Source organism: Miscanthus floridulus, chromosome 5 (assembly GCF_019320115.1).
Source record: "Miscanthus floridulus cultivar M001 chromosome 5, ASM1932011v1, whole genome shotgun sequence".
Lineage (NCBI taxonomy): Eukaryota > Viridiplantae > Streptophyta > Magnoliopsida > Poales > Poaceae > Miscanthus > Miscanthus floridulus.
The window spans coordinates 25,868,932-25,940,143 of record NC_089584.1 but is presented as its reverse complement, the minus strand read 5'-3'; the positions used below and the strand labels follow the sequence as shown (position 1 = coordinate 25,940,143).

Genomic DNA, 71,212 nt, shown 5'->3' with positions numbered 1-71,212 from the left:
GATCTGAAGCCGGATCAGTGTGTCATTCTCCGCCACAACAATAGTTACCATCACCTGATGGAAGATCAGGATCCCCATCTCCATTAATGGATACGTAGCCTAGCATGTTAGTTATTAGAGCTATCTCGTTAGTTTACGAGGCATAATCGTATTTCTAAGAGTTTCGGTTGCCGTTGATTATTTACGTCTCTGCGTTGCATCCATGTATATCATAATAGAAATGATGATGGATCATGGAGATGATTGGAGTAGCAGAAAGGATGGTGCCTTGATGATCGTGTCACCATGATAAAATGCTAACTTTTGGTTATATCTTACCCATGCAAGTCCTGGTGCATAACCCTTATTTTTTATAATCACTGAATATATAAATGTGATGTGCATTTATGTTGCAGGAATTTTATGAAAACCACATGCATAGATATAACTGTCCTATGAGTCCTACTAGTACAGGTTTGAGTAGCTACTATGCTTAGGTTTTTGGTAGTGTGAGTAACCTGTCGTTCCTCATAATAGGTGATTATTATAATTACTCATGATAAAATGATGAAAGGAAAAATGGAGACAGGGTAGGGATATGGTATGGGTATTGGTGGTTGTAACAGGTTGTGCCACGCAGCCAACGAGGCTTAGTTTGGGTACACTGTTTTCCCTATTCTTGTCGATTAAGGACCATCCATTGCTGTGGATGGTAGTCAGGTCATAGACTTATTATCCTGAGCACATACTTATTTATGGGAGCAGGAAGGCTCATTACGCTCTTGTCATGGGTTTTGGCTTTTTTGGACTGACTGATTAGAGGCTGGGAAAGGTGGAGGTCTAAGCACCATATTAAGACTGGGTCTCAAGTGTGGGGGCTTGGAGTCCAAGTTTGGATAGGGACCTAGACCCCATGACAAGAGTGGAATGGGTTGGTATTGTTTATGCCTAGGGTATAAATGGGGCATGTGTTTTAGGGTACCTAGCTCGGATACATTGGTTCACGAATCACCATTTCTATGAGATGGTACGACTTGGCTATGGTCTAGCACCGTAGTAAGAACTGGAATATGAAAGATGGTAAATGGTTCTGAATGCTCACCACCTGCTTGTATGTAGCATAGGAGCTTACATAGAATGGATAGTTACTGAACTAATGATGACTGCTAATAAAATTTAACATAAGGACGCACATTTAGTATTGCTTTCGCAGATGCAATAACCCACAAGCCAAATAAGCCTTGCATATCCTTGAAGTCTTTTATTTTCCTCTTATCGGGTAAATCTTGTTGAGTACAATCAAGTACTCAGGGTTTTATTCCCCCTATTATAGGTGATTGGAGGATACATAGAGCTGACTCATTTGTGTGGAAACCTCTAGGTGGGCTCAAAGAGGATTCCTTTCACACTATGACCGTAGTGTTTATATATTACCCTCAATAAAGGTTTTTATAAGAAAAGATGTAAAATATGCTAGCATCTCTTAAATAAAAATGTCCCTTATGTTAATGCTCCACCATGTCGTTAAATTAATCTTTGCTTCCTCTGTAACTTTGATAGCATTGTTATATTCTGCTGTTATAATCAATTGAGGTAATATTCTACTACTGTAATAAAGTGATGTAAAAATGACTTAAGAATGTTGTAAGCTTTATTCCCTCATTTATGATCTAGATGGAAAAATATGGATTTTCGAGTTCTCCCTTGGGGTGTGCTCGATGGAACTGCGTAGTTTAGTGTCCTCTCTTGAGTACTTAGTGTCTAATGGAAGATAAGTACTCCTAGGAGGCATTATATTAGGTGGTTCTGCCACAATATCCTTGGTATTTTACTTCCTCCTATTGGGTATGTCTTGCGGAGTATAATTGAGTACTCAGGGTTTGTTCTACCCTATTGCATGTGACAGGAATGGTTCAGCTAACACTTGTGTGTGGAACCCTCCTGGTGGGCTCCACGAGGATTTTCTTTATGTTGCAGACCTAGAATTATTTGTAGCTTTCACAAAATGTTTTACAATGAAAAGACCTACAATTTGTCATTACCTCATGTACATAAGTATTCACGGTGATGAGATTTAAACTTGACATTAAATAACTTTCTTTTCCGCTAAAACGCTGATCACATGTTTAATTCCGCTGATGCAATTGTCTTTGTGTATAATTCTTTTATTGTATTAAGTGATGTAAGAAATGGCTAAAAATGTTGTAAGCTTTATCCTCATTTATGATCCTGACGAAAAATGTGGATTTTCGAGCTCTCTCTGTGGGTGGGTTCAATTAGTGCACTCTCTTGGGTACTTAGTGTCTAATGGAGGACAAGTACTTTTGGGAGGGCATTAGATTAGGCTATTCTACCACACATGAGTGTTCTCTATACCTTGCTTTGTTGATATAGCTAGAATGTTCTTTACATCTTGTTGCTAAAAAATATCTTATACCAAATGTTTATCCTAGTTGCATGATATTGGATTAATCAATCCATACACCCTAGTAAGGACTATGTCATTGGCCTCTATGCCACTCCATATTGAGGGGTCTTGCCAAATGTGAATTTGTGTTCCATCACTTACATGCCAGATCACTCCATCCTTCAATGGATGTAGACCACTCATCATTACGCTCCACTAAAAATGTGAGATGTCTGGTCTCTTGTTGCTCCCAAAGGATTCACTAATGAGAAGTATTTGGCCTAGAGGACTATCACACACAATGACTTTGGAATTTGTAGCAAACCCACCACCCTTGTCATGCAAACATCGCCAAGTTAAAGAGTTGTAGATCCTTAAATCCCAAGCCTCCTAGTTTTTTTGGCTGCACATTGTGTCCTAGGAAAGCCAACTCATCTGATTTTCATTATCTAGCTACGACATATTGGAATACCATCATGACTAATCATCACACAAAAAATTGGTCAAATCAAAGAACAAAATCACTTAAATTGGCCCCGCTTGTGCAACTACTTTTATCAAGATTTCATTTCCTGCTTTTGATAATAATTTATCCTTCCAACCTTAGCTTGTATTCCTTTCTAAAGCTTGTCTCTAAGATAGGCAAATGTTTGTGATTGTGATATTCCCACATAAATAGCTAGGCTAAGGTATTTCTCATTCCTTGTTACGCTGGAGATTTGAAGGGACCACGTGAGAGTTAGCAGCCTCACCCATGTTCTTACTAAACATTATTGACGACCTATCCTTATTTATGATTTGCCCCTAATTCTCATATGATGGAAGCATGTTTTTGGAGATGATCTAATACACTCCATAGATTATTTTTTAGGAGCACCAAGGATTAATCATCTGCAAACAATAGATGTGTTAGTGCAAAAAGTGACCAACAAGTAAATATTTGTAGTTTTGCCATACGTTGTGATCGGATGTGGCCTAGCACTCAATGACATAAGATTTATACTGGTTCAGACAACATGCTCTCTATCCAGTTTTAGTTAGTCGATGACTTTATTCCTCAGCCTAGGTGCTCAAAGTTTGCTGCGGGGTTACAAACAAATAGGAATGAGAAGGGGGGTGTTAGAGGCCTAGTTGGACTCTGAACTAAGTGGCTAAGAGTAATGGGGCTCTAACATATGCTAAGTATTGGACTGTATGCTCTGTGTGTCTCTAAAGCTTGTTGAGTTGTTGTGTTCTTGAGTCTTCGAGAGACAGAGAGAGATATCATCCTTTTTTAGGAGAGAGCGCATCCCCTTTTATAGTTGAAAGGGATGGTCTTACAAGTCAGAGAGAAAGAGAGAAAGTGTATACATGTGCTGCCTCATTTTGTTGCTCATGCTATTAGGCATGGGATGGCTTCTAGCACCCACAATACTGTTTATTCCTAGACACATCTAGTAGGCTCTACCGTGTTCGTCTGGTATGGCAAATGTCGGTGCCCACAACACTGTTTGTGGTCTGACGCATCTAGAAGGTTATATAGTGTCCATCTATCATGACCTAGAGGCACCGTCTTGCAGGTGCGTAGGGTATGGTAGGGTACGGTCCTCAGTATTAAGGTTGACTTGAGCGCCTGTCGATGCGAGACCCACGGGATACCCCGCAAGGAAGGGAGAAGATCTAGTCTAACTAGGATTCTTCCCATGTAATCTTAGTAGTAGTATTATTCTGTAATCCTACTAGGAACTCTCATTGTAAACCGACTAGGATTCTGACCTCCTGACTATATAAAGGAGGGCAGGGTTCCTAGAGACATGACTTTTACGACACAACACTTTACAATCAATCCAACGCAAAGGCTAACACCGACTGGATGTAGGGCTATTACTCGATCAAAGATTGAGGGTCTAAACTAGGATAAATCGACTGTCTCTTACGTTTACCATTGAGTTCCGCATACGCTAAAGCCCGAACATACTGCCTCGGGTATCCCCATGGTAGGCTATTGGTGGTGAAACATCAACAGCTGGCGCGCCAGATAGGGGCTTTCGGTGACTTTGCATCCGAGAGCTCGACGGACCTCGACAACATGATCTTCTCGATGGGATCAACTTTCATCTTCGGTTTGTGGATCTACAAGGCAGGTGACAACGGCAAGCTCCAAAGCCGTCTCCTCGAAAATTTTGATCACCATGAAGACCATTCTATTTCAGTGACTATGATAGATCAACTTGCTGGAAGATTCACGTAGCTCGCGATGTCTGATCCAACTTAGATTTTGCGACTTTGTGCATCTGACTCAAACTCAGGTTCCACATCCGAAATGGAGTCTTACCTGAGTTCTTTTGAGAAACCGAGTTCTTTTCCGATGGGGCTTAAGAACACGGCCTTGGCCTATCAGAAATACAACTTGAAGTACACTCAGAGTCTTTTCAAGAAGTCAGGTCCTTTTCCATTCGGACTCCACAACATGGCAACGTCTTATCAAACATGGCCCGAAGGATTCCTTGATCTGGTGCTTAGAATGCCACTAAAAGGAGCCCAGGAAGGTCTCGTGTTAACTATAACATCTCAAGACTACATCGTCCACTGGCCAGGTTCCGTTCCTGAGGATAGCGGCACCCAACTAGTCAACAATACAACAACAACAATTCTACCCTACCAGGAAGGAGACTCAATCTGCGACCTTGAAGCCTCTACTAAAGTTATCAACTACTCCAATAGTGTGGAAACTGATGTCGATAGCAGAGCAATTCACGCACGAGAAGTATTCATGGTTCACCGTCCTCGATCACCATTGGTCCCCCTAGAAGCGCCCAATGTTAGGTCATCAGATGAATCTGAGTCCAATATATCACCCTTTACCCAGGGGCACGATGGTGAGACTGAGAGTCAGAGGCAAGCTAAAGAGAGAAAGAACAAATTGAAACAAGGACATCAACACCGTGCTAGGCAATGCAAGGAAGCTTGGATTAGATATGAGTCAGATCTAGCCGAGTACAATAGAAGAAAATCAGAGCGAGAGGTCGAAGAAGGACGAGCGGTGAATACACCCTACGATAAAATCTGAGAAGCACTAGAAGAACTCAGGGCGACTTCACATCCTAGTGAAAAACAAGAATAGCTCCAGGACTTTCTCCGATCAACAGTCCTAAGGACGCACAATGGAAGGACCCACTCAAGACTACCTGCCAGGTCAACATCTCATGAGCAAGAAGATCAAAATCAAAGGAAGTCCACTTTCGAGAGACTTGGACCAAGTGGAAGCCACAACAGAGAAAGTAGAAGAAACCATAGTCAAAACGACCGAGTCGAACAACCAAGAAAGGTCAGAAGCAAAGCACCTACTTGGACAGCCACATGAAACTACTCTCACCAAGACAATAGTTGGCAAGAAGGGGGTGCTGAATCAGAATACACAGAAGCCAGAATGCATGATAGATTCCCCTGTTTTGCAAATAGACTTGCTTCAATACGACTGCCTCACAAGTTCAAGCCGTGCAACCACTCCAAGTATGATGGCAAGACCAAACCAAGGCAGTGGCTCAGGATTTACTTGCAATTGATTGAATTGGCCGGAGGAGACGATGATATCAAGACCTTGTTCTTTCCCATGGCCCTAGAAACTATGCCCCTTCAATGGTTTGACAAATTGAATCCAGGATCAATCAGAAATTGGGAGGACTTGCAAAGAGCTTTCTATGAAAATTTCGTGGGTATCATTACACACCCAATCACCCACGCGGAGTTAAAAGGACTCAAGCAGAAAGGAGGTGAAAGTCTTAGAAATTACTATCGATGATTTGGTGAACTACGAGCTCAAGTACATGACATCACCGAACGAGAAGTAATCGAAGCTTTCTCTCACGGAATCATGGCTAGGTGGCAATTTCAAGACTTCTACAAAGAAAACCCAAGAAACAATGAAGAATTCAAACGAACAGTAGAAAAGATAATTACTGCAGAGGAAAAGACACGAGAAAGGTTCCCGGATAGAAACAACCAAGATAACCCAAACAAGCAAAATCATTAAAACAATAGATATCAGGAAAGAAAACGTGGACCAGACAACACTGTAGCAGTGACTGACAAATCGAGGAAGTTTTCCAAGCCCAGAAGGTATGACGACATTGAAAACATGCATTGCATCTTGCACCCTAAAGGAAATCACACCATCGGAGATTGCTACACCTTCAATGATCGATACACAAGAAAAGATAGTAAGGGGAGCGTCAAAGAAGACAATCAGAAAAAAGAAGAAGACAACCTCGAAGACAAGGCATTCCAAAAATCTAGGGGGACAGTAGTAGTGATATTTGCCGGGGTTCTAAATTCCAGAAGCAAACATCAAGAAAAGCTAGCACTACGAACCATCATGGCAGCATAACCGGCTACTCCAAGATATCTCAACTGGTCATAGTATCCAATCCAATTTTCAAGAGAAGACCAATGGACTAGCGTAGGAAACGCAAGCCATTACCCACTGGTTCTAGATCCAACTATTGCCGGTATGACTGTCACAAAAGTACTAATCGACGGGGGAGCCGGTCTCAACATTATTTTTTTAGAAACTCTAAGGAAGATGGGACTACAACTCACCAGGATGATTACACCAACAAGCACGCCTTTTTATGGCATAGTACCCAGCAAGGCAGCAATGCCACTTGGACAAATCACTCTACTGGTTACTTTTGGGACCCCCTCGAACTACCGTACAGAGTTCATCAAGTTTGAAGTTGCAGACTTCGATTCATCATATCACGCAATCCTTGGGCACCCAGCACTAGCAAAATTCATGGCGATACCTCATTATCCGTACCTGTTGCTTAAGATGCCAGGGCCTAATGGTGTCCTTTCTCTGCGGAGTGATTTGAAGCGCGCTTTTGACTACAATGTTCAGGCAATCCAAATTGCAGCAAAAGCACAAGCCATCGATGGTAGAAAAGAAATAGCCACTATCGCAGCAGAAATAAGCCTAGAAGAGCTAGAGATACCGGCTAAAAAACCCAGCATCCTCGCACCACCAAAAGAAACCAACGTCAAGCAAATTGACCTGGGCACCGGTGATCCCTCCAAAATGGCAACCATCAGCACCCACCTCTCGACAAAATAGGAACTCACACTCACCAACTTTCTTTGGGACAACAAAGATATCTTCGCTTGGAAGCCGGCCGATATGCCAGGTGTCCCAAGAGAGTTGGCTGAGCATAGAATTGATATCAATGAAGGCTCCAAGCCTGTGAAGCAATGGCTATGATGATTCTCACCCGACAAGAAGGCAACAATTAAAAAAAGAAATCACAAAGCTAATGGCAGATGGATTCATTAGAGAAATCCTCCATCCAGATTGGCTAGCAAACCCAGTTCTAGTACAGAAAAAGAATACGGATGAGTGGCGCATGTGTGTCGACTACACAGATCTCAACAAACACTGCCCAAAAGATCCGTTCGGGCTACCACGCATTGATCAGATAGTTGATTCAACAGTAGGATCTACCCTATTATCCTTCCTTGATTGCTATTTAGGATATCACCAGATCATATTAAAGGAACAAGACCAGAGCAAGACATCTTTCATCACTCCGTTCAGTGCCTACTACTACAAAACCATGTCATTTGGACTCAAGAATGCTAGTGCCACTTACCAAAGAGCTATCCAAACGTGCCTTGCTGGTCAGATCGGCGAAAACGTAGAGGCATACATGGATGACGTAGTAGTAAAGACAAAGAACCTAGATACACTAATTGAAGACTTAAAGCAAACCTTCGAAAACCTAAAAAGATGGAGGTGGAAATTGAACCCAAACAAGTGTGTATTCGGAGTTCCTTCGGGACAACTACTCGGATTCTTGGTCAGTCATCGTGGAATCGAAGCCAACGCCAAGCAAATTCGAGCCATCTCAAAGATGGGCCCTCCTCGAAATGTCAAAGATGTGTAGAAACTAACAGGCTGCATGGCGGCCCTCAATCATTTTATATCAAGACTGGGCGAAAAAGAGTTACCTTTCTTTAAACTACTAAAGAAGACAGACAAGTTTGAGTGGACAGAAGAAGCCAACGAAGCTTTCAAGAAGCTCAAGGCATACCTCACCTCCTCGCCCGTTCTCACACCTCCAAAGAAATATGAAGACATGATGTTGTACATTGCGACAACTTCTACTGTGATCAGCACAGCGATTGTCGTAGAAAGAGAAGAAGAAGGGCGTGTATATAAAGTACAACGCCCCATATACTACATCAGCGAAGTACTGTCAGAATCAAAAATCCGGTACCTGCATGTGCAAAAACTACTCTACGCCCTCCTGATCACTTCACGCAAGCTTCGCCACTATTTTGAAAGCCACAAGATTACCGTGGTGACAGATTTCCCACTTGGAGACATCCTACACAACAGAGATGCAACAGGGCGCATATCTAAGTGGGCAGTTGAACTTGGTGCTCTCAATATCGATTTCACCCCACGGAAGACAATTAAATCTCAAGCCTTGGCCAATTTTGTTGCCGAGTGGACAGAAATTCAACAACCTATGTTAAATACCATCCTTGATCATTGGAAGATGTACTTTGATGGATCACTCAAGCTAGGCGGAGCTAGTGCAGGCGTTCTCCTCATTTCTCTAGATGGAAAACAACTCAAGTACGTCCTTCAGATATTATGGCAAGCTACAAACAATGAAGCAGAATACGAAGCCCTCATCCACGGGCTATGAGTGGCAATTACCCTCGGAATCAAGCGTTTACTCATATACAGTGATTCGGTAGTAGTCATCAATCAAGTCAACAAAGATTAGGACTGCACCAAAGAAAACATGGGCGCTTACTGTATAGAAATACGAAAGCTCGAAAAACATTTTCAAGGATTAGAAATTCTACATGTCCTACGCGATTCTAATATTGCGGCAGATGTCCTCGCCAAGCTCGGATCAGACAGGGCAAAGGTCCCACCCAGTGTATTCATAGAGGAGTTATCAGCTCCCTCTATCAAACAACCCAGTGAGGTAACCCCAAAAATCTTAGCTGAAGGCACCAAGATTTTGGTAGTCACCACCTCATGGACCCAAGTTTTTATTGATTATATCAAAGAGAATAAGTTGCCAGAAGATAAAGAGGAAGCTACCTGAGTTGTTCGTAGAAGCAAGAACTACGTCCTAGTAGGGGACAAGCTCTACAGAAGAGCCACGTCATCAGGAGTACTCCTAAAATGTGTCTCATTTGAAGAGGGCAAAGAGATCCTAGACGAAATACACTCAGGTTGCTGTACAAATCATGCCGCCTCAAGAACATTGGTCGGCAAGGTATTCCGCATCGGGTTCTATTGGCCAACCATTTTGAAAGACGCAGAAGAACTTGTCAGAAAATGCAAAGGTTGTCAAATGTTCGCAAGACAAGCTCATGTGCCAGCACACAATCTCATCTGCATCCCACCCGCTTGGCCCTTCTCCTGCTAGGGGCTAGATCAAGTAGGACCTCTCAAGAAAGCAAAAGGCGGTTTCAAGTACATCTTCGTAGCAATTGATAAGTTCACCAAGTGGATTGAATACAAACCACTAGCAAAATACAGCGCAGCAAAAGCAGTTGAGTTCATCCAAGACATTATGCACCGCTTTGGCATGCCCAATCGAATCATCATAGATTTGGGTTCTCCCTTTATAGCCATAGAATTCTAAAGTTGGGCACAAGACTACGGCTTCAGCATAGATTATGCATCAGTCGCACATCCAGAGGCCAACGGATAGGTAGAAAGGGCTAATGGACTCATACTAGCCGGATTAAAACCAAGATTGTATGAAGAACTAGTGGACTATGGATCAAAATGGATTGAAGAATTACCCAAGGTCGTATGGGGGCTACGAACTCAAATAAGCAGAGCCACCGGATACTCACCTTTCTTCCTAGTTTATAGATCAGAAGCCGTACTACCTACCGACTTGATCTAAACATCACCAGGGATAGAACAATATGACAAAGGAGAAGCAGAACACACCCGAAGATTAGAACTCGACAGTACAGAAGAAGTCAGAGTAAACGCTACCCTTCAATCAGCAAGATACCTCCAAGGATTAAGATGCCACTACAACAAGAATACCCAGCCTCAATCACTACAAGTCGGAGACCTAGTACTAAGAAGAATACAAAAAACTAACGGACGCCATAAACTACTCAGTCCATGGGAAGGTCCTTTTATCATCACAAAAGTCATCAGACCAGGCACATACAAGTTGATAACTGAAGACGGAAAAGAAGTCAACAATACATGGCACATCAGCCAGCTAAGAAGGTTCTATGCATGAAAACAACTCAAGGAAGAATATATATACAAGCCATATGAGATCAATGTTCATGATCAATAAAGATGGTGCTCCTCGACAACATATGTACTATTATGATTTATCAATGTTCATGATCAATAAAGATGGTTCTTTCTCGACAACATATGTCTTATTATGGCTTTCCCCGAGTTGTTTCCGATGAGCATACCGGTCGAGAGGAAAAGAGCTGAAAAGACGCTTGAGCCCACCGATGAGGGTAGCTAATAAGTTAACACCCAAACCAAAAAGCAAAATAGCTGACAATATGCCTGAGCATACCGGCCAAGAGCAAAAGAGCTAAAAAGATGCTTGAGCCCGCTGATGAGGGTACCTAATAAGCTAACACCCGAACCAAAAAGCAAAATGGCTGAAAATACGCCTGAGCATACCGGCTGAGAGCAAAAGAGCTAAAAAGATGCTTGAGCCCGCCGATGAGGGTAGCTAATAAGCTAACACCCGAACCAAAAAGTAAAATGGCTGAAAAGATGCCTGAGCATACCGGCCGAGAGCAAAAGAGCTAAAAAGATGCTTGAGCCCGCCGATGAGGGTAGCTAATAAGCTAACACCTGAACCAAAAAGCAAAATGGCTGAAAATATGCCTGAGCATACTGGCCAAGAGCAAAAGAGCTGAAAAGATGCTTGAGCCCACCGATGAGGGTAGCTAATAAGCTAACACCCAAACCAAAAAGCAAAACAACTGAAACTAAGCCTGAGCATAAATCAGAGCAATTTCAAGACAAGACCCTCTAGCTCCTTGTTCCAAATACCAAGAGGCTCAGGGGCTACACTCAGAAGATCCCAAAAAGCGCTACATGGTTTCGCTCAGGAAAGCACTTAGATGATGCTTGTTCCTACTCAGCAGGACCTGAAGGAACAAGATGAGGCTTCTAGAACTCAACCATGAAGTGCTCGGGGGCTTGTCGATCCTAGGATGTTTTTGCAACCAAGGAAAGGACTAGATGCTGACCACATCTCGAGTTAAACCGAAAAGAAGAAGCTGAAGATACTCGAGATCGCCGGTCCTAAGTCTTTTTAGTACTAACAAGAACACAAAGTTTGTTAAGACAACAATCTATACCGAGTTGTTTACAAGTCACAGACGAAAGCCAAACAAGCACTCGACAAATCGAGGAAGTCTGTCAAGACATTGATCTACATATATCGAGTTGTTTACACGGCATAAATGAAAGCCAGAAAAAGACTCGATAGATCAAGAAAGTTTGTCAAGACAATGATTTACCTAAACCGGGTTATTTATAAGACAAAGAAATACAGGCAAAGAAGACATCAATAAAAAATAAAGAATCTTCATTCAAAAAGAAGTTTAGTGTTCTATTACAGAAGCTGGAGTACAAAGGTCAATTACATCAAGCATTGTCATCAGGAGAAGAAATATCAATGTTAAGATTATCAACAATCCTCCTGGCTAAATCTTCGACCTCAGGCTCCACCTTCTCAATAGCATCTAGATATTCTTGACTCTCGGCTTCATCAGCAACCTTGGATAAAGAAAACACCGAAGAAAGAACTCGGACCTAGGCAAGAACATTTCTGGTACACAGTTGAGCGCACCTCTTCACAAACTCCTAGAAACGAGTCGGCACTTGGGGAATAAACTGAGCCCAAGATTGACCATCATCCGCTGAAGTCCAGAGATGACCGGCTACTGACCGAAAGGATTTCCACAAAGCATTCTAGTTCTTAGTAGTGGTCACCAACTTGCCAGTCAAGACTTCGATAGTTTGTTGGGCCTACACAAGATCCCTGTTAGCTCCATGCCTAATCAACTTAGCAAGCACGAGTTCTTCTTTAGCTTGAGTAATTACCTCCTCAGCCCTATTATGGTTAGTACGAACAAGTGTCTTCATCTCCTCGATACCCTTTGAGAGCTTCTACTTTTCAACTCAGAGAGCTAGACTAGGCAACAAAAAACAAGCCAGCAGAAAGGCAAATTTGAATACAAAAGGAAATGAAAAAGAACTCGCAATACCAGTGCACTCTTTCTTCATGGCCTCCACATTTTTCAAGGCCTCCTGGGCAGCTGCATCCCTCTGCTTTTCTGCCTCAACCACCTGGGCATGGAGAGCCTTCTCCTCCTTCTGATGCGTCTGACGCTCGGTCTCCAACTCGGCCCGATAGAGGTCAAGCTCTACCTTTAGGGTACTCACCTCAGAAGACAACTTTTTCTCGGTTTTAGACGAGAAAAAGAAGTCGGTATGATCATGAGAAAATGACTGAGCAAAAAGAGAGAGAGAAAAACAAGACATAAGGATAGAAGAAAGATGAACATCCATAGAAAGAACTTCAGAAAAAACTTACCTAGAGCTTTTCCCCAAAAGAAGTCGCAAAGGTCGCCAAGTTTCCCCAAGCAGCGGTCCTCTCTGACAACCGATGAGTAGCATCAAATTGATGCAACACATCATCATCCAAATGTGGAGCACTGGTACTAAGAGAAGCAGAAGGAGAAGCTAGCGCAGGCAAAGAAGGCAAAACCAGGGTCGTCTCCTAGGAAGCCTCGGCTACCTCCTTAGATGGATCCACCCCCACGGCCATGGTCACCCCCAGAGTTAGCAGATCCGAAGCAGCATGATCACCAGGGGCCCCATCTCCCTCATAGCCACCTCACCGACCGTACTTTCTGAGTCCTTTGACTCAGTACATGGGGGCGCACCAGAGGACTAACAAGAGGGTGGCTGAGGAGTAAGATAAGGCGAGGGTCTGCAAGATGATAAGAAAATTCAACGATAAGAATATGAGTCAGGAAAAAGAAAACAGAAGCAAAGAAGCATAACAAGGAATCACTCACTCAGCTACCCTCTTCTTTAGAAAACCAATAGAGGACCTAAGAGGGGGAACTATAGCGGCAAAAACATCACCGCCACCCTGTGACAGGAGCGGCGCGGCCGGTACTGGAGCCCCAGAAGAACTCGAACCCGATGACCGCTTACTACAAGAGAACAAGACCAAAGTTAAAACAAAAAGAGGGATTCAACAACAGGAAAACAAGAAAACAACTCACCGACGAGTAACAAGGGCGACATCATCATCCGCTTCTTCCTCACTCTCGACCAAGGCCACCATAGCACCAGCTGAAAAAGGACAAAAAGTACTTGGCCAAAGATAAAAACAAACAACAAAAGGACAAAGTGTATTAATATGCTCACCTAAGAGCATGCTAGCTACAACTAGAGTACCTGGACGAGTACTCGACAGGTGAGACTTCTTGGCAGCAGATAGAGCAGAAGAAGAACTATCCGCTCACCCCCTCTTTCCGATAGTACGAGGAGCTCGAGGAACTAGACGAGGAACATACTCTACATATACATCAAGGTTTGCAGAAGAAACGCCAGGAAATATTGTGGTGGTTTGAAACTTACTGGTCATGGATGCCCCAGCAAGACTATCCCCGGCCTCCACATTTGTAGGGCAATCATCAAGGGGAATCAGATCAGCGAAATGACACCCAATTCCTATAAAAGAGTAAAACAACAAGACAAGGAAGACTAAGCAAAAAGTGGAGACAGCAAAAGAAATACAAAAAGTACTCGCATAAGAAAAAACAACTCACAGCAGGAGGCGGGTTGTTAGCACTATACTCAAGGACAGCAAGCGGGATGATGCTTACTCCTTTCAGCATCTTCTGAAGACACTCGAGCACCTCCTCATTAGTCAACTCAAGGGCAAGGACCATACAAGAAGGGTCCTCCGCCCTAGAGTACTCAAACCCAAAATTCTCCCGCTCCTTCAGAGGCTGAACACGACGGCAAAGAAAACTAGAGACAATACCAAAGCCGGTCAAGCCCTGCTACTTCAGAGTACATATCCTCTCAAGAAATGGCTTGATCGCTTGGCTCTCATCCATCGTTAGGGGGTTCTTTTCCCATCGGTCATTAACCAAGGGACTAGATCTAGAATGAACGGAAAGAGGAGGAATCAAATTGGCAGCATAAAACTAGTCGGCACACCAATCCCTCATAGAATCAACCAGGTCATAGTCAAAGAATTTGCTCTTAAGACCCTGGCGAAACTGAATCCCACAGCCACCAAGAACATTGGTGTCATCACAGTGGGGTTGTGGCTTCAGACGTAAGAAGTAACGAAAGAGAGAAATAGAAGAAGGAATTCCAAGGAAAGTTTCACAAAGATGAACGAAAATAGAAAGATGAAGGACAACATTGGGAGTGAGATGGTTCAGGCTAATCCCAAAATAGTTGAGAAATCAGTGAAGAAAAGCAAAAGCAGGAAGGCAGAGTCCGGCACGGATAAAGGAGGCAAAAAGAATAATCTCACTAGGACCTGGAGTAGGGACCCGATGCTCGCCTGGAGCTCTCCAATTAGCAATGTCCTTGCTCTGAATCAGACCATTGCTAACAAGCTCGCAAAGCTAATCTTTAGTCATTGTCGGAGCCGGCCAAATCTTTTGAGCAGCCCTCATGGCCATAAACTCTTGATTCTCAATCATGGAAAGTGATGCCTCCTCGTCTACAAAGGCTGCTTGGGACTTGCTCACTGATTTCTTCCTACCCATATACTAGCGGGAGCAATAAAGAACTAGGAGGCAATGATGATTCGGATAGTGGCACTCAGATGACGGCAACAATGCGGCGACGGAAGTTTGAAGAATAGGGTTTCAAGGGAAAATCAGGGCAGTAAAGAAAAAGAAGAGGAAAGGCCCTTAAATAGATTTTACACCAGTAAAAACGTGGCCCACCAGGCCCGTTTTAACACGGCATGAGGACGCAATGGTCCATTTATTGACACAGCTAAAATGACGGACGGCACAAATCCACACAACGGTACAGTTCAACGGGCAGATTTTAGACTTATCCATCCAGCACCATGGCGGAGTTATCATATTGCTACAAAAAGAACTCATCAACCATGAAGCAACAAAGGGTTACCTCACAAGGAACGCAACAACCCGGTCCTTATAGAAAGAACTCGGGAATCTCATAAAAAACTAGGACATCAGCAGAATAAAGAATGACAACTCAGAAGACAAGATTCTTTTCATTATAAATGGTTTCAAAAATAGAAGATTACACATCTTACAAGACCCAACGAACTCGGTACTATGACAGGCAAGGTAGCAAAGAGGAACCTGGACATAGCTAGGCTCTGAAACGACTACGTGTTCCAAATTGCTACTCGGTAGAACAAACCACACTTGGCTACACTATTTTCTTTAAAGGATGGACGCAGTGCATCCAAGGCAGAAATCAGCAGCACAGCGGGACAACATGGAGCAGAGAAGGCCGGTAGGCATCTGTCTACCCAAGTCTGTTGTGATGCTAGATATGGTGTTGATCTGCACCGGACAGTCTCAGGGCAGGCGACGAGGATCAACCCAGAACTGCTAGATGAAGGAACATATCCCACATCACAAGACTCCCTCCGACTACCGCCACGTACTTCTAAGTATAATGCTACTGCAGGATTAGCCTACCTCTAATCCCTATCACAAGACTCCCTCCAGCTATGGCAAAATACACAAAAACTACAAAATACGCCCGAAGGCTGCTCTACTTCACAAACTACCATATTCATGACTATGGAGATTTTAGACCACGCAACAAAATGCTCGATGAATCAAAACAACACACAAGGAGGATATTTATAGGCCAAAGAAGCGGTGCACATGGACCAGGAGCACCAACAGAACAAACCTAACAAAGGACACAGTGAAAAGACAGAATTCAATGAAAGAGAACTTAGGCATGAAGGAGCAGTACTCAAGAACGAGCATATTCGGAAGAATATACCAACACTGTGCAACTCGTAAACAAACAGCATTTACTATCAACCACCACTATACAACTACATCTGACAATAGCAGACTATCAGAGAACATGCCAAGAACTTGTATCCAAGTTCTTTTTGGATAAAAGAACCCAGGTATACACTTGGGGGATGCAATAGGAAAGGCTTTCAGTCATTTGAACAACTCAGATTCAAGACCCTCCAACTTTTTGTTCCAAATAGCAAGAGGCTTGGGGGCTACACACAGTGAGTGCACTTTTTCCTTCAAAAAAGCGCACACCACTCAGAAGACTTCCTCAAGACAGCATTTTTCAAACAACATAAGATTCAAGACCCTCCAACTTTTTCTTCCAAATAGCAAGAGGCTCGGGGGCTACACTCAGTGAGTGCACTTTTTCCTTCAAAAAAAAAGCACACATCACTCAGAAGACTTCTTCAAGATAGACCACTTCAAGGCCACATGACAAAAAGAACCTGGACATAGCTATATCCGAGCTCTTTTTGACAAAGAACCTGGGTATATGCTTAGGAGCCCTTCGATGAAGAATCAGAGCAATTTCAAGAGAAGACCCTCCAGCTCCTTGTGCCAAATAGCAAGAGGCTCAGGGGCTACACCCAAATGGGAGTACTTTTTTCTTTAAAAAGGTACACACCACGCGAAGATCTCATGAAGCGCTATACGGTTTCGCTCAAGAAAGCACTCGGACGACGCTTGTTCCTGCTCGACAAGACCTGAAGGAACAAGACAAAGTTTCCAGAGCTCAACCATGAAGTGCTTGGGGGCTTGTCAGTGTGGGACCCATGGGATACCCTGCAAGGAAGAGAGAAGATCTAGTCTAACTAGGATTCTTCCCATGTAATCTTAGTAGTAGTAGTATTCTGTAATTCTACTAGGAACTCTCATTATAAACCGACTAGGATTCTGACCTCCTGACTATATAAAGGAGGGCAGGGTTCCTAGAGACATGACTTTTACGACACAACACTTTACAATCAATCCAACGCAAAGGCTAACGCCGACTGGACGTAGGGTTATTACTCGATCAAAGATCGAGGGTCCAAACCAGAATAAATCGACTGTATCTTGCGTTTACCGTCGAGTTCCGCATACATTGAAGCCTGAACATACTGCCTCGGGTATCCCCGTGGTAGGCTATCGGTGGTGAAACATCGACAGCGCCTTACCTTATCTGCTCCACCTGCAACCTAGACCCACACCGAGCAGGCGTCCCTAGTTGGTTGTTCCCAGTCATCCCCGGTCATGTTGGTTGGGAAAGAGCAGCGAGCAGAGGTCTGGCATATCCTTGGTCAGAGAAAGGGGTCGGGCGAGGCGGAGCCCACCCCCAGAGGTCGGGCGAGGCTAAGCCCATGACCTAAAGGTCAGGGCCAACCAGATCTCCTGGCCGGAGGTGCCGGTCGAGGACTGGATCATGGTCTTGGCCTGTTATTATGTATCTAGGCATGGCATGTGCTATCGTTGCACCGCCTACTAGGCCGAGTTTTGTAGGCAAGTGGGTCCATTGGGGACCCTGGGTTTATGAAACCGATAGGAGCTCTAAGCCCCTTTGGGACTTCTATGAAGTCATGAAGGGGATGCTATTGGAACTTTGGTGTTTTCCCCCTTGGTTTGTTGTACCGCGTTGGGTAACCAAGTAGGATTTAGGCACCTAGACTCCATGTGGAGGACTGGCAAAGGCCATGGAGGCACGCAAAGTGGATACGGGTGCCCAGCCTTTGTGGGGAGGACTATCTAAGGCCGTAGAGGCGTGCCAAAGGGATATTGGCACCTAGCCCCTGAGGAAGGGACTAGCGAAGGCTGTGGAGGTGCGCTGTGTAGACATAGGCACCTAGCCCCTAAGGAGGAGACTCGCTGGTAATCTATTTTCCACTGGGTGCGTGCGAGTGCACTTGGTGGGTGTAGCCCCCGAGCCTACGGCCAACTAGGGAGTCAGTCGGAGGCTAAGCACCTTGGTACTCTTATTTGGGACTGTGGACTCCTATGTCTCTTCCGATCAGGGTGTTTGTGCATGTCTGTTCCGACTACAACCTATGTGGTCGACTAGATTCCCAAGTCAGGGTCAAGTAGCCTAAGCCCCTAAGCCCTGTTGGGCTCGGTAGGGGCCAGTCAAGTTTCTTGCATCACCCCATCCGTGGTTTCTACAATTAGAGGGGTTGAGATAATGTCGCTTGCCTCGATGGCTCGAGTGACGCGCTTGGTGAGCTCACTAACGGGTATGTCCGAGTGGAATCCGGGTCCGTCGTTCGTAATGGGGTCAGCATAGCCCTCATGTGGTATTCCACTACTCCTTAACCCACCTCCTAGTAGATGCTCAAGCCATTACAAAGACCAACTTAGGTGGCCCACTTGCCTCCCCTCGATGGAGATTCTATGGGCATGGCTCGAGGTTAGGATCGAACAAGAAGGTCAAGATGACCCTGTCCACTTCTGAGCGGATCAGGCAAAGGCCGCTGGGGCTCATCTATGTTTTCTCCCCTAGCTCTGTTTGATGATAGGTGGCCTCGAGCCCTTCGCGGGCCAACCTTCAAACCCCGGTTGGTCACTGCTCATATCGAATGAGACGACTATCGCTTTGTGACATAACACGACGCATTGTGATGCAACAATTACATATGCAATGCTTGGATATAGGGATGAATGTAAGGATGAATGTATGAATGCATGCATAAGATTGGATGAATGTATGAATGCATGCATGAGAATGGATGAATGAATGATCATGCACTAGAAAAGTATAACAAGGGTTGGTAAAGTTACCTCGACGGCTCGACTAACGGGTTTGAGGAGCTCCTATCGGATATGTCCGAGTGGAATCCGGGCCTATCATTCGTGATAGAGTTGGCATAACCCGCATGGGGCATCCCACTACTCCTTACCTATCTCTCGGCAGCCACCCGAGCCATCCGATCGACTCAGGTGACCAGTTGGCCTCTCCTTGATGGAGATTCCATCGGTGGGCCCCTCCAAACCCTACCTAGGAAGGTGGAGGGTCATTCGCATGTGGTTGTGCCTCGTTTCCCATGCCCAAGTTGCGATAGTGGTGGGCCCTGCCTAGGCGATGTTTTGTTGGGCAGGTTGTGTCCTGTCAGCCAGGGCCACGAACCTAAGAGGCTAGGCGAGGCGGAGCATGAATCCAAGAGGTCGGGCGAGGTAGAGCATGAACCCAAGAGGTCAGGTGAGGCGAAGCCCGTGACCTAGAGGCCGGGCGAGGTAGAGCTTAAACCTAAGGGGTTGGGCGAGATGGAGCAGGTCACCGTGCAATGGGTGATGGAGGCTCATCGTTCGACTATGGCTGTAGATGTGCGCCAGGAAGACGTCATCCAGCCTGTAGAGGTAGCGGAGGCTGAGTCGGATGCGAGCATCGTCCCGCCCCCAACTGAGCCGAACATCATTTCGATCGTAGCCGACTGCCTTCATCCTCATCAATCACATCGTCAGTCGATGCAGCCAGGGGTCATAATGGAATTAGAGTAGAAATAGTCAATTTATGTAAAACATGAGTTCATGGGGGAGCCCCTGTAACACCCTCGGTGTTACACTATAAAATCTTTTGCTAAACCATGCTATGAGCATCATGGTTATGTGTCAATGTATGTAATATAGTGTGTGAATCAATTTACGTAACTTGAAATGACTAACGGAAGATTAACGAAAGGCCGTTCGTGACGTATAAATTATAAAGTATGAATGTTCATGAATTTTTATTGAACGAAAACACTATAGAACGTATATACAGAACTTTAGTAAAGTTGGAAGTATGAATGTTGTACATGATGATGAAATACCGCAGTCAAGAGATGAATTCACTAGATAGCATACCGAATAGCTTGGAAATCGAATTTGATGCGAATCTGATAGAGACTTAGTCGATTTTGTAAGTCTGAAAAGTGGTTTGACAAAGCTAGGTTTGGTGATTTTTGTAGAAGAATCGGGTTAAAGAGTGATGGGGTATTAAGGATTGTTTTAGTAGGCTAGCATTCCCTCTTAAGTATGGCATGGGTGGTTTGGCAATTGAATCATCGAATTGGATTTTTTTGGACGCTTTAAAAAGCGTGCATGGCATGTTTTGGGCCAGGTTCCTTGCGTTGACGCGATCACCGTGCTCCTGTGCCATCGGCAGCGCGCCGGCCATGTGCGCATGTGTCTCTAGCCATGCCCGACTGGTCATGGTGGCCAGCTGCTTGGGGGCATGCAGCTGCTCCTTCCCACTGCTATGAGGTGCGTTGCTGTTGACGTCGTTGCTGGTGCCTTGGGACCACCCACGTCGCTCCATTGCTGGCTCTGCTCCGCCAGGCGTTGTCGCTGTTCTGCTCGGGTGCAGTGGCATCACCGCTGCCATGCCCAGGCATGTGTTGCATGAGTAGAGCATGCACACTCCCACGTCGTGCACCGCCGCGCTCAGCGGGCCTGATGCTCTGGTCGCCTACCCTCGCTGGGTCAGTGCCACTACCTTGCATTGCGTCCACCTAAGCTATTGTGCCACCGTCGTCCTATCACCGTACTGTGCCGCATTGTCAACACCATGCCACAACGTTGCATCGCATTCGCCTATGTCATTGTCGGTGAATTTGTGCATGTGGCCTTGCTGAGGCCACCTGCTTGTCATTCACCATTAATGGCATCATGACCGCACTGCTGCGCTGCCACCGCCTGCACATGGGTATGCCCCCCTCTCCTAGCTGTGTTGGCTCATAGTGCTTGCACATGTGCGTCAGCCATGTCTCGCAAGAGCTTGGACAAGCAACTGGCCCTATTCCTTTCTTGTCCCCCTCCCTCCTCTGCTGCCAGTCCATCTAGGTCGCGCCACCAATTTGGCGTGGATAGGTTGTGTCCAGTCAATTTAGTGCGCTCCCAACTCTATCTTCTAGCCTACTAGCCAGCTGACCCCACACCGTGTCACATCATGCCTTGGCAAGCTCCAATTTGGAGCCATTGTCTGCCCTCGTGCCATTAAAGGCTTAGATGCCATTGTCGTGGGCATTACCTGCCTGGTCCTCTCGAGCCCAATTGGTTGCACCCCTAGCCTTGCCTCGCAGTCCTTCACCCCATGCACACCCTAATTTGCACTGCTATTACCTACCTAGTGCCATTGATGTGGTCGCGCCACCACGACCGTCGCTGTGCTTGCCGTGTGTGTGTGGCCAGATGCACCCGGTCCGTCCCTGGTCTAGCCACCACATTAGGTTCTGCGTGAGTGGCTAATGCCCATTCTTTGGTATGTTCATGTCGTTTGTGCCTTGGCTCACGAGAACATGGCCGCCGCTGCAGGGAGAGTCCATCGCCATGGACAGAGCTCTAGACCACATCTCCGTTCACCGCCCACTGATTCATGTTTGCATCTAGGTGAGCTTTGGCTCGCTATTGGGGGCAGAGAGGGACTAGGCTGGCTGGCGGGACCGCCTAGTGCCGTCGGCGCCACATGGGTGCCCGAGGACCTAGCCGTGGTAAAGATAGGATGTTCTAAGGGCTAGTTCACTTAAACACTAACTGTAAGAATAGTGTTACGAACCTTGGAGGGAATCGCATGTAGCTCAAGGTCATTTTCGCAAAAAGACCGGCGCGTGCAGGCCTCCTCGTCGTGGGTCGTTGTCACATAGTTGGGCCGCGCCCATGTGGGCCGCATTAGTGGGTCGTGTGTGTGCACGCGCACTATGCAGGAGTGGGCCACGCCGCTCGCTCGTGGGGCGCACGAGTTAGAATCCATTTTTCATTTTTTAAAGGATGGAATTAGCTTTATAATTTACATTCTAAGTTGAACTTTGGAAATTAATATCAATTCACATAGGCAACCAAAAATTGTGAAATAAATTCTATTGAATTCCAAAAAATGTGGTCTACCTAATAGTATGATTAGTTTATGTATGCCTATGTTGCTGCTAAGGTCTATTAAATCATTTGGAAGTGCTAATATCATTTAGATTAATAATTGTAGGAATTCTTGTGGCAAATTGGTAATAGCTTTGGATATGAAATTTTTATAGTAGGTCCAATAGATTATTAGGCACTCACTGTAATTTTTATAGCCTTAGAATGGGTTGATAAATATTATAGCTAGTACTCCTTGTTTTATTATATATATGGTAAATTGGTATTAAGAGTGAGAATGCCTTTAGTTGTTAAGTTAATACATGAAATGTTTCATACCTGCATAGTGGAAATGATAGGCAACTTAGCATCTTAGTCGGTAGAGCTAGCTTAGTAGCTTGATAGATGTATTCTTATTTTAAGAGTTGTTGTTGCCGTATTACTAAGTGTTGCATCATCATTTCATGCATGTAGATAATGAGTTAGTAGAGTTCGTGCCTGCGGGCAAACAGGAGTACAAGGAGATCATTGAAGAGTACGAGGAGGAGATTCTCATTCAGGAGGGAGCCCTAGAGCCATCAGTTGCTGACTTTGTCGACACCATGCCTGCCTAAGGCAAGCCCCGGTGCATAACCCTTATTTTGAATGATCACTAAATATATATATGATGTGCATTTACATTACAGGCATTTTATGGAAACTACATGCATAGATATAACCACCTATGAGTCCTACTAGTATAGGTTGAGTAGCTATTATGCTTAGGATTTCGGTAGCGTGAGTAACCTGTCGTTACTCACAATAGGTGATTATTATTATCACTCATGATAAAAATGGTGGAAAGGAAAAATGAAGACCGGGTAGGGATATAGTTTGGGTATTAGTGGGTGTAAGAGGTTGTGTTCTACGGCCAACGGGGCATAGCTTGGTTACACTGTTTCCCTATCTGAGTTGGTTAAGGACCGACCGTTGCATTGGACTCTAGGCAAGTCTCAAACTTATTATCCCGAGCACATAGTTGTGTATGGGCGTAGGGAAGGCTTGTTGCTCTCTTGTCATAGGTTCCAGCTCTTTCTGGACCGACTGATTAGAGGCAGGGATGGTGGAGGTCTAAGAACCGCATTGAGTTTGGGATTCAGGAGCGGGGGCTTGGAATCCAAGTTTGGATGGGGACCTAAACCCCATGACAGGAGAGTGGCGGGTTGGTCCTGCTTGTGCCAGGGGTATAAGTGGGGCATGTGTTTTGGGGGTACCCAGCTAGGCATATTGATTCACAAATCGCTGGGTGATTCGGTATGGTTTGTCTACACTCTAGCACCGTAGTAAGAACTGAAAGAGGAAAGGTGGTAAAATGGAACTATTTGCTCAACTCTTGCTTCAAAGTAGAACAGGTGCTTACATAGAATGGTTAGATAATGAACTAATCATGAATGCTAATAATTAATATACATAAGGATTCACTATTAGTATTGCTTTATGCAAAAAGGAACCCAACAAACCATAAAGCTCATCATATTTCTTGGAGTCTGAAAATTATTCCCACTAGTCGGATAAATCTTACGAGTACATTGTGTACTTAGGGTTTATTTACCCCTATTGTAGGTACTACTTGAGGAGTAGCCATTGTATGAAGGATTCTTCTGGTGGACACAGACGGATCCTTGTATATTATCAGTAGATGTTTCTTTTCATTCCGCTGTTAAATTTCCACGCTCTGAATTTGATACTGTAATAATATATTTCTAAGAACTCTAGATGTATGAAATAGACTAAGTAATGTAAACTCGTTCTCATTATTGGATCCTAGGGGAAAAGGTGGATTATTTGGGCTCTCCCTTGGGGTGTGCTCGGCAGAATCTACCCGATGTAGCTCGCTCTCGGGGTGCTTAGTGTCTAGTGGAAGACAAGCACATCCATAAGTGCATTATTTCGGGAGGTTTTGCCACAGTTGATACCAAAGCCAATAATGAGTCTACGAGTTTCATCACTCTTTTCCAAAGCTTAAAATTTGACCAACAAAAGTTTTGCGAAAAGTAGGATGCGATAAAATTATGTAAATAAGTATAAGCCCTAGCAATATGGTCTATCTAGGATAGTGGCACTGGTTTTACCTAGTCAGTTTTCTATAGGTACACTAACTTACACTGCGTAAGAATTGTTTAGCAAGAGGAAAGTGAGTGTGCAATGTGCCGAAAATTTTGCGAATGCATCTATATTCTGGCTTGAGTGAACATACAGGCCGATGCATACATCACGATAAGAGAATCTTGTTTAAACCAAACTCCCCCTACACGTATAATTGATTAGTGAATTGATAGGATGAACTAAAAGAATGCTTTAATAAATGTCTTATCATTTCTCTAATCTCTTGTTTCTGATCTGGAGGGTTGTCCTAAATGGTTGGTTCCTATCTATTTTCAGATAAACTTGAGGTCTGGTCGTGGGAGCAACAGTGCCGGAGTGGGCCATGGCATTAGCGAAGGCCAAAGTGAAAGTGGTCGGGGCAATGGGAATGGCAACGGGGAGAGCCATGAGGCCTCAGTTCTGGCTCCTCCTCCGCCACCGCCACCTCCAATGACTCATGCAGAGATGATGGTGGAGATGTTGGCTACTCAACACGAGTCAGCCCGTGCCATGGAGCTGCTGACATATGCTATCGGTGGCTTCGCCCATGGAGGCCACAGGGGCAATGGTGGGAATGGGGGTGGTGCCCGTGGTCCTGAGGGACCCTGCTCTTATCAGGATTTCTTAAAGACGCACCCACCCACGTTCACGCCAATGGTTGAGCCTCTAGATACGAAGCATTGGCTTTGCATTTTGGGGCAAAAGTTTCTGCTACACATCGTAACTGAGGAGCAAAAAGTGTGCTTTGCAGCGCAACAGCTGTTGGGATCTGCTAGTGCATGGTGGGACACATTTAATGCCATGCGGCCGGCAGATCACCGGGTGACCTGGCAGGAGTTCACTATGGCCTTCAGAGAGTATTATATTCCTGCTGGTGTTCTAAAGAGGAAGTTGATAGAATTTCTGGACCTGAGGCAAGGAAGCATGTCTGTGATGGACTATATCAACAAGTTCAACCACTTGTCGGAGTATGCTAGGACTCACATTGATATGAATGAGAAGAAGAGGGACTGTTTCTATCGCGACCTCCCTTGCATCTTGCAGAAGGAGTTATATACAGGAAACTACCAGACCTTTGGGGCGATGATGAATGCTGCTATTGCCATGGAGGGATTGTAGCGTGACTCTCAGGCAGAATGGAAGCGCAAGCAGGTGGCTACTGGGTCTTCTAGTCACCCCCAGGCGCAGAAGGTATAGGTTGTCAAGTAGGTGCCCTATCAATCTTCGGGTGGGCATTCATTTCGACAGCCTCAGCAAACCTTTCAGGCACCTTCCACTCAGTATCGTGCACCTACTCAGCAGGTGCAACATTAGCAGCTTCAGGGGAAGCAGGTCCCACCTCATCAAAGATAGGGGAACAAGCCCGGTGCTTGTTTCAAGTGTGGTAAGGAAGGCCACTATGCCCGGGAGTGTCCGCAAAACTAGCCTACCCAGTCTGCTCAGCCCTCAGCTAACTCCCGCCTGATCAAGCAGACAGTTATAAAGAAGAAAGTGCTAGTGAGCCGATCTGGATAGGTTAATTTCATGGAGGCTAAGGAAATATTGCAAAATGAACCTGTGATGGCTGGTATGTTCACCATTGATTCCCATCCAGCTTATGTGTTGTTTGATTCTGGTGCATCACATTCATTCATGAGCATGGGATTTGCACACTGGCATAATATACCTCTTATGGCTATACCTTTGCCTATAGAATTAGTACTCCAGGTGCGCAATTGTGCGTTAATACTCGGACGGACATAGTGGGCTTAGTGTTAGCCACTCACACTTACCACCTCCAGTTCATGGTGCTGCCTAGATAAGGCATTGATGCAATTATAGGAATGAACTGGTTGTGGGTATATGGGGTAGTCTTGGATCTAAAGCAGAGAGTTGTTGAGTTACGGCTTCCTTCTTCTGAGGATAGGATGTCTCTTCTTATACCCTCAGATCTAGCCTTACCTGTTGCTGTTCATGCCAAAGCTTCTCCTGATCTTACCTCTATTCCTGTTGTTTGTGAGTTCCCGGATGTCTTTCCTAAAGATCTACCTAGGTTGCCACTAGATAGAGATGTGGAGTTCGCCATTGAGTTAGAGCCAGGCACTGCTCCTGTCTCCCAACATCTGTACCGCATGGCCTTGAAGGAATTGGCTAAAATGAAGTAGTTAGAAGAGTTGTTAGAAAAAGGATTCATCCATCCTAGCTCATTACCATGGGGTTGTCCAGCCATTTTTGTGAAAAAGAAGGATGACACTCTTTGGAGGTGTGTGGATTATCGCCCTCTCAATGCGGTAACCATTAAGAACAAGTATCATTTACCTCATATCGATACTTTGTTCGATCAACTAGATGGTGCCAAGGTGTTCTCCAAGATTGATCTCCATTTAGGCTATGATCAAATCAAGATTAGACCATAAGATATACCAAAGACAACTTTTTCTACTAGGTATGGGTTGTATGAATACCTAGTCATGTCTTTTGGTCTCACCAATGCTCCTGCATTCTTCATGTATCTCATGAACTCAGTCTTTATGCCAGAGTTGGATAAGTTTGTGGTGGTATTCATTGATGATATCTTGATATATTTCAAGAACAAGGAAGAGCATGCCTGACACCTTCGGATAGTACTAACTCAATTGAGGGAACACAAGTTGTATGCCAAACTCAGCAAGTGTGAGTTTTGGTTAGATCGAGTGTAGTTTTTGGGACATGTTCTGACTCCTGATGGCTCCTCTGTAGATCCAAGCAAGGTGCAAGATGTGCTGAATTGGAAGTCTCCCAAGTCAGTGCATCAAATTCGTCAGTTCCTTGGTCTTGTAGGATACTATCGGCACTTCATTCCAGACTTCTCCAAAATAGCTCAGCCGATGACCAAGCTACTCCAAAAAGATGCTAAGTTTGTTTGGAGCCCGGCTTGTGAAGAAGACTTCCAAACTTTGAAGAAATTTCTTACCACTGCCCCTGTGCTGGCCCAACTAGATATTGGCAGACCTTTTGATGTATATTGTGATGCCTCGAAGATAGGGGTGGGATGTGTGCTTATGTAGGATGGGTGGGTGATAGCTTATGCTTCACGCTAGCTAAAAAAGCACGAGGTGAATTATTCCACCCATGATTTAGAGCTGGCTCCCGTGGTGCACACTCTAAAAATTTGGAGGCATTATTTGTTGGGGGACAAAGTACACATTTTTATGGATCACAAGAGCCTCAAATATATTTTCACTCAGTTTGAGTTGAATATGAGGCAAAGGAGATGGTTGGAATTAATCAAGGATTATAACTTGGAGGTACATTACCACCCTAGAAAAGCTAATGTGGTAGCTGATGCTTTGAGCCAAAAGTCATATCAGGCTGAAGAAACACCTTTGTCTCTCAACCATGCTTAGGTGCTAGCTCACATTGCCTTAGTCTCAGATTTACTTGAGTAGCTTATTATGGAGCAAAGGCAAGATACTTTAGAAATTCCTCACATCAAGAAACTAATTGCAAAAGGGCGTGGTCCTCAGTTTAGTATTGATGAGCAAGGGGTAGTAAAGTACAAGAATAGATTGGTGGTTCCATCAAATGATGAGCTTAGAAGGAAGGTTTTGAATGAAGCTCATCATTCCAAGTTGTCTATTCATCCTGGCAGTAACAAGATGTACCATGATTTGCGCCACTTGTATTGGTGGTCCAATATGAAGCAGGATATCACCAAGTACATCGTGGAGTGTGACACTTGTGGGAGAGTTAAGGCAGACCACATGCGTACCCTAGGATATTTGTAGCCCTTGACCATTCCCATTTGAAAATGGGAAGATATTTTCATGGATTTTATTGTGGGTTTACCCCACACATCCAAGGGCTATAACTCTATTTAGGTCATTATGGATCGCCTTACCAAGTCAGCTCATTTTCTCCTAGTGGATTCTAGATATTCAGCTAGAAGGTATGCCAAGCTGTATTTTGAAAGGATTGTGACCTTGCATGGAGTTCCTCTCACTATCATCTCTGATAGAGGATCTGTCTTTGTCTCCTATTTTTGGAAGCATCTCTAGGAGTGTCTTGGTACTAGTCTCCTCTATAGTTTAGCCTATCATCCACAGACTAATAGCCAAATGAAAAGGGTCAACCAAGTACTTGAAGATATGTTGATAGCTTGTGCCATTTCTTTTCCTGAGAAGTGGGATGAATGCTTGAACTTAGCTGAGTTTTCCTACAACAATAGCTATCAAGAAAGCATTCGTATGGCACCCTTTGAAGCTTTATATGGGAAGAAATGTAGGACACCACTTAACTAGGTTGAAGTGGGAGACCATGGATATTTTGGGCCTAATTTCATCAAAGAAGCTTGAGAGCAAGTTAGTATTATTCAGAGTCATTTGAAGGCAGCTCAGAGCCAACAGAAAGCTTATGCGGACAAGCAAAGAAGACCTTTGTAGTTTGTAGTTGGGGATTATGTGTACCTCAAGGTGTCTCCTATGAGAGGGGTGTATCGGTTTGGTGTTCAGGGCAAGCTAGCCCCTCGATATGTGGGTCCTTACAAGGTTGTGAGGTAGTGTGGCCCAGTTGCTTATCGTCTCCAACTTCTAGATATTTTATTGGTGGTACACGATGTGTTCCACGTATCTCAGTTGAAGAAATGTTTGTGAGTACCTGATGAAGCTATGGAAATTGAAGGACTTCTCCTTCATCCTAACTTGATGTATATTGAACATCTTGTCAAGATCTTAGATGAGAAAGAAAGAGTGACTAGGAACAATGTGGTGAAGTTCTACAAGGTTCAGTGGCAAAACCACTCGAAAGATGAAGCAACGTGGGAGCACAAAAGTTACATCCTGGAGCATTATCCCCATCTTTTTTCTAGTTCATCGAGGAAGTTGTTTATTTCAAAATGCATTTCTTATCTTTTTCCCACACTAGGCACATAAAAATCGCAGGGCGAGATTTTGTTTTAAGGGGGTAGATTTGTAACACCCTCGGTGTTACACTGTAAAATCTTTTGCTAAAATATGTCATGATCAACATGGTTATGTGTCAATGTATGTAATATAGTGTGTGAATCAATTTACGTAACTTGAAACGACTAGCGGAAATGCGTAAAGTCTGTTCGTGATGTATAAATTATCAAGTACTCGTGTTCACGAATTTTTATTAAATGAAAACACTATAGAACGTATATACGGAACTTTAGTAAAGTTGGAAGTATGAACATTGTAGATGATGGTGAAATACCTATGGTCGAGAGATGAATTCACTAGCTAGCATACCGAATAGCTTGGAAATCAAATTTGACGCGAATCCGATAAGACTTAGTCGATTTTGTAAGTCTGAAAAGTGGTTTGACAAAGCTAGGTTTGGTGATTTTTGTAGAAGAATCAGGTTAAGGAGTGATGGGGTATTAAGGCTTGTTTTAGTAGCCTAGCATGCCCTCTTAAGTATAGCATGGGTGGTTTGGCAATTGAATCATCGAATTGGATTTTTTGGGACACTTTAAAAAGCGTGCAAGGCACGTTTTGGGCCGAGTTCCTCGCGTTGACGTGGTCACCATGCTCCTGTGCTGTCATCGGTGCACTAAACGCGCATGCGTGTCTGGCCGCGCCCTACTGGTCATGGTGGCCGGCTACTCAGGGCGTGTAGCTGCTCCTTCCCACTACTGTGAGGTGCGCTGTTGCTGACGTCGCTACTGGTGCCTTGGGACCGTCTGCGTCGCTTTGTTGCTGGCTCTGCTCTGCCAGGCATCGTCACCATTCCACTCAGGTGTAGTGGCATCACCGTTGTTGACATGCCTAGGCACGTATTGCATGAGCAGAGCACGCACACTCCCACACCGTGCACCACCACGCTCGGCAGGCCCGATGCTCTGGTCACCTGCCCTCACTAAGTCAGTGTTGTTGCCTTGCGTCGTGTCCACCTGAGCCGCCGCGCCACTGCCATCCCATCACCATACTACGATGCGCTATCACCGCCATGCCATAGTGTTGCGTCGCATCCGCCTGCATCGTTGTCGGCGAATTCATGCACATGGCCTTGCTGAGGCCACCAGCTTGTCGTTTGCCATTAATGGTGTCACAACCACACTGCTGCGTTGCCACCACCAACACGCGGTATGCCCCCTCTCTTGGCTATGTTGGCTCGTAGTGCTTGCACATGTGAGTCAGCCACGTCCTGCCAGAGCTTGCACAAGCAGCCAACCCCATTCCTTTCTTTTCCCTCTACCTCCTCTGCTGCCAGTCTAGCTAGGCCGCACCACCAATTCAGCGTGGATAGGTCGTGTCTAGTCAATTTAGTGCGCTCCCAACTCCATCTTCTAGCCTGCTAGCTAGCCAACCCGCGCCATGTCACATCATGCCTTAGCAAGCTCCAATTTGGAGCCAGCGTCCGTCATCGCGCCATTAAAGGCTTAGACGCTGTTGCCGTAGGCATTACCCACCTGGTCCTCCCAAGCCCAATTGGTTGCACCCCTAGTGTCACCTCGTAGTCCTTCACCCCGTGCACAACCCAATTTGCACTGCTATTGCCTGCCTAGCACCGTTGATGCGGTCGCACCACCACGCCCGTCGCTATGCTTGTCGTGTGCGCGTGGTCAGACGCACCTGGTCCGTCCCCGATCAAGCCACCACATCAGGTAGGTTCTAGGTGAGTGGCTGATGCCCATTCTTTGTTTCATTCACATCATTTGTGCCTTGGCTCATGGGAACATGGCCACCGCCATAGGGAGAGTTCGCCGCCGTGGAGAGAGCTCTGGACCACGTCTCCATTCACCGCTTCACCGCCCACCGATTCATGTTTGCATCTAGGTGAGCATCGGCTCGCTATTGGGGTCAGGGAGGGACTAGGCTTGCCAGCGAGACCGCCTAGTGCTGTCGTCGCCGCGCGGGTGCTCGAGGACCTGGCCATGGTAAAGATAGGATGTTCCGAGGGCTAGTTTGCTTAAATGCCGACTATAAGAATAGTGCTGCGAACCTTGGAGGGAATCACACATAGCTCAAGGTTGTTTTCGCAAAAAGACCAGCATGCGCGGGCCTCCTCATCGTGGGCCGTCGTCATGTGGTTGGGCCGCGCCCGTGTGGGCCGTGTCAGTGGGTCGCGCGTGTACGCGCGCACTGCACAGGAGTGGGCTGCGCCGCTCGCTCGTGTCCCGCGCGAGTTAGAATCATTTTTTCATTTTATAAAGGATGGAATTAGCTTTATAATTTACATTCTAAGTTGAACTTTGGAAATTATTATCAATTCACATAGGCAGCCAAAAATTGTGAAATAAATTCTATTGAGTTCCTAAAAATGTGGTCTACCTAATAGTATGATTAGTTTATGTATGCTTGTGTTGCTACTAAGGTCTATTAAATCATTTGAAAGTGTTAATATCATTTAGATTAATAATTGTAGGAATTCTTGTGGCAAATTGTTAATAGCTTTGGATATGAATTTTTTATAGTAGGTCCATTAGATTATTGGGCACTCACTGTAATTTTTGTAGCCTTAGAATAGGTTGATAAATATGGTAGCTGGTACTCCTTGTTTTATTATATATATGGTAAATCGGTATTAAGAGTGAGAATGCCTTTAGTTGCTAAGTTAATACATGAAATGTTTCATACCTGCTTAGTGGAAATGATAGGCAACTTAGCGTCTTAGTTGGTAGAGCTAGCTTAGTAGCTTGATAGATGTATTCTTATTTTAAGAGTTGTTGTTGCTATATTACCCAGCAAACCATAAAGCTTATCATATTCCTTGGAGTCAGAAAATTATTCCCCCTAGTCGGATAAGTCTTGCGAGTATATTGTGTACTCAGGGTTTATTTACCCCTATTGTAGGTACTGCTTGAGGACTAGCTATTGTGTGAAGGATTCTTTTGGGGGGCACATACAGATCCTTGTATATTATTGATAGATGTTTCTTTTTATTTCGATGTTAAATTTCCACGCTCTGAATTTGGTACTATAAATGGAGTAAATAATGTAAACACGTTCTCATTATTGGATCCTATGGGAAAAAGGTGGATTATTCGGGCTCTCCCTTGGGGGTGTGCTCGATGGAATCCGCCCGATGTAGCTCACTCTTAGGGTGCTTAGTGTCTAGTGGAAGACAAGCGCCTCCATAAGTGTGTTATTTCAGGAGGTTCTGCCACAGCCCCCATGTGAACAATTTTACATTCGTGAATATTTTAAGTTCGTTTTGTGATGAAATCACTCGTGAGGGGAAGCTTGTCCCGTCCGCCCTTGTTTTTACCCTTGCTTAGCTTTGTTTTTTGTCCTTTCTTTTTCGCACCTGCTCATTGACCCATAGGCTACAACCTTAAGAACCTGGGCATGGCCTATGAGTTTTAGCCGCTCATAACCATAGGTCGTGGCGGGGTGTGATCGGTAGGGAGGTTAAAGCACAAGTTACGTAGGGTAATTAAAGGAACAGAATGCCCTTTCGTTTGGGCGACACCCTTTCGTTTGGGTGAAAAGTATTACTACATGATAGTAAAAAAGGAGGGTGGTATTGCACCCCATGGAGCCCCCGAGCGACCTAGGCCGAGAGTGTTCAGACTTGGCGATGTAGGAGCAAACGTTGAATGGAAATAAGCGGTAAGACCGAGCTTTAGGGAAAGAAACGACGTAATTGTTCGATGTTCCATGTGTTGGTGAGAACATTGTCATTGTTGTCCTTCAGTCGGTAGGCACCTGATCGGATCACCTCGGCCACCGTGTATGACCCTTCCCATGGTAGATAGAGCTTATGTTTGTCCTTGGTTGACTAGGTCCTCCTGAGTACGAGATCACCGACCTCGAGGATCCTTCCCCTGATCTTTCTTTCATGGTACCTACGGAGAGTTTGTTGGTAATGAGAAGAGTGGATGACGATCGTCTTACGAGCCTCCTCGAGCCGGTTGACCATGTTCTACTGAGCCTCCATAGCTTGGTCTTGGTAGAAGGCCTTTACTCCTAGGGTGTCGTGATCGAGGTCGGATGGTAACACTGCTACGGCTCCATATGGCAGGAAGAAAGGGGTGAATCCTATGGACCAGTTTGGGGTCATCTTAGGCTCCAGAGAATCATTGGGACCTCTGCAACCCATCGTCCTGCATACTTTTTGAGTCGGTCGAAGATGCAGGGCTTGAGTCCTTGGAGGACCATGCCATTGCCCTGTTTGACTTGACCGTTAGTACGTGGGTGTTTGATCGAGGCCCAATCAATCCTGATGTCGTATGCATCATAGAAGTCTAGGAACTTCTTCTCGGTGAAGTTTGTTCTGTGGTCGGTGATGATATAGTTAGGGACACCAAACCGATAGATGATGTCGAGGAAGAACTTACCGCCTCTTCTGAGTGGATATTGGTGATGGGCTTCACCTCTATTTTCTTGGTGAACTTATCCACTGCTATGAGTAGGTGTGTGAAGCCACTTGAGGCCTTTTTGAGGAGTCCGACCATGTTGAGGCACCAGACCATGAATGGCCAGGTGATGGGGATGGTCTGAAGCTCCTGCGCCGGTAGGTGAGTTTGCTGAGCATAGAATTGGTGTCCTTCACACCTATGGACAACCTACTCTACGTCTCAGAGTGTAGTGGGCTAGTAGAAATCTTGGCTAAAGGCTTTCCCGACCAGTGAGCTCAGGGCCGCATGATGTCCATAGATTCTAGCGTGGACCTTGAGGGGGAGCTGTTTCCCCTAGTCGATCGGGATGCACTTCATGAGTACTCTCGACGGACTCCGTTTGTAAAGCTCGTCATCGATGGTGACGAACGTCTTGGCGTGTCGAGCGATTAGTCATGCTTCAGTCCTTTTTGGTGGAAGAACCACCTCGAGGAGGTTGGAGAGCAGTGGTGCTCTCCAATTGGTTGGATCGAGTGCCATCACAGTGATGTCGCCAGGGGACGTTGCCATGGAGGCGCCAAGGTTGGAGCTCTGAGCACTTGGTCGGGGTTGGGGCATGTTAGGGGGTTGGAGCCCCCGAGTGCCAAATTGGTGTTGGAGTGCGTTTGGGTTGGATCCTCCAGAACATGGGCAGATGGCTCATAGAGATCATTGATGAAGACCCCATCTGGAGATGAAACCCACCTGGTGGCCAATTTCACAAGGAAGTCAACGGCATCGTTGTCCTTTTGAGGGACATGATGCAGTTTGATCCCTCAGAACTTGTCCTCGAGCTTGCGCACCTCCTGGCAGTATGCTACCATGAGAGGGCTGTTGCAGGAGGACTCCTTCATGACTTGGTAGATGACCAACTTTGAGTCACCACGGACATATAGCCACGTGGTGCCGAGCTCCATGGTGATGCGTAGTCCATTGATGAGGGCTTCGTACTTTGCAACATTGTTCGAGGCTGAAAAATGGAGATGGATTACGTAGCGGGGCCTGCTCCCATCTAGGGAGATCAGAACCACTTCAGCCCCCAAGCTGGGTGCCATGACCGACCCATCGAAGTACATCATCCAGTACTCATGGGTGACGTCCGGGGTCAGGAGCTGGACTTCCGTCCATTCAGCGATGAAGTCGGTGAGAGCCTAAGACTTAATAGCAGTGCGAGGGATATACCTGATGTCGTGGCCCATGAGCTCAAGAGCCCATTTGGAGATTCATCCTACGGCATCGCGGTTGCGGATGATGTTTCCCAGTGGGTACGAAGTGACGATGATGACTTCATTATCGGTGAAGTAGTGCAAGAGCTTCTGGGTCACCATCAAAATGGCGCATTGAAGCTTCTAGACCTAGGGGTAGCAAATCTTGGCATCGGTGAGTACCTCACCGACAAAGTACACCGGTTGTTGGACCTTAAGGGGGTGTCCTAGCTCCTCCCTCTCGACAATGAGGGCGATGCTCACAACATGGTTGCTTGCGAAGATGTAGAGGAGGAGGGATTCTCTCTGTTCAAAATCGACGAGGATTGGGGCCGACGTTAGTGATGCTTTGATGCTTTTTAAAGCCTGTTGTGCCTCCTCTGCTCAGATGAATGCATCTATCTTCTTGAGAAGTTTGTAGAGAGGCATCCCCCATTCACCTAGTCTAGAAATGAACTGGCTCAGGGTGGCCAGACATCCAGTGAGCCTCTGTACGCCCTTGATGTTGCGTATAGGGCCCATGTTAGAGATGGCCATGATTTTTTTGGGGTTGGCTTCGATGCCAGGCTTGGACATGATGTATCCAAGCAGCTTCCCCTTCGGAACCCCAAAAACACATTTTTCATGATTCAATTTAACGTTGAACCTTCAGAGGTTCGCGAATGTGGCGGCCAAGTTTGCAATCAGGTCGCTAGCTTGAGCCGTTTTCTCCACTATATCATCAAACATAGATGGAGATTGTTGGTTTTGGCTACTCAACTTGGTTAGGTTGATCGAGCGAGTCAATTTGGTCGGCGAAGCATCGCTACATGCACCATTGATAGGTGGCACCATCGTTCTTTAGACCAAAAGGCATGGTTACGTAATAGTACAAACCATACGGGGTGATGAAAGAAGTCATGACCTGATCGGACTCTTTCATCGTGATCTAGTGGTAGCCTGAATAGGCATCCAGAAAAGAGAGGATTTCACATCCTGAGGTGGAGTCAACTATCTGGTCTATGCGTGGCAAAGGAAAATGGTCCTTTGGACACGCCTTGTTCAGGTCAGTATAATCAATACACATTCTCCATTTCCTATTCTTCTTTTTTCATAAGAACAGGATTAGCTAGCCAGTCAGAATGGTATACCTATTTGACGAATCTAGCTACCAGAAGTTTGTTGATCTCCTTGCCTATGGCCCTATGCCTCTCATCATCAAAGCAACACAGGCGTTGCCTAGCGGGCTTTGAGCCCAGGACGATGCGTAGTGCGTGATCGGCGACCTCCCTCGGTATGCCCCGTATGTCAAAAGGCTTCCACGCGAAGACATCGTGATTTGCCCATAGGAAGTCGGTGAGCTCACTTTCCTATTTGGTTGGGAGCTTGGTCCTAACCCAAACCATCTTGGTTGGGTCGGTGGGGTCGATCTCCAGCGCCTTGGTTTCCTTAGTCGGATGGAAGGCACTTGAGGAGGTCAGCTCATTGCAGTCGGGGACTGCTGGAGTCACTGAATTCTTGACCTTTGGGAGCTCAGTGGAGTTGATGACGGCAGTGGCGAGCTCGTAATGCTCGTGATCGCACGTGGAGGCATGCAAAAAGGCGCTACCCATGGTGATGATGCCATTTGATCTCGACATCTTTAGCCTAAGGTAGGTGTAGTTGGGGATCACCATGAACTTGGTGTAACATGGCCACCCCAAGATGGCATGGTAGGACCCTAGAAAGTCCACCACCTCGAAGGTTAGGACCTCAGAGTAGAAATTGGCTCGGTCACCAAACATGACGGGCAGGTCAATCTACCCGAGTAGGTACGCCTATGTCCCTGGGATCACGCCATGGAAGGGAGAGCTCACTAGGTGGAGCTCAGACCGAGGGATGCACATGGCGTCGAGGGTGTCGATGTAGAGAATGTTGAGGTCGCTGCCTCCGTCCATCAGCACCTTGGTGAGGTGCTTCTTGCGGATGATGGGGTCAACGACGAGTGGGTAGCGACCCAATTGGGCGACGTGGGAAGGATGGTCTCTCTGATCAAGTGATCGAGGAGTCTGACCTGCTAAGGAAAGAGGGGATGGCCGACTTAGTGGCATATGCCTCTCTATAGCGTACCTTGTGCTGACGCTTGGAGTGGATGGCGTCGAATCCCCCAAAGATCATGAGGTATTCCTTAGGGTTAGGGAAGCCGTCTTCATCCTTGCCCACCGTGCCTTCCTTCTTGGTCGCGTCCTCCTTGCCTTTCCCTTCCTTTGACTTGCTGGCTTGCTGCAGGAAGAGCTTGAGGAGCTCGTAGTCCTTGTAGAGGTGTTTGATGGGATATGCATGGTTGGTGCATGGAATCTTTATGAGCCTATCAAAATGGTCGGGCTGGCCCTATTGATGCTGCTTGACCGCGTGGTCGGTCGCGGTGACCAAAGCTAGGTTGGCCAGTCAGTGCCAATCCTTCTTGTTCTTCTTGCCCCTTTGTGTGGAGGGGCCCTCGCCTTGGTCCTCGCACTTGGCCTTGCCCCTATCCCGACCGCTACTAAAGACCGCCTCAACTACCTTCTCATTAGAGGTGTGGTTTGTGGTGATGTCAAGCAGGTCATAGGTGGTACAGGGCTTCACACAGCCGAGCTTATGGATCTAGGACTTGTAGGTTGTCCTAGAGATGAACACGTTGACAACATCTGCATCGATGACATCAGGAAGGGAGTTACATTGCTTGGAGAACCTATGGATGTAATCCCATAGGGACTCATTGAGCTCCTGCTGGTAGCTCTTGAGGTCTCAGGAATTCCTAGGATAGACATAGGTCCCATGGAAATTTCTAACGAAGACCCTCTTGAGGTCCACCTAGTCGCGGATGCTATCGAGCAGAAGGAATTTGAGCCATTCTCGAACATGATCCCCCATATAGATGGGGAGGTACTAGATGATGAAGTAGTCATCATCCACTCCTCCGGCTCGGCAGGCGAGCCAAAAGTCTTCAAGCCATATACCGGGTGCGTCTCCCCGGTGTACCTGGCGATGTTGGTGGGCGGTCAGAAGAGCTATGGGAACAACACTTTCTAGATGTGGTGACCGAAGGCCTATGGCCCCGAGCCATCAGGGCTGGGGCTTCGGTCCTTCGATCGACCGCCATGCCTAGGGCGCGTGTCCTCGTACTCCTTGATGGTTAGGCTGACGCCCGCACCGCCTGCTCTTGCCGCCATTCGATGGACGTCATCATCATGCTAGGAGTAGTGTTGATTGTTGATGACATTGTGAGCATCACGGTTTGGGCTGATCCGTTTGTGCATAGGTGGTTGGTGTAGCAATTCAACTAGTGCAGCCCCAGTCGGGCAAGAGGCCACGAGCCGGTGTCGCGACGTGGAGCTCTCCGCCAACTGAATGACGGCGGTCACTACCAGCGCCCGGAGGTCCTGGTGGATTACCTATTCCTAGGGGTTGGTAGGCTTAGGGAGGCCACGTAGAAGCATCACCGTAGCAGTGATGTTCTAGCCAGCCTGAGCAAACTGAGGGGGGATGTTTTCTCCATCTAGGATGTAACGCTGGACCTCATGGGCATGACCCTGAGCGCTGCTCGCCAGGTTACGTGCATGTGGGGCAGTGTGCTGCACCGAGCGCGCCAGTGTAGGTGGTAGCTAGGTCTGCCACCTTTGTCGTAACTCCTCGTCATGCTCCTACACATGTGCTAGGGCCTTCGCACGGGGGTCAGAGGGGTGTGAGTCTACATAGACTCTACTACCACCGGTGGCTATCCCAGGGTGTCCACCGTATTGCACTCTCAGGATAGAGAGTGGCTAGGTGCCATGACATCGTCGATGCTGGAGCCGTCGCTTTCAACCTCGTCATCGACGAGGTCGTCGAAGGAGGCGGGAGCGTAGCTCGCCATCCCCACGAACTTGGACGTGAGAGGGGGCGGCGTCATCATCTTTCGGAGCCCCTGCGTGTACGTGTCCACGGGGGACACAAAGCCGTAGGGGAACTGGTCGTACGACGGTCATGGTGAGGACAATGGGGTCCCTCCAAAGAGTCGGCAGAATGTATTAAATAGTAAGTAAAGAACAATATATACATCACTCACTGTGGGGTTCGAGCCCAGCATGGGCTCGAGGCGAAGCGTGAGTGTCTCAACGTTGAGGTCGTCGAGTGGCCCAGGGCTAGTGGAGGGCACTCCTCCTCTAGTTGATGCCAGGACGAGCGCCTCCTCGTGGAGGCATAGTACATCGAGCTGGTCGGTGATGAAGTCCAGACTTCTAAAGAGGAAGGTTTGGAGTGGCTCGAAGACGGGAGGAACCCACATCCCAATAGGTGGGAGCATGGGAAACTCCAGTGAGCCAAAGCGAATCATATCGCTCGAGCCCACCATGCCGAAGATGGTGGAAAGGTGGGCCATCCGATGACCAAAAGCATGAACGCATGACGTCTTCCCCACTAACGGCGCCAACTGTCGGTGTGAAAAGTGACCAACAAATAAATATTTGTAGCTTTGTCGTGTGTTGTGATAGGATGTGACCTAGCACTCAATGATCCCAAGATTTATACTGGTTTAGGCAATGTGCCCTACGTCCTATTTCAGTCGATCGATGACTTTATTCCTGAGCCCCGGTGCTCGAAGTTTGCTATGGGGTTACAAACAAATAGGAATGAGAATAGGGGTGTTAGAGGCCCGGTCGGACTATGAACCGAGTGGCCGAGAGTGACAGGGCTCTAACGTATGCTAAGTATTGGAGTGTATGCTCTATGTGTCTCTAAAGCTTGTTGAGCTATTGTGTTCTTGAGTCGTCGAGAGAGTCTTTGAGAGAGAGAGAGCGTCCTTTTTTAGGAGAGAGCGCATCTCCTTTTATAGTTGAAAGGGATGGTGTGGGGGATATACCCCCGGGTACCATAAGATGGTACATGGGCCGCACCATCCAAGATGGCCTGGCCCATGAGATCAAGGCGTACATGGCAAGATTATAAGTTGTACTAGATATTGTAATAGTACCAAATAGGATACTTTACTTGTAACCCTCCTCCTCTAGAGTATATAAGGAGAGGCAGGGGTCCCCCTTAGGGACAGATCATACAGTATACATCTCAATACAATACACCAAAGACACAGGACGTAGGGTATTACGTCGATCAGATGGCCCGAACCTGTCTAAATTGCTGTCTCTGCGCCTTGTGTCACCATCTGGTTCCTGATTACACGCATCCTACCGATAATCTACCACCACGGGCACCCCCCTCGGTGGACTGCCGACCATATTTCGTCGATAGTGGCGCGCCAGGTAGGGGCCCCCTTTAGGGGTGTGCGCGCTGATCCATGATGAACCAGATGGGATCTCAAGGCTTACGTCCTGGCGAGATCGACTTTCATCTTGCCTGCGACGTCAACACGGAGATTTGCTGCCGAACTCAAGTAGCCGTGCCAAGACCAGCAACCCAGATCAAAGATTCGCGTGGTCGTGCAACAATCGAACTAGACATCTACTCCGGTTAAGGTGGGGCTAGCAGGTTCCCATCAACTTGGTGAAGGCATCGGACGAGTATGAGGCGCCAGATCCAGGCGAGTTCGTGCACCGCATCTGCTACATCTCGTACTGCCTAGAGTCTCTTTTTTGGTCGTTGCCGTTCTGTTTTCCGTGGAGCCCATTGATTTCGCGTCGCCGAGGAGCCTATCGCCGAGTTCGTGAGGCCTGATAGATTTGGTATGGACAAGTATGTACATGGTTACGTGCCTTTGCGTCAGCCGAACGACAACAAGCCAGCAAGCTAGATCGTCATGCAAGCCAAGCCAATTAATCTGTACATGCTCACGTACATATGAAAAGACATGCAAGCCAATCAAGTTGCTTTACGCTACGTATGAAGCAGATCGACTGCACATACATGGATCGGCATCGCCGAGCTCTGACCACGTCAACCACGGACCACGTTGACCACCAGACCACGTCGCAATAATGATCGCCGCGAAGAACGGCGCTACGACAATCGCGACCACAGTCATGATGACAAGTCGAAAAGCTCGAGGACCGAACAATTTTATCGTGACCAACCAGGAGCGCGTGTACAGGCCATGCAAACTAATCAAGATGAAACTTGCATCTACACGTGGCTGCATGTGGGCATGCAACAAGATGGCACAAATCACTCAGGTGCCGGTGTGCAGCGTTTTACAAGTACATCGACACGCGACAGCACCTCGGCAGATCGATGTGCACATCAGCGCTGTCTAGCCCTGGCCGACTCCATCCTATCAAGTACGACTCTGATTCCCAGGCCCCAGCTGTTGCCGACTCTGCCTCGACCGAGCCTGATTGATACTCCACGCACTTGTCTGACAAGGACTCTACGTACTCGCTCGACTATGACTTCGTGCACTCATCTGCCTACGTCAAACGGTCTAAACCAGGAGCAAGTTGTCTGCCCACGTCAAGCCACCGACCGAGCCACTAAGCGAACTGCGTCGAGCCATCCAGCGAGCCATGACGAGCCGACCATGGACCACATCGATCACCAGACCATGTCGACCATGTCCCGAGTAGCTCCGTCGAGCTCCGACCACGTCGACCATGTCACGAGCGGCTCCACCGAGCTCCGATCACGTCGACCACGTCCCGAGTGGCTCCGTCGAGCTCCGACCACATCGATCACCAGACCACGTTGCAATGATGATCGCCGCGAAGAATGGCGCTACAACAACCACGACCATCGTCGTGACGACAAGTCGGAAAGCTCGAGGACCGGACAACTTTATCGCCATCGACCAGATTTCTATCCAAAGATAAGTACACTTCTAATATTTATATTTGACACAATTTTCATTACGACGTTTCTCCACAACGTCCTCGTCATGATTATTCTTCAAATAACGTTTGTCCATGTATATCATCTTAAAGATAACATACAGCTATACTTAATGCAAATGCTCGACCAGTCACGTTGACGCTCGATGTCTCCAGAGACGGCCCTGTCTTCGGCTCCTCCCTACACGTGCACGAGCGTCTGCCCTCTGCGTTATGGGTGGTCAGCAGCGGCTCCTTAGCGACGCTTTGTTCTTCCTACATGTGCATGGGCTCCGCGCCCCGCGTTATGGTTAACGGGCTAGCTAGGGCTAGAGACTCAGCTACACACTAACTGGCCGGGCAGTTTATATTAAGTATAAACATAAACTTCACATTAATACTGATGTTTACAAAGCACCAACTGCTTTATCACATCATGCTCATTTACAAATGACTGCTGAGCGTCATTTTCTCCATAATTTATTACTTTGTACATCATGTACTACCATTCTATATATTTATATTGCAAGGATCTCGAGCTACGCTCGGGGGCTTCGCCGCTCGCTCCTCGACATGTGCTCGGGGACTGCCTCGACCACTCTCCGACCACGGCTTGGGGACTTTGTCGCTCGCTCCTCGACCCGTGCTCGGGGACTGCATCGACCACTCTCCGACCACGACTCAGGGACTTCGTCGCTCGCTCCTCGACTTGTGCTCGGGGACTGCCTGCCTCGATCACTCTCCGACCACGGCTCGGGGACTTCGTCGCTCGCTCCTCGACCTGTGCTCGGGGACTGCCTCGACCACTCTCCGACCACGGCTCGGGGACTTTGCGTCTCGACTACATGTGACTGGCAACTCGCATACAGTTGGGATATTTTTTCTCACTTAGACCTTGCTACAAGGCTCGTACCTCGCCTTCCAGCAAGCTCGGGGACTACATCGGTACGATGCACCTGTCGGTGCATCTTGTATCGCCTATACGACGATTGGGTTCTCAATTTAACTGGGAATTCTTTTTAGACCATGGCACCACATGCCTAAGTCATCTACTACCAGGCTCGGGGACTAAGTGGGCACACTTCACCTTGCGGTGAATGTGCTTGTTTTTCGACCACTACGCCTCTAATGATCAAAGATGCTACGCTTCAAGACGCACTTACATTTCTTTTCAGAAATACAAGTGGGCACACTTCTTGGGATGGAAATCTTTTTCTTTCTTCTTAAGAGCACCATACATTCTTCGGACAACCTACTTCTCCGGCAACAATGGTGGTCGGAGATGTCAAGAACTCAAGCCTCACTATTTGGAGAAGGTTAAAATGGCGTGTCGCATCAGAATACATGGCGCTCGGGGACTAGCTATGGGGGATATACCCCCGGGTACCACAAGATGGTACATGGGCCGCACCATTCGAGGTGGCCCGGCCCGTGAGATCAAGGCGTACATGGCAAGATTACAAGTTGTACTAGATATTGTAATAGTACCAAATAGGATACTTTACTTGTAACCCTCCTCCTCCAGAGTATATAAGGAGAGGCAGGGGTCCCCCTCAGGGACAGATCATACAATATACATCTCAATACAATACACCAAAGACACAGGACGTAGGGTATTACGTCGATCAGACGGCTCGAACCTGTCTAAATCGCTGTCTCTGCACCTTGTGTCACCATCTGGTTCCTGATTACACGCATCCTACCGATAATCTACCACCACGGGCACCCCCCTCGGTGGACTGCCGACCATATTTCATTGACAGATGGCCTTACAGGTTAGAGAGAAAGAGAGAAAGTGTATACGTGTGCTGCCTAGTCTTGTTGCTCACGCCATTAGGTACGGGATGACTACCAGCGTCCACAACACTGTTTATGCCCAGACGCGTCTGGTAGGCTCTACCGTGTTCGCCTGGTATGGCAAACGTCGACGCCCATAATACAATTTATGGTCTGACGTGTCTAGAAGGTTATATAGTGTCCGTCTGTCATGACCTGGAGGCATCGTCTTGTAGGTACACAGGGTATGGCAGGGTACGGTCCTTGGTATTACAATTGACTTGAGCGCCTTATCTTACCTGCTTCGCCTGCTCCTGAGACCCACACCGAGCGGGCGTCCCCGGTCGGTCGTTCCCAGTCATCCCCGACCGTGTCGGTCGGGAAAGACCAGCGAGCAGAGGTCCGGCATATCCTTGGTTGGAGAAAGAGGTCGGGCGAGGCGGAGCCCGCGACCCAGAGGCCGGGGCTTTGACCAGATCTCCTGCTCGGAGGTGTTGATCGAGGACCGGATCATGGTCTTGGCCTGTCATTGTGTATCTGGGCCGGCCCAGGCGTGTGCTGTCGTTGCGCCGCCTGCTGGGCCGAGTTTTGTAGGGAAGCGGGTCCATTAGGGACCCCGGTTTTATGAACTCGACAAGATGATTGATACTCGGGACATCGTTACATATACTGATCTCTTCAACGTCATCACTATTGTTGTCTACATTCAAAAGACAAGATAATGCTTTAGTGCATATCAAGAAGATAAAAAGGGGAGATGGATCTCCTTGTCTCAAACCATGTCATGAATCAATTACATCTTGTTAGCAAGCTCACCATTAACTTTAATACGATAAGACTGTTGTGAAACAATTCATGACCACATCAATGGAAACACAACTTGGTCATCATACTTCTCAAGAATCCGAACTTCACATGATTATAAGCCTTGCTCATATATAATTTCACTAGAGCCCAACTTTGCATTCCTCTTCTCTTGGTCCGCATAAAATGTGTGAGCTCAAAAGTGCACGAGCAATGCACGCTAATAATGTTGTTGGCTTTGGAATAGATGTACAAACCTCCTATGAAAGGAGAACCAAGGCTATCAAGCTCTAAGTTCAAGCTAACACTTGAGAAAAAACACCTTATCTTGTGGTAAATACTTCTCAAGAACCTGAACTTCACATGATTATAAGCCTTGCTCATATATAATTTCACTAGAGCCCAACTTTACATTCCTCTTCTCTTGGTCCGCATAAAATGTGTGAGCTCAGAAGTGCACGAGCAATGCATGCTAATAATGTTGTTGGCTTTGGAATAGATGTACAAACCTCCTATGAAAGGAGAACCAAGGCTATCAAGTTCTAGGTTCAAGCTAACACTTAGAAAAAACACCTTATCTTGTGGTAAAACCTTTTTACGGTCCTTCTTTCTCTCATAAAGTTACATAACCAAGATAGACAAATTCATTTGCTAACGCTCCATGGGGCAACGGTTTTGAACTTTTGTTAGTTGAGGCACTAGTCATTTCTCCATGGTACTCCGATAATGGCCCCGTTCGCTTGGCTGAAAAAATAAGCTAAAGCTGAATTGTTGTAAGAGAAAAATTCTGTTCCGGCTGAAAAAAAAGCCGAACAAGCCGACTTTTAAGGTAAGCCGAACGGGGCCAATATGTAAATCCATTGGTTGATATAATCTAGAGTATTCGTAAATAGGTCTATTTAGATTGCTTCCACAGTTGGCCACAACTTGGCACAAAAACTTAGCTCTTTGTTTGGATGGCTTCCTAAGTTTATCGTAAGTTTGCCATGCCACAAGCTTTTGGCTCACGCACAGCTATGGTGTGGGAAACTAATGGAAACAATCCAAATAGGCTCTAATAGCCACCATGTCGCGCCTAGTTGCTCTGTATAAGAAGAACATTGCTGTAATAAGGGTATGCTTGGTTTATGACCATAACTTACCATTGTAGTCATGTCATAGCTTTTTAGGTAGTTGTTTGGTTCACTATCACATCTATAGCATACTACATTTTCGTAGCATTCTGTTTCACATGTCATACACTAATTTTCTTGATAAACTTTATTATAAGTGTAGCTTCGATTTTGTTTATAGCAGTTTTTATAGTTTAACTAAAACTAAGCATGACAAACTGCAGTACCAACTAATTAGGCATTTGAACCTGTCAGTCTCAGGCACAAGAGGCGCTTTGTTTCCCCAGCTTGTTTATGTTTGGCGTCCACGTTATCTATCCACTGATCCACGTTCCACGGTCGTCCAGATTTGAAATTTCAAAATAGAACGCACCGCGGGGTTGGGAGTACCTGCTCCTGCGGTCCTGTAAAGCCCGGCTCACCTCACTTGCACCAGCTCACCGGTTCCAGTCAACAGTCTCTCGCGAGTGCCGGTGCGGTGGTCCTCCGTCCTCGCTGCTCTGCCACCCACCTCCATTTTCGGCTGAATTCGGATAATTCAGAGCGTGTTTACTTCTAGTAAGTTGGAATTTTAGGTTATGGTAGCATTTTTATTTTTATTTAGCAATTAGTGTTCAAATATGTACTAATTAGGCTCAAAACGTTCGTCTCGTAATTTTTCACCAAACTGTGTAATTAGTTTTTTTCGTCTATATTTAATGCTCCATACACGGGCCATAAACATTCGATATGATAGGTACTGTAGCATTTTTTAGAATTTTAGGTGGAACTGAACACGCGCTTAATAGTGTTCTAGCGAATTGAAAGAAGCTGGAAGCAGTTCAGCCGAACAGGCTGCAAAACAAGAGTCCAGATCTAACCAAGCCCAGGGGCACGACCGTCTTTTCCTCGCCCTCGCACGACACCCCAGTATTCGAATCTCGCGTGCCCAGATGCGGTAAAAATAACGGACAAACGGGGAACCCCCCCGCCACCGGATCCCACCCGCTGCGGCGTGGGCCCTGACCGCGCTCGCCTCCACGCGGCAGCGTGCAGGGGCAGCGCAGGCGAACAGTAACCGAGCCCCCCCCCCCGACGCAGTCCGGGCAGCGGGCCCCACGGATTTGACCAGTCAAAAGGCGTGGCCCAACCAAAACCCCAAGGGATCCGGCGCCCTGTGTGCACGTGACTCGTGCCGAGAACGCTTGGTTGACAGGTGGGGCCCGTGAGGAACGTGACCCACATGGTGCGCGCGGGCGTCGTGTGGTGGTGCTGGGTGCTTTGACTGCAGGCCTCGGCAGCAGGCAGGCAGGCAGGCACAAATCATTTCGGCCGCTGCGTCGCGTTGGGAGCAGTATTCTGCTGTGCCTGCGTCCCGACAAGCGGAAAGAAGAGGCGGGGGTGGGAGGAGGTAGAAAGGGGGAGGAAAGGAGGGGAGAGGAGGGCGAGCAGCCAGAGAACAGGGAGGTAGACTGGTGGAGAGGAGGCGGAGGAGGGAGAAGGCGAAGCGGAGGAACCATCTCGGAGGGGAGCAGAGAGATTTCTTTGGTGGAGGAAGGAGGGAGGCAACAGGGGGAGGTTAGAGGCATGGAAACCCATCTGTTCTTTCTCCTAGATTTGGCTGTTTGTTTTTTCGGTTTGTTCTTCTCTGTTGGTCGTTTGTGACCGCGAATGGGCGCTCCGTTCTTGGTCCATGTTTCCGTGCGCCGCTGGCGGTTCTGGGAGCTCTGGTCATCCGTCTCCTGGGATCTGCCTTTTCCCGGTGGGAGGCGCGGACCGTTCGCCGCCGGGTTGGGCCTGTTCTTCGCGCGGGTCAGTGACGATTTCTGGAGCGTTTCCTGGGTTCTTGACGAAGTTGGTATCGTTCTGTGAAAGATGCGCTCTATCTCTGAGTTCGTGTTCATGTTTTTAGTGATTTAGTCAGCCTAGACGCTAGAGCGTTTGCGCGGATCTCATGACTTCTGTTCCTCTTGTCTATCGGTGCATAGGTGCTGCTCTAGCTTCCATGCGAAATGAAATCCATCAATTAGTGCCCAAGCCGTCAATTCTTTGTGGATTTGCTTGTTTCCCTTCGTTACAGGCTCGGAAATGCCCCCTGAACAGATTCAGAGGGGTCCTAAATTAGGATTATTTGCTTTGACTTTGCAAGAGTTCGGAGCACGTTGCCTTGATATGCTTGAGTTCTGGCCGAGACATACAGTCGAGCTTTTTTTTCCCCTTCCATTCTAAGGCCATTTAGAAGGGGGAAGTTTTGCTTCGCGGATGAACATAGCGTCTGTATCTTTACGAGTATCTGCCAGTCTGGCTTTATATGTTTAGAGAGGAGGGTCAAGATAAGAAAGCCCTTAGATAGTTCGATGCCATGGCTAAACTTTGGTACAGTAAACACGAATGACTTCGTTTTACGATGTTTTGATAAGCCGTGAGCGGTTCTTGCAATGTGTGTCAACTATTAGGTGATTCTGTGCTCTATTTTCTGTCGGTGGCCTGCTTGGCTCATGACTTCAGCCGTGTTTGCAAGTCTAGGATGAACTTGTTCTCGTTTCTTACATTTTACCTATATTCGAGGGATGGGCTGTACTACTTGTTAACAAAGTTCGGCTCGTTAGACATTAAGCCTCTGCCGTTGCGAATGATGTTGCCATTGCAGTATCTAGAACCATCCCTCTGATCGATTTGGTTGCTAATCCACTTACAGGTAGCCCAATAGATCTGCTGCTGTTGGGGGAGTTGATGCACGTTGGCTTTCTTAAGAGATGGCTTCAGCTGGTGTAGCCCCTTCTGGGTACAAGAACAGCAGCAGCACCAGCATTGGTGTGGTGAAGTTGCAAGATCAGATGAACGAGATAAAGATTAGAGATGATAAGGTGAAGATGCATTGACATTTTGTTTCGGGAATTTCTTCAAGATGATGTGAAAAATGGGACCGTGATATAACATTTTACGTGAATGCCAATTGCAGGAAGTTGAAGCAACCATAATTAATGGGAAAGGGACTGAAACTGGGCACATAATTGTCACCACTACTGGTGGCAAGAATGGTCAACCAAAACATGTGAGAGTGCTTTACTGCATTTGATCAGGATTTATCAACTATTGTACATGTTTTTAGTGCATGCTTGAATCTAATAATTGAAAGACAAGACCATAATTTAATGTGCTACGTTTGCATATTGCCAACATTTTCATGATGTGTGGAATTGTTCTGATCAATTTTCTCTGTTTCTTTTTGTATGTCTAATAATGCGAATTTATTGGTTGCATTTGCAGACAGTGAGCTACATGGCTGAGCGCATTGTAGGTCAAGGTTCTTTTGGGATTGTCTTCCAGGTTAGTTGCAACAACTTGTGACTGACTTAGATATGTTCTATTATGCAGCTGTCGGTGGTATTATACGTTCCATGGCGCTGTACCTATTTTAGATCTTTCATATCTTGCGTGCTACCTTTTGTAATCAGATGCCTCTCCTAATTTGCAATGCCATTTCACCTGTTCATAGGCTAAGTGTTTGGAGACGGGTGAGACTGTTGCCATAAAGAAGGTTCTTCAGGATAAGCGTTACAAGAACCGTGAGCTGCAGACCATGCGCCTTCTTGACCACCCTAATGTTGTTGCTTTGAAGCATTGCTTCTTTTCAACAACTGAGAAGGATGAGCTTTATCTAAACTTGGTCCTTGAGTATGTGCCGGAGACAGTTCATCGAGTTGTGAAGCATCACAACAAGATGAACCAACGTATGCCACTTATTTATGTGAAGCTGTATATGTACCAGGTAATGATTTGTACCTTTCCTTTTTCCTATTGTTTTAATTATACTTTAAAGCTTATGTTTTGGATCCTGTATGAGAATGTTTGATGTTGAAGCTAAACAAAATATTTCATTTCACCTAAATATTGGCTGCTCCAATGGATGTGCTTGTTCTTTTTCAATATTTGATATTGTATTGGTTTTTGGCAGATATGTAGGGCATTGGCTTACATTCATGGTACTATCGGTGTCTGCCACAGAGATATTAAGCCACAGAATCTTCTGGTATGCTGGAAAATCTTCTATTTTGCTTCTGTATCTTTTTCTAGAAGAAATGGTTTTGTACTTTGAAATTGATTTTCAAACTTCACTACAGGTGAACCCACACACCCACCAGCTTAAACTATGTGACTTTGGTAGTGCAAAAGTTCTGGTCAAGGGGGAACCAAACATATCGTACATCTGCTCCCGGTACTATAGGGCTCCAGAGCTCATATTTGGTGCTACTGAGTATACCACAGCGATTGACATTTGGTCTGCTGGATGTGTTCTTGCTGAGCTTATGCTAGGGCAGGTAAGGTGTCTCAAATTTTTATTGCTATTTAAAAAAAAATTCAAGTCAACAAAAGTCTTTTCAGTTCACATTGTCTTACAAGAACTATTTCGACAGCCTTTGTTTCCGGGTGAAAGTGGTGTGGACCAACTTGTAGAAATCATCAAGGTAGTTGTCGGTTCTGCGAACTTGTAAATTATCTTCTACAGAAACACAAATTCTGATCACCCTTAATTTGATTTTGTATGGCAGGTCCTTGGTACTCCAACAAGGGAGGAGATTAAATGCATGAACCCGAATTATACAGAGTTTAAGTTCCCACAAATCAAAGCACACCCATGGCACAAGGTGCAAATCTTTCTACATTTTGTTACAATATTCTGAAAAAACTGTTGCTGTTGTGTTACTAATTGCCTTTTTGTACATTTATCTTTCAGGTATTCCACAAAAGGATGCCGCCAGAAGCTGTTGATCTGGTCTCTCGGCTACTCCAGTACTCCCCAAATCTGAGATGCACTGCTGTAAGTGCATGTCATTGTACATTACATGATGGAAATAGTCATAGCATTAGACCTGTGTGCCAGCTCCTGCATTACCCCTGTTGACTTTATGATTTTCTAAGATCTTTATGAATCTTTTGTCCAGGTGGAGGCACTTGTTCACCCATTCTTTGATGAGCTTCGGGATCCTAATACCCGCCTTCCAAATGGCCGCTTTTTGCCACCCCTTTTCAATTTCAAGACTCACGGTATGTTTCATGCCTACTCAATTCAGCATTGTTATCATAGCTGTTACAACCAGCTAGCAGTGTAGTTCCAAGTTTGTTCTTTGTATATCACCACCTTACATGCTTGCCACCTCTGTTCTGCAGAATTGAAAGGAGTCCCAGCAGACATTGTTGCAAAATTGATTCCAGAACATGCAAAGAAGCAATGCGCCTATGTTGGATTGTGAAAATGACTGCGCCTTGAGACTGGAACCTGTGGTTGCAATTGTGCATTTCCCCTGGGATGTTGGATGATCTGAGGCATGCGAGCCTGTCGTTGAAGATGCAAGATTACCTACATGTATGACAATGTGACCTGTGTAGCTGAGTAGTCTATGTCGCAGTGACATGTAACGGCACCCCCCTCCTACTGACTGACGCTTACTGGAGATTGCCATAGCTGATCTTGTAATTTGTTATAGAGCAGTATGAATGTATTTATGGTAGCTTTGAATCTATGTATGGATTCACTTCGTTTTTCCATGTTTCCTTGTCTCCAGACCCAGACTGCTACCGTATTTTGTTGTTGATTGTTACCTAGTGCTGCTCCTGTCGATTATTGCACACTGGCGATGGTATCTGCTGTTGATTGTTGCCAAAATCTTTTGGTTGAGAATTGAGATGTAGTTATTTGTTCAGTCTGGAAGTTGCTGATTTGATCGCTCTTACCTGAAAGTTGCGCTATTGCAGCGTTTGAGACGATTGTGGAAATCTGATGCGATTGAGGAAATGTGACACGCGTAGATGGTATCCTTGGTTTGGTATTACTTCGGGCTATTTGGATGTTTTGAAACTACCATTACAATTCTTTCTTAAAAAAACGGCTCTTTCTCGTGAGGTGGTTGGTATGGTTCCGCCGCCTCTTCTCATGAGGTGTTTGGTATGATTGGTCTTGATTTTTTTCCAATCAAAGCTGTTGTGAGATAAAGCGTTATGCCAAACAGATTCTTGGTATCAGGTTAGATTTCGAGGCGTCGAGTCTTCGTGGGTATGGTTCCGCCGCCTCTTCTCATGAGGTGTTTGGTATGATTGGTCTTGTTTTTTTTCCAATCGAAGCTGTTGTGAGATAAAGCGTTATGGCAAACAGATTTTTGGTATCAGGTTAGATTTCGAGGCGTCGAGTCTTCGTGGGTGATATTTTTGAGTCAATCTAAGCACTGGACTGTTGAACTACAGATGTTTCTTTGGTTGTACCTCGAGGTGGCGTTTGGATAAAGGGATATAAAGGATGGGATAGGGACAGTTAAATGGATGAACGACCAAGATTAAATGAAGCGTAAAGAATGGATAGCCAGGATACAGAATTACTCTTTCAAGGGTGGGATATCCCTGTCCTGGTCTGAATCCAAACGCCGCATAGGGTTTTGGCTAGGCTTCGGATTAGCAAAGGAAATTCTCAGTTCTTGCAAAAAATTGTGTGGGATTTGTTGCTGCAGGTTAGCAGAGAGCAGAGCTGCCAACACCCAGCAGGATGCCCTTGGGGAAGTACTACTGCGACTACTGCGACAAGCAGTTCCAGGACACCCCCGCCGCCCGGAGGCGCCACCTCCAGAGCGTCCAGCACCAGCGCGCCCGCGCCCTCTGGTACGACTCCATCCACCACCAAGGTCAGCCGGAAACCCTCCCCTTCCCTTTCCCCTTCTTCCCCTTCGCAGTCGTCGCTTCATCTGCTCTCTGGTTGGCGCGTTTCGTCGAACACCGTGTCTGCCACCGCGCTCGGGGCCGTTCAGGTCTTTCCGGTTGACTCCTCTGTTTCCTTCGTCGGCAGAGCAGCATGGCGGCGCTTCCTCCCTCCTTCTGCCTGACGGCACCCTCGCTAAGGGCATCTGTCACCACTTCGTCCGCACGGTGAGTCATCTCACGCTGCGTCGGAAACTTAGCAGCTGCCTCACATGCACCAAGAGTAGGCCGCTCTGAATTTTGAGGTCAATTCCTTCATGTTGCAGGGGACTTGCAAGTATGGGGATTCATGCAGGTACTTCCATCCGAAGCCAGATGGTGTCAATCCAGCATTAGCTGCATCTGGTAAGGGTTTGCATTTTTCTTAAAGTAGCGTGCCATCCACACATCTGGTAGGGTATAAATCAATACATGCCTACAGGTATGCTATTGGGTGCAACTTAGGGGCTGTTTGAACATCTACTCATACTAAAATTTTAAGTATCCATCGAGTTGTATGTTGCATTTGGGCTAGATTCTATTTGAATGAAACACCTCAAAACTCTAAAGAACTCTAAAAATGGAACACCTCCTGAAGATCACATGTTCCTACATTTGATTTTCCACACATACTGTTTCATTTGAGCAACAGACACTGTAATTGATTTTAGGTGATATCTGTGCCCCTCTGCGGAATCCAAGCAGAGCTTTTGGGTCTCCCTTACTTCTGCCTCAGAGGAAATAATTGTCTGTACACAAATCTGCTGGAGTGTAGGAACATTTAGCCTTTTTTCCACCCTCGAACACGCAGGAGAGGTGTGTATCATTATATTAAATAGAAGAAAAGGTGTGTAGGTGACTCATACAACCCCTTAAAAGGGCATAACCCCATGACCAGTACAGCAAGGAACCTTTAGCCTTGTTAGGTATAAATCGTTAGGTATGACTAATTATCTTGAATGCATTACAAAGCTTATATTTACAATTACTATTGGTAACACCTGATGCTTATAACTTGGAGAAACATTTGTGTATTAGTTCCGTCAGCGCTAAAACAATACTGAGGTTGGTTTAGTCCATGGATAGGCCTTATATGTTTCCAATAAATTTGTATCATTCAGGGCCTGGGTCTGGGCCTGGACCCTTGGTGCAGCAGTCTGATTTTATTGGGAACCAACCCAATTTTGTTGGATACCAGGGAGCAGACAGAAATTCTTCCTCAGGTAATCTTTTTATTGCATGAGATTCTTATCAACACAATATTGTTATAGTTAACTGTATGATTGCATGCCTAACCTTGAAATTACTAGTTAGATTTTGCTTCATAAACAATTAATTACTGCATTCCAGTCAATGCTTAGAGATTGTTTACAGTATTCTTTATGAAGCCCGAACTTGAAAACAATGGATATGAAAATTTTAAGAGTTATATACGCCACCCACTCAGTCAAGTAACTAGTAAATATATGAAAAGTGTGCTTAACTGTAGGTGTCTCATGGTCTCACCAATCCAGAATAAACAATTGCACTTCTCGAGTTCTAGTGTTACAATTTTTTTTCCATCTAGTATTTTTTTTTAAAAAAAATATTTGGGTTGCCATTTAACATGCCATGAAGGGAAAATTGTGTTGATGACCGTTGAATGAGATGAAACCTACTTCTACTTGTAAGTAGAGAACACCTGCTCGTAGAAGAAACACACATAATTAAGGTACTAATATATTCTCCTCTGAAAACCAACAAAAGATTTCTAAATTCTGGCACCCACCTTACAGAAAGAATTGTGATATGCGATAAGCTATATGCTTATCATATCCTCAGTTTAGTCAGCTGTCCTGCCATGAATTGAGCCCTTGCCACACAATCATCCTATTTGGACGTTTTAAATTACACGATCACGTGCCAGCGGGTCCATTGGTTAGTGACTTGGTGCCTACCAGAGACTGATCGCGTGCCGTTTGGATGTTTCGAGGCTATTCGATTGCAAGCGGGCCTGTCGGTTGGTGCCTCAAGATGACTAGGAAGGAGGGCCTACAGATTAAAGGCCTTAAATTTGTTTGGTTTGGAGCTGTTGTCAGCTTCCAGGTCTGCAGGAACCATGCTCTTGATCCTTTCTCTGAATTCTGAAATTTTGTGATGCTTTCAAGTGCTTAAGCTGCCAGGGAAGCATAGGGTTCACCGTTTTGCAAATGCTCCATCATGATTTATCTCGTTAATGAGTTCCATCACACTTACCTTTAGCGAGTTTGCATTGGCAATGTTTCATTCCTCTGTTATTGTTGCGCAGGGAACATACTGGGGGGGCACACCTCCTGGGGCAACCTGCCGCCGTCACTGCAACCTCCTCCTGAAGGCGGCTATCCTCCCCTCCCGTTCATCGACTGGGGCTGAAGGGGTGTTGTCTCCCTGAAATTTGAACCATTTAACATTTTGTACCTTGATTGGTTGTGCTAAATCGCATCTACTTGCAGCGCAGTATAATAACGAGGATCCCAGTTTACTACCTTTGATCGTAAGTTTATTTCTATAGATATTTACAGTCAAAGTCACACTTTGGAGATTGTGTTGATGTTTGAATGAACTTATATTTGTGACATAAGAGGAAGTAACTGAGAAAATATACTGTGTATCAATGGTGCTCTTCTGGCAGTTGGAATCCGTGTACAATTTGCACTTACTACCTTACTGTGAGCAGCACCTCGCTTTCACATAAAATTTTCCAAAATAAAAAACTCCCATGACAAAAGCAATAACAAATAAGGGGGAAATAAAAAAACTCCCATCACAAAAGCACATCGTTGTTCACTAACTAATACCAACCTTATCTCTGAACTATGAAGTCTGCTGGCTCTGAACTTCATCTCCTGGAAGATTCAGCAACGGGCGCGATCGTGTAATAGGGTAGTGCATGAATTGACAATGTTAGGTAGCTTATGTGATCTGGAGGAGGAACAATCTTTTATCTCCATTCCGGCATGTATTAAATCTATAATTACTGATGATTCAGCTCTGTCTGAGTAATGAAAATCCCTATCCCCCCACCAAAAAAGAGAGACTAATACCACTATCAAGTGACTGTACTCAACTAAGAGCATATCCAACAACTCTCTGTGTCAACTCCGAATCTTTCCGTACATGGAAAACTCTACCTGATTGCAGACGTGGGGAGGAATAAAGAGTAGGGCATAGTTTCTGATACAAATATACAAGAGAGAAAGAAAATATAAAAGTGGTTATGATGATTTATGAGATTCCTAACGTAAAATTGTCTTATATATTTTAGGATCGAGATTTTGAAAACTGTAGGAGCAACCCAACAAATATGCTCCCAACTATTGGGGATGCTCTAACACCACTGTCTACTCTAGCGATCTTCATTCTACATGTGCCTGTTAAGTTTTTTTATGTCGAGTAAGATGACAACCGTGATTTACAATGTCTTTGAAGCATATATAGGATCCAATCGACGTCCACCAACGCCCATTCAGAGAGAGGAAGCCACAAAGGAGAGAGGACCGCCAATAGGAGAAGGAGGAGATCCAAGAGAGGATCAAGGTCCCAATAACCCGATATTTAGTGACACAAAGCAATCAATTAAGGACACCGACAGTGATATTTGCCGGTTAGTAACTTGTGCAAACACCAAGGGTTGATCATTGAAGGTGGATTTGGGCTTGTGAAAGATGAACATCCACGAGGTGTAGGTGGTCTCCAAATGCGACGCCTTGAGGAGGAGAATGACATGAAAGATGTCACCATCACACATCTATGAACATCCACGAGGTGTAGGTGGTCTCCAAAGGCTGAGCTGGATTATTTACTATTCATGCTGGAAAATACTGTTTATGCTTGAATGTTGTGAGAGAAAAACACTGCTCCAGCTGAAAAAATAAGCCGAACAAGCCAGCTTAAAGTGTAGCCGAACACTGCCCCAGGAAGGTGGCAAGTGGTTCTTCCAAGAATGAACATGACGACATGAGGACACTGCCGTCGCCGGCAAGATTATGAGCCGCACCTAGAGCCGTGCTGACGAGGCCACGTCGGTTTTCAGGTAGGTACCCCGGACCCGGACGGACCACGCCCCAATCCATTGCCATGGGAGCGAGCTCCCCTCGGGCTCGGGGAGAAGGGAAGCCATGTCTGGTAGGCTGGTAGCACTATTGCAACCGTCTCGTGGCCGTTGCATGGCAACGTCTGGTCTCGGCGGGGCTGGCTCACTGGGGAATCCGGGACCAAGACCTGAGCTTTCATGACCTCGAGCGGTCAAGCGAGCGTGGAGCGACTTGACGCTTGGCTAAGGGTCACAAGGCTGCTGGCAGTGGCAGCACCACGTGGAAACGTTCGGACGGAATTCATCCAGGAAACACATGGCAAGGGCAAGCCGAGATGAACCGCCATCGAGTAATATATAGTTACACTCAGATTGTCTCCTCAAGTACTCGGTGGTCGGACCCGGCCGGCCGTCAAACTATCTGCATCCACGCGGACTTGCGATCGACGCGAGGCCACTGCAGGCAGGAGACCAGCCACCGTTCTTCCTCCTCCGCGTCGCGTAAAGGTGCCGTCGCCGGACGCGTCGACGGGAACGTCCACTTCCCCGGCCGCTGTTTATGCGTTGTCGGTGTCGTCGTCTCCTCCGCCGCCACGCCCGTGAGTCCCTCGTCATTGGCACTGACAATGGCTCGCAGGAACAGGAGGAGGGAAGCCATCGTTCAGTGGCTCGATCGATGGATCTACTCTCAAAAGCCTTGAAGTCAGAACGCAGGTGGATGATGGCAATGCTCAACTGCCTGCTCAAGCATCAACAGTCGTAGTAACAGCTTCATATAGTAGTGACCTACGAGCTCTGACAGCGCACGGGCTTTTTTGTTTACTGGTTTCAGGTGAATCTGCATTTCTTGCAAGAAATCTGCTGTGTTCGTGCAAGGCTATCTTGTCAGGTGGAGCACATCACACAAAGGCCATGGTCAGGGTTTGGTTGTGTTGCTGTCTGCTGGGCTGTAGGTGAGCCAGTTGGGACGTGGTTGGTGCTTGGCAGTGATGTCGTGAAGATATTCTGATATTATTTATGCTTGTCGGTGAATGTTTGTTCACCCCACATCTCGGTTCTGCTTTTATACGTGTTTTTTGTTTTTAACTCCAAAACAGCACCGCGCAAGTTTTCTTCGTTTCTGCATGTGGTTTGCAGTGGGTGCGTTACCTGACTGAATTCTTATTTTTGTGAACGTCACCTAACTGAATTCCCCGTGGGAGCTCGTTAGATTCGTGCACTGCGTTGCCCAGTGGGGTGTACGTCTTCACTAGTGCTCTGCTGGACTGCTCTAAGACAGCTCATTTCCTTCAGGCTTCAGTTACTGACACCATTGTTCGTAATAATGTGCTTAGTCTGAGTGTTCTTTCTAGTTGATGGAACATGCCAATTAGATAGCTAGGTCATACGCCGCATAGATGTCACACTACCCAGTAAGCTCAGTTGACAGCCATACGCCCATTCTTTCAGATAAACAACATACTGGCAATTTTAATCCTTCTGTTATTTGCCACTAATGTCTGTCAGTCTGTGCACAGTGTCAATGGCATAATTGGGTGCAGAGAAGTGCGATGTACACAAGTAACGTAAAAAGTTTGTTGACAATCCCAGGCCTTGTTTAGATGCATCCCAAATTCCAAGTTTTTTCACTCTCTCTCCATCACATCAATTTTTAGCCGCTTGCATGGAGTATTAAATGTAGGTAAAAAAAATAACTAATTACACAGTTTAGTTGGAAATCACGAGATGAATCTTTTGAGCCTAGTTGGTCCACGATTGGACAATATTTATCAAATAAGACGAAAGTGGTACTATTCATCGGGTTGAAATTTTTTCGCAATCTAAACGAGGCCCCAATAGATTTAGTATTTCTCAGGCGTGCATCCAGAGCAGAACAACACAAAAAAGACACTATTTTTCAGGTATCAGAACACCTGTCGCCACGTACGTCGCTGGAGTGTCTCTCCTGAAGACAAATCCCATAAAACATAATGCGGCCATGCTTTCAGATCATTATAACAAAAGTTATGCACAACCATGCCCATCGTTCTCCTCCCCCTACGGCCATCATAAAATTAAGGCCGCATCGCCATCAGACGCTTATCGGAACAGCACGGCATATGCTCCGAGTATTACTCTCTCAGAGAACCTTCGCAAGACCCAACAACCATCGTGACATTTGGCACTGCGTAATGCAAGCGGGAGGGAGCTCTGAAGCCCTGAACCGTGCAACTCTGCACAATGTTTTTTCAGTCTGGAATCGTGCAGTGCAGGTGAACGGAGCAGGTCATGAGCGTGCTGCTGTTCCCGGCGTCAAGACCGAGCTGCTTCGTCGTCTCCCTGCGCGCCGCCGTCGTTGGTTGCCAGCCGTGAATCCAGCCACCTCGCCAGGTTCGCCAGGAACGGGGTGTAGACGAAGTAGCACGTCGTCGTCCAGCTCACCAGCCCCAGAACAACCCGCACACAACGACGTGACGCTGACGCTAGTATTTCACAGAGGACAGAGAGATGCGTGCGTGATCCGGTCCTGTCGCCTGGCGGAGAAGAAAACGTACCTCGCCGAGCAGGTGGACGTCGGCGTTCGGATAGCTCCAGCACCCAAGTAATCTGCAGATGCGACATTTGCAGTGGCAGTGCCAGGAATAATGTTAGCAAAGTGTAAGATGAACGCACGCAGCAGGTGGTACAGACTACAGTCAGCAGATTGCAAACGAAGCTATTGATCCGGGTAGGTACAAATGTCTTTACTTGATCAATGGGATCTCGGCGAGTGGGCAGACTGTGCCGACGAGGCAGGCGATGGCGAAGCCCAGCCAGGAGCCATCGAGGAACACCCACACGAACTCGGCGGCGGCGAACAGGATGTAGGCCTCCAAGTTGCTGGACACCCCTGCTCTGTACAGCTCCGCGCTCAGCTCGATGAACAGAGCAAGAACACTGCGTAAATCAATGGATCATTTACAACACTCGATGTCTCGATCAATGCATAGCAGAAGATAAAGAAGCATGAGCGTATCTAGCTAGAACGCACAGTAGCGACGTCGCGGTCTTCCGCGCGGTCCCGGTGGCCTTGGATCTTGGGGGCGCCCTCTGGTCCAAGAACAGGTGGAGCAGGTCGACGGTGAGGTAGAACGCGCCGAGCAGGGGCGGCACCAGGATGTGGGTGTGAAGAGGGCCGGCGTCGAGGGCGCCGTTTCCGTAGACCTGGAGGCCGACGCGGGAGTGGATTCCGTCGAGGAGCGGGCCTAGGAGGAACCCCTCACCGAAGAGCGCTGCCGAGACGGCCGGCCAGGCGCGCCTCCTCGAAGCGGGGACCGGGGGCGACGGCTGTCCGCCGTCGAGCAGAGAATGGGGTGGCTTGAAAGACCGACGGCGCGGGATGTGCCGCTGGTGCCGCGAGGGGTGGGGCGGCCGTGGTGGCGGAGGGGCGCCGGTGGCGAGCACGGCGAGCTTGGCGCGCATGTCCCTTAAAGTAATGGCCTTACCCAATTATCCTGTGGGCTAGGCCACTCGGCGCAGCGCAGTAGTTTCTCGGAAATCCATCGTGGTCGTGGCCTGATTTTCCAACTCCAACGTACTCTTACAATTAAATATCAATATTCTTTAACTATTATTAAAACCGTTTACGTTAGCTTCGTATCCCATATTGAAGGGTTCTATGAAAACGGAAAAAGAATCTAGGAAAATTTGGAAATTCACAAAACACTATACTCGATGTATAAATGCATTTCGAAAAATTTCCACAACAAAAACACAAGATGCAACCATCATGAATATAACACAATTTGAAAATTTACAAACATTCCAATCGATGTTGAATTTATTCATGCTATGCATTTGTACTGATTGTATCTCGTGTTTTTATTGTGAAATGTTTTCAAAATGCGTTTAAACATTGATTATAATGTTTTGGATTTTTTTTTCATAGTTTTTGGATATTTTTCCATTTCTCTATACCTAAATCTATTTTTTTGGAAGCTCATAGAGATTTTTTACACTATTCTAAATATGTTATTTTGATTTTTCGTGTCCTAATATGTATCTATGATTTTTTCTCAAAATTTTTAGAATCTTAAAGACATTTTTATTGTTTGAAAACCTCATCGGGCATTTACAAGCACTCCAAACCAAGACAGTGAGGTAATTTAAATGGTTTTGAAGTTTGAGAAGGAAATCAAACCATGACGATAGTTTATAGCGGTAAAAGGGACTATTTTTAGGGTCTGTGTATTAGTTGAAAACTGTTACATCCATAACCATGAGTGACCTAGCGTACCTTCTTCCAAAGCCGTTTGATCTAGGTTGGAAAAAAGTACACATGTCAGAAATCTAAGGTGCAGACCTCAAAAAAAACTTGCATTTTGTTTCTTCCTTGCATTTTCCCTTTAAGTAGGAATATAAGCCAAACAATAGGTTATTCTAGTCGGTGCTCAATGTGGGGCGGCAAGGCTCATCCACATCTCTCTTTCTTCGTTTTCTCGTGAAAGGTTGTTGAAGATTTATGTACTCTAGAATGACAATGACTTGTTTTATATGGTTATTAGTTGTGGTTAATCTAGCAGTACACTTGTTTCATCATAGTAATAATGAACATGAATAGTTGGTCTTCTCCTGTAATGACTGGTAGCTAGGGTTTGGTTCAGGTGCACTATGTGAAAACTCTGGTGCTTTCTTCAGTGGACTACCGAAGAAATTCGGTGTGTGTTAGCCCCAAACACGCACAAAACCACCTTCTCTAAATAAGATCTGACTATCGCATGGTTTCCCTTTCATAGCATAATAATATCGATTTTATTGTAGATATGTCCATCCACCTAACACACAATTACATTCTTTTGGCATATATGGTACTGTGTTGTACCATGCTTTGACCAACTTGTTGTGCAACAATTTGACCAACTGATTATGGAGCCACCCTTGATGAGCTGCAAGTGGGCCCCACCCAACCCACGTCCTATGTTAAAGGTCATCCGTTCTAGCTCGGAAATGGGCAGCCAGTTCTATACTGTAAAAACTGAAAAGCCAACTGCAGTTTCGGCTAAAGGCCTGTTTAGTTCGCGAAATGAAAAATTTTGGATGTCATATTGAATGTTTCGGAGATGTTGGAAGGGGTTTTCGGATACTAATAAAAAACTAATTACATAGCTCGCCTGGAAACTGCGAGACGAATTTATTAAGCCTAATTAATCCATCATTAGCGCATGTTAGTTACTATAGCACTTATGGCTAATCATGGACTAATTAGTCTTAAAACATTCGTCTCGCGATTTCCAACCAAACTGTGCAATTAGTTTTTTTCGTCTATATTTAATACTCCATGCATGTGCCGCAAGATTCGATATGATAGTTTGGGGTGAAAATTTTTAGGAACTATTATAGTATCTTTTAAGGACAAAATTGACAGCTCGTGACTTCATACAACCGTGTTGACCAGATAGAAATTTCGAAAAGGAAAGCACATCAACATCTATAGCAACGTAAAAGCAATAGCAGGAAAGAGAACAGAGGAGCTCAAACGTGCGTGATAATAATATTCACCGTTTTCTGTTGGTAGAAAATATTACTGAACACCAATTTTGAATGAATGAAAAGGTTGCTTTGCTTCTTCAATATTTTGCCCGCTTGTGCCCTTGAATATTTCTAGGTCTGTTTGGAATGTAGAAATTTTATAAAAATCAATTTAATTTTATGGGAAAAATGCATGAACATGGAAAATATCCGGTGTTCTAGTATATTCTAGTTTATTTTTTGCAGCCACAGCTGCAGCTGCAGATAAGAAAAGCTGCGGTGAGCACATGGAATGTCACTTAGGGCTTGTTTGGCACGGCTCCTCCCGAGGGGCTCCTCCGGAGGAGCCGGAGCCGTTTTGGAGGAGCCACAAATTGTGGCTTCTCCAAAATGGCTCCGGCTCCTCTGTTTTTACTGAAAAACGGCTCCACCAAGAAAACGTTTGGCAGGGCTCCTCTGGAGGAGCCGGAGCCGGAGCCGGAGAGGAGCCCTGCCAAACAAGCCCTTATTTTAAAAGCACGTGTTGGGGTAAAGACAAGTCTGACATAATTTCTATACGTTTGAAGGGTTACGACAATTCGCTTGTTAGCTGGTTGGTTTCTGAGCTGATAAGTTTGGCTGGTGCTGTTTTATTATGAGATGAAAATACTGTTGGCTGGCTGATAAGCTCTGACTGAAACCAAAAAACGAACAGGCTGAATATAGTTCGTATCCGAATCTGAGAGATTTATATATACTAATTGGATAACTCATATTTGAGTTCAAATATATTTGATATGGATATTTGCGTAGCTCACTTCTAGTATCCGATTATCCATTGACCACAACTAATTATATTCAACACATTTGACACTATTAGTTTCTGAACCCAAACCTAAATAACAATTATTTATGTTTATATCGATATATATCTGTTCGAATGTGATTTGTTTTCCCTTTGCTTTCATCCACATACGTGCATGTGGACGGTAGTGTCTGTAAGCGTGCGTCATTATTCTAGTAATTGAAAATGATTTTCACAGCCGCATATCAACCCTGTGGCCAAATAAATACGGTGATTCCTTTCTTTTTGTGAATAAATACGGTGACTCCTAGTGGATGCATGCAAAACAACTCTTGGAAGTTGGAACCATTGTTCGAGTAAAGAGAATTTGTTGGGTTGAAGTAAAAGAAATCAGGATCCAATCGCACACAACGCCGCCGCCGATCCCAACTGCCACTGCCGCCGCCCTCGACTCTGTCCCTCTCCTCACTCCTGACTAGGAATGAAAACGGTACAGATATTTTTTGACCGTATTCGAAATCGAATCTGTTTAGAGGGGTTGAGATCTGTCCGTATCCGAGTCCGGATATCCAACATCCGATACCGTATCCGTATCCGAATACTCAAATCGCATATTTATGATGTCGATATCCAATCGTATCCTATCCGATATAGTTGACATTATCCGTATTCGAATCCGAATCCGGACAGAAATATGAAAACAAATATAATATCGGTGATATCCGTCCATATCCGATCCGTTTTCACCCCCATAATTTTATCCTGACCTCTTTTTCCTTCCTAGTTTTAGATTAAGTTTGTGGATCTGTCGACACGGAATTTTTGTCTCGTACCGAGAGTACACGAGTAAGCCGAAAGGATCCGCTCGATAGAGCTAGAGATCCGCCTAGCTTCAGCGTGGGGATGGTCGATTATGTGCACTCCTCCCAAGACGTGTCAGTCAATTTAACCCTACAATTGACAAGGAGAGAACGCTTATTAGTAATTTAGGGTAGAACATGCTGGTGTTGCCAGACAGTCCCGAATGTATGGTTCTGAGAGCCGATATGAAAGGAGATAGACTAAATAGTCGATTCTGACATATTCATAAGAATAAATCGGTTAAAGCTCATGGAGTTGTGTAAGAAGAATCGGTTATCGTTCAGGATGAATATTATTCTTTAGATAAATATTGGTTAATGGCAATAAGATATTAACAATAATTAGTTTATACTGAGCCATTGATTGCAAGTAACCGAACCCCTTTATAAAAAAAAACAGTTCATCATCATTCAACCATTTAATAGAGATAAATCTAATGAACATATTAGATCTCATCTATCGCTATGACTAGTGGGGCATGAGGCAGAATCATGCAGGCCGTAGAAACAATAATAGACTCAACGACCCTAACTTATTACTAATATTAGTGGGGCATGAGGCAGAATCATGCAGGCCGTAATACAATAATAAGATCATGGGACTAACACATCTTTTAACCTATCTCTACTTCAACGGTCTCGTGACGTGAACTGTTTGTGAAAGCACTCGATATCGGCTAAAACAGCCGATTCAGGCATAACACACAGTTAAGATCATGCCCTCTCAGAAACAGATCTACCAAATAACAATCTCCACTTTATGGTGCTAACAGTGGGGTGTGAGATAGAATCACACAGGCCGTGATAACGGGCCATGGAACGGTTTTTGCTAGCTAATAGATCTACTCAAGATCAAACACGTCTTAACCACACGCTATGCACGATTAAGATTGATATAAAATAGCCGATAAAACATAACTCATCGTTTAAAGTGCAGATTAGATCAAATTTAGATTAACAAACGATGGGTTAAAAAAGATATAAGGCCGATCTAGATCAATCACAATCGGGCGAAGTGATATTGCTGTAATTAAATAAATAATGGAAGCAATAAGAAATATCGGTAACTTAATAAATCTATTCGAAGGAACGCCACCCTTAGATAAAGCCGATAACTTGACCTTAATCTAGTTCGAGCAGTGGAGGTCGACCGGATTGATGCAGCCTTACTTGAACTAGACAAGAGTCGATAACTAACTTATACCAGAGTCGCAGTGGAGGTCGACTGGATCGATGCAGCCATACGAACAGAGGTATAAGCCATTACGGTACTTACAGACAAGTAGTGGAGGTCAACCGGATCGATGCAGCCGTACTTGCTGAAGAACTCATCGAGATCTACTCTACTCCTACTCCTAAGGGGTGGCCGGAGCCGAAAAAAGTAAATAACTTGTATTGGATTGATTGTGTCTTTTACAATAGCCGGGGTTTGATATTTATACCCGGGACCTACGCATGACTCCTATCTAAGCATGACTCATCACAATCTTGGGCCCTAGAGAAAACATTCCTAATTTAAGATAACTTGGACTCTAATCTTTTCCTTTTTGTAGAGTCCAACATGCTTTATTCCGGCGCCAATCGTAGCCTTCGTCGTTATCTACCAGCGCTACTTGAAGAAAGTCGAGTCTAGTGTTGCATTCAAATCAGCTGGTTCCGATCTACACACAATTGATTCCTTGATGACACGATCTTGGGAACTTTCGAGTCCCTGTGACTCTTCTTCTAAATTTTGGTGTAAACATATGCCTCCTAATTTTGGGATAAAAGTAATTTTATTCCAAAATTATCGCGTCTGTATCCCCGATAGGTCCACAGTCACGGGTAGAGAATCTTGATTTAGGTTCTACCATTTGTCGTGGCCTATGTCAGCTCATGAGCCCATGCTTCAAAACTTTTTATGAGAGCATCATCGCTTCACGGGCACCTGGATTCATCTTTCCAGGCAGGCTATAAAATGTCTATCCGACCCTGGTGAGAGCAACTCAACAATTCAGCCATGTTTCTCTTCTATCTGCCCCCTCGAGTGCTCCCGACTCCGCCGGACCCTCCATGGTCTATCCTTTTGCTACGAAGATCTTGAGCGGTTAGAAGAATTTTTATGCATAGGGTGATTGTGTCGCTCATTCTAGCGCCTTGTTGAGCAAGAGGACCAACTATTGCAGTTAGAAGAATTCTTATGATATGACCTGAGTCTTCTCTCCATGCTCGCAAAGTTGTTCTAGTGTTTGCAAGGGCTAAAATATGTGGACACCTTCCCCTTGTTTGTTCCTCCAAATGCCCATCGGGAAAGCCACATGCTTCTTTCCCATAATTTCTCAATTTACCAAGAAATCGGCTGGGCATCCGTTAGGCGGGTGGCCTTTCTCCTTCTCTGGCACAATTTTATCAATGGGCCGATGTGATTCGGTTTACGATGACCTTTGGTCTTGTGGGGACCCAAACTCTCTTCAATCCAAAGAAGCCTCGGTGGGTTGATCTCTGGTCAATGTAAATTCTTCGTATCCATCTCATGATATTTTATAATTTGGGGGAAGCAATAAGTTTGAATATGTTATCTCTTCATTATATGTTCCCTAAATTTCCGGAGTGTCAATCTGCTTCTGTTTCTAATTTCAATTTCACACCCCCGACAAAATCTATCTTCTCACCTTCCCGGGCTATATATATGGGCCACGGCTGTGGATCGAACAATAACCCGCTTCGTCTCAAACCTTCTACATCCTTAGTATAGTTCCTGCTTTTTCTGTAGGTTTGAGATCATGGAGAATAGCAAGAGGTCTGCTGAGGAGGCCCTCAATGGATCTGCATCATAGCGCCAATGCCTTCATGGCCTCCATCGATCGGACTAACCAGAATCTGGCCAGCTGCCTCTCCCTTACAGAATTGACTTTGGCCATGATTCAAGGTCGATCATCCCTTGAGGCCAGCCCGGTGGGGGAAAGGTTGGCCAGAGCTAAAGCCAGAATCATGGGTGAGACATCTACCACAATCTTTCTATCTTCTTAATTTTGCCTTCATGATTTCTGATCATTCTTTCCTTAAATCTTTTTAGATCTAACTACTCAGTTGGAAAGCTTTCGATCAGCTACGGATCACGCGGCAGGATTCGTCAATGCTAGGGGCGTCGTTCCGATGGTTCGCTTGCATGACATCCAAAACCATGTCAGGGAGGTTGCTCTTCATGGCATTCATCATGGTGCTGCCATGGCGTTGGCTGCTGCACAAGCTTGTTCTGGCCACAATCTTTGTCTTTTCCCCCATGGTTTTCTAGATGCGGTGCACCCTAGGGAGCATGAGTGTTTGGTTGAGGATTTTTCTAGCGCTGCCAACTCTATAGCCTTCAACACCCTGGCCGATGATATAGTAAGCAAAGTGTTTTCCGGCCCATAGCTTGTAATAGCTGATATTTAGCAAACAACTTCTTCGTCTTGAGTGGTTTTCTTTTGTTTTGTACTTAATACACATCACTTCATCCATGTTTGCTTTGCTTCTATAGGCGATACACATCGCACCGGCTTTTACCCCTTCGGGCTTATTTTTGTACTAGAGGCGATACCTTTCTGATATCGGCTATTAGAGTTGACGACCGAACAAATTGGTTATTAAGTATTAATCCAAACGCTGGGGTAATATTTCTTTAGATATTTTCCATTGATTGCTCGGCTAAATTCTTCCTCTCCTCTTAGTATTTCCAAAATATAAGCATTACCAGGTGCACAAAGTTTGATCCGATAAGGTCCTTTCCAGTTAGGTGACCATTTATCGAATTTACTGTCCTTTGACCCGATCGACAATTTCACTTTCCAGACCAAATCTCCTTCAGAGAATTGCTTAATATTGACTTTTTTTATTGTATTATTTTGCAACCCTTAGTTTATTGGCTTCAATATTTTCAAGAGCACGCAGCTGAAGGCAACTCAAGTCCTCCAAATTGTCTATCATAAGATTCTTATAGACTTCGGCTAATAAATCATTCTGTAGTGTAACACGCCTCGATCCAGTCCGAACTTCCTAAGGAAGAACTACATTATGGCCATACACAAGTTCATAAGGCAACATTTTAATTGATCCATGATAGGCCATCCTATATGCCCACAGTGCCTCATTTAGCGTCGAATGCCACTTCCTTGGCTGTTTCTCGATCTTTTTCTTGATCAGCTTAATCATAATCTGGTTGGACACCTCTACCTAGCCATTAGCCTAAGCATAGTAAGGAGAGGAATTCTATAGCTTGATTCCCATACTGGCAGCAAAATCCCCAAATCTTCTGATGTGAACATTGTCCCTTGATCGGTAGTTATAGTTTGAGGAATCCCAAAATGATACACAATGTGTTCCCTGACAAAATCAATCATGTTCTTTGAGGTTACCATCTTCAAAGGAATTGCCTCAACCCATTTAGTGAGGTAATCTGTTGCTACCAATATGAACTTATGTCCTTTGGTTGAAGGCGGAAAAATCTGGCCAATTAAATTAATTGCCCAACCTCGAAATGGCCATGACTTGATTATCAGATTCATGGCCGACACAGGCGGTCTCTGGACATTACCAAAACATTGATAGTCCTAGCACCTCTTGTAATATTCAAAATAATCTTCCAATATCATTGGTCAGAAATATCCAGTTCTGCGAATAATCCATTTCATCTTATAAGCCGATTGATGAGCTCCACATTCATGCACCTCGCCCATCAACACCTTAGCTTCTTCTTGGTTTAAGCATCTGAGAAACATCCCATCGACTATTTTATAATATAACTGATCATCGAATAAAATATACTTAGCCGATTTATACCTTAGCTTTCTGGTAACTTTCTGAGACGGATCTCTAAGGTAATCGGCTATTTTGACTCTCCAATCATCACTTGAGGTTTCACTACTCAAGACTTCTTTAAACACTCGATATCCTAATGCACTTTGAGCTAGATGATTAGCCTCTTGGTTTTGTGCTCTAGGAATATGTTGGAAAGAGATATGAAGAAACTCCTTGAGCAACTTTTGGCACTCATCATAGTATCCTTTCAAAGTCTCTTCTTTGCACTCATATAGGCCGATCAACTAATTAATAATTAACTATGAATCTCCAAATACTTCAATTGCTTTGGCCTTTACTTCATGAAGAAGTTGAAGTCCCTTAAGAATAGCTTCATACTCCGCTTGATTGTTAGTAATCACTGGTTCAGTTGGAAAAGCAAACTTAAAACTTGCTCCCCGAGGCGAAATAATAACAATACCAATGCCACCACCTTGCTTACATGATAATCCATTAAAGAACAACGTCCAAGGCATCGGCTCTACATAACCAATGCTTGGCTTATGATGCTAGGTGACAAAATCGGTCATTACTTGTCCTTTGACTGCTTTAGCCGATTCATACTTCAAGTCAAATTCCGATAATGCAAGAATCCACTTTCCCACTCTTTCATTCAGTATTGGCATTGATAACATGTGCTTAATCACATTAGCCTTGAAAACAACTGTACACTTGGCCGATAATAAGTAGTGTCACAACTTAGTGCAAGAGAAATATAAGCACAAGTATAACTTTTCAGTGGGAGAATATCTTGTCTCTGGATCCAGTAGTCTTCTACTCAGATAGAAAACAACTCTCTCTTTTCTTTCAAATTCTTGCATCAAGGCCGATCCAATTGTCTTGTCATCAGCCCATATGTACAACTTAAAAGGCTTACCTTGCTGAGGAGGGACCAGCATAGGTGGACACTTCATGTATTCTTTTATCTCTTCAAATGCCTTTTGTTGTATGTCACCCCACTTGAATTCGTGATCACTTTTCAACTTCAACAAAGGAGAAAATGATAAGATCCTTTCCGACAAATTGGAAATGAATCTTCTAATGAAATTAATCTTACCAAGTAGAGATTGCAACTCTATCTTAGTAGTCAGGGGAACTACTACTCATCAATTGCTTTTACACTTTTTTGACCAACTTCGATTCCTCTCTTATGGACCATAAATTCCAAGAATTGTCCAGCTGACACTCCGAAAGCACACTTTTTAGGATTCATCTTTAGACCATATTTTCTTGTGTATTCCAGAGTCTCTCGCAAATCAGCTAGGTGTTCTTTGTACCCTTTGGATTTTATCATCACATCATCGATGTAGATTTCAATAATCTTGCCGATCAACTTATGGAAAATGTAATTCATCACCCTTTGATAAGTTGCACCGGCATTCTTCAGACCAAAGGTCATCACAACCCACTCGAATAAACCGATTGTGCTAGGGCACCTAAAAGCGGTATTTGCTATGTCTTCCTTGGCCATGAAAATTTAGTTATACCCTGCATTGCCGTCCATGAAGCTAATAACCTTATGCACGGCTGCTGCATCTACTAACATATTATCTATTGGCATCGGATAACTATCCATGGGTGTGGCTTTGTTTAGATCCCTGAAATTGATGCAAACTCTTCATTTTCCATTCTTCTTATATATAGGGACAACATTCAATATCCACTATGCATATCGACATGGTCGGATAAACTTCACCTCCAGTAACCTTTTAGTCTTCTTTTTGATATCATCAAACACATTTGGGTTGAACCTCCTTGGAGCCTGTTTAAATGGCCGATATCTAAGTTTGATTGGCAACTGATGTTCGATGATTTACTAGTCTAAACCAGACATCTCATAGTACTCCCAAGCAAAACAGTCTTTAAATTCCCTTAACAAATCAACTAATTCTCATTTATACTCAGGGTCTAATTTGGCACTTACATACGTCGGCCTAGGTCTATCTCTAGAACCAATATCAACTTCTTCTAATTCATCGGCCAATGTGAAACCATGTCCCAGTTTGCCATCTGTACCATCTATTGGATTATCCATTAAGATAAAATTTTAAAGCCGACTGCTTGGATCGACTGTTGACTTTCACCATTGACTCTAATAAAGCCTCCTTCCCATAACTTGCTAGAAAAGCACTCGAAGTCTCCTAGTTCCCAGAAGACTGGATCGGCTATTGCGATGCTCACAGACTCATCAACATGAACTAGCTCGACATCATCTCCATGCCATTGAATCAAACATGGATGCATGGTCGATGGTATGCAATAGTTTGCATGTATCCAATCACGACCAAGGAGCAGACTGTACGACCCTTTTCCATCGATGACGAAGAATGTGGTGAGCAGGGTCTTAGTTCTGATTGTTAGTCCGACGTTTATTGCCCTCCGGGTCTTAGACGTATTACCTCCAAAATCCTTAAGCATCATGTCAGTCTCTATCAGATCTCCTGGTCCCTTGCCAAGTTTATGAAAAGTGGTGTAAGGCATAAGATTGATAGAAGCACCTCCGTCCACCAACATCTTGTTCATCGACTTTCCATCAATAAAACCTTTCATATATAAAACCTTTAAGTGCCGATGCTTGACTGGTTTATTAAATATTACTTGTTGTACAACCATCAACTTGGCAACTATTTTTTCATACTTTGACTCATCGAAATCTAAATAAACTTCTTGATCTGTCGGAGCTCTGAATTCTGATGGTAACAGAAAAGCCATTTGGATATTGGAAAAAGTCTACTTAACCCCCCACCTATCATACTTGGTCTACTTCACCCCCTCAACTATAAAACCGTCTGTTTTACCGCCTGAACTATCTAAAACCGTCTGTTTTACCCCCTGAGGTGGTTTTCAGCGGCGGTTTTGCTACAGTAATAGCATGTTTGCTACAGTGACGGAGGGTTTGCTATAGTACCTGTGGTTTTGAATTTTCTTTTTTTATTTATTTTCGGTGAATTTTTGAAAAATCATAGAAAAATCATAAAATGAAAAATCTAATTTTATTGGACTCCACATGAGTAGATCTACATAGTGAATATATAATATGGTATACTTTAGTACAAAATTTTTACTGTAGCCTTAGATTAATTGGAAAATCCAATTTTGTCTATAATTAATTAGAATTTATCTATAACTAAGTTATACATAGTCTAATGAGTACGAAATTTTTACTATAGTTCAAGCATACAATAATTAGCGTACCATA

At 45.4% G+C, this 71,212-nt stretch overlaps 3 protein-coding genes and 1 long non-coding RNA gene across 7 annotated transcripts; 3 read left to right on the top strand and 1 right to left on the bottom strand.

Annotated features, from left to right (window-relative positions):
• The first annotated feature begins 46,643 nt into the window (after nucleotides 1-46,643).
• On the top strand, nucleotides 46,644-50,870 carry LOC136449716 (glycogen synthase kinase-3 homolog MsK-3-like). The gene is made up of 12 exons (XM_066449873.1): nucleotides 46,644-46,875; nucleotides 47,989-48,157; nucleotides 48,253-48,345; nucleotides 48,561-48,620; nucleotides 48,790-49,062; nucleotides 49,249-49,323; nucleotides 49,415-49,612; nucleotides 49,709-49,759; nucleotides 49,844-49,939; nucleotides 50,029-50,112; nucleotides 50,237-50,339; nucleotides 50,463-50,870. Exons 2-12 carry the CDS (start codon nucleotides 48,047-48,049, stop codon nucleotides 50,543-50,545), a joined length of 1,227 nt encoding a protein of 408 aa, XP_066305970.1. The 5' UTR covers nucleotides 46,644-46,875; nucleotides 47,989-48,046; the 3' UTR covers nucleotides 50,546-50,870.
• A 415-nt stretch (nucleotides 50,871-51,285) lies between these two features.
• LOC136451820 (zinc finger CCCH domain-containing protein 3-like) lies at nucleotides 51,286-54,645 on the top strand. Of its 4 annotated transcripts, none has more exons than XM_066452506.1 (6): nucleotides 51,286-51,458; nucleotides 51,534-51,694; nucleotides 51,794-51,964; nucleotides 52,131-52,205; nucleotides 52,304-52,382; nucleotides 54,304-54,645. In XM_066452506.1, the coding sequence occupies exons 2-6, from the start codon at nucleotides 51,641-51,643 to the stop codon at nucleotides 54,405-54,407; spliced, it is 483 nt and encodes a 160-aa protein (XP_066308603.1). In that variant the 5' UTR covers nucleotides 51,286-51,458; nucleotides 51,534-51,640; the 3' UTR covers nucleotides 54,408-54,645. The 4 variants fall into 4 exon arrangements, with proteins under 4 accessions (XP_066308603.1, XP_066308600.1, XP_066308601.1 ...); XM_066452503.1 differs by lacking the exon at nucleotides 51,286-51,458 and adding an exon at nucleotides 53,138-53,239 and having other exon boundaries at nucleotides 51,505-51,694; XM_066452504.1 differs by lacking the exon at nucleotides 51,286-51,458 and adding an exon at nucleotides 53,138-53,239 and having other exon boundaries at nucleotides 51,534-51,675; nucleotides 52,126-52,205.
• A 1,187-nt stretch (nucleotides 54,646-55,832) lies between these two features.
• On the top strand, nucleotides 55,833-57,089 carry LOC136451819 (uncharacterized). Its single transcript, XR_010758652.1, has 2 exons — nucleotides 55,833-56,781; nucleotides 56,900-57,089. It is a non-coding gene; the product is annotated as an uncharacterized lncRNA (long non-coding RNA).
• An 815-nt stretch (nucleotides 57,090-57,904) lies between these two features.
• LOC136451818 (uncharacterized) lies at nucleotides 57,905-59,559 on the bottom strand. Its single transcript, XM_066452502.1, has 4 exons — nucleotides 59,078-59,559; nucleotides 58,795-58,983; nucleotides 58,603-58,653; nucleotides 57,905-58,495 (listed from the first exon to the last, which is right to left on the bottom strand). Exons 1-4 carry the CDS (start codon nucleotides 59,506-59,508, stop codon nucleotides 58,360-58,362), a joined length of 807 nt encoding a protein of 268 aa, XP_066308599.1. The 5' UTR covers nucleotides 59,509-59,559; the 3' UTR covers nucleotides 57,905-58,359.
• Nucleotides 59,560-71,212: the final 11,653 nt, after the last annotated feature.

Bases quoted from the DNA above. Each gene is read 5' to 3' on its own strand.
- LOC136451820 (XM_066452503.1), top strand. From the start codon at position 51,641: ATGGATAGCCAGGATACAGAATTACTCTTTCAAGGGTGGGATATCCCT. The intron at 51,695-51,793 runs GTCTGAATCCAA...TTGTTGCTGCAG, and splicing joins GGTGGGATATCCCTGTCCTG to GTTAGCAGAGAGCAGAGCTG. The intron at 52,383-53,137 runs GTAAGGGTTTGC...TGTATCATTCAG, and splicing joins TCCAGCATTAGCTGCATCTG to GGCCTGGGTCTGGGCCTGGA.
- LOC136449716 (XM_066449873.1), top strand. From the start codon at position 48,047: ATGGCTTCAGCTGGTGTAGCCCCTTCTGGGTACAAGAACAGCAGCAGC. The intron at 49,324-49,414 runs GTATGCTGGAAA...ACTTCACTACAG, and splicing joins TTAAGCCACAGAATCTTCTG to GTGAACCCACACACCCACCA. The intron at 50,340-50,462 runs GTATGTTTCATG...TCTGTTCTGCAG, and splicing joins TTTCAATTTCAAGACTCACG to AATTGAAAGGAGTCCCAGCA.
- LOC136451818 (XM_066452502.1), bottom strand. From the start codon at position 59,508: ATGCGCGCCAAGCTCGCCGTGCTCGCCACCGGCGCCCCTCCGCCACCA. The intron at 58,984-59,077 runs GTGCGTTCTAGC...TGATTTACGCAG, and splicing joins AAGACCGCGACGTCGCTACT to TGTTCTTGCTCTGTTCATCG. The intron at 58,654-58,794 runs GTAAAGACATTT...TCGCATCTGCAG, and splicing joins GCCGAGATCCCATTGATCAA to ATTACTTGGGTGCTGGAGCT.